General features: G+C 40.1%; 1 protein-coding gene across 1 annotated transcript; it reads right to left on the bottom strand.

Moving 5' to 3' along the window:
- Nucleotides 1-1158: 1158 nt before the first annotated feature.
- On the bottom strand, nt 1159-30865 carry MSLN (mesothelin). Its single transcript, XM_034420695.3, has 14 exons — nt 30844-30865; nt 30407-30528; nt 28426-28486; nt 25526-25569; nt 22784-22974; nt 19502-19592; nt 17323-17434; nt 15516-15709; nt 13297-13443; nt 12438-12568; nt 11905-12038; nt 9650-9744; nt 7247-7421; nt 1159-1314 (listed from the first exon to the last, which is right to left on the bottom strand). Exons 1-14 carry the CDS (start codon nt 30863-30865, stop codon nt 1295-1297), a joined length of 1539 nt encoding a protein of 512 aa, XP_034276586.2. The 3' UTR covers nt 1159-1294.
- Between the last annotated feature and the right edge of the window lie 30083 nt (nt 30866-60948).

Genomic DNA, 60948 nt, shown 5'->3' with positions numbered 1-60948 from the left:
TGTGGAAATAAACGCACTTGGCAGACGGTGTGTAAATCGCTGCCAAATTGGAGATAAGACCTGGGTGTGTGCCAAAGTGTTTCCTTAACCCTCGGCTGGCTGTGTTTGTGTGTGTGTGTGTAGACGGGGACAGATCAGCATGTGCCCTGGGTGGCTGCTCTTCCAGTTTCCAGTATGCATGTGCAGGTGCACATGCACACCTCCGTTTCAGCACTCTGTGCTGAAAAGGTTCATCAAGGTATAAGGTCTCCAGTTGGAGCAGCAGGCTGGACTAGAAAACCTCCAAGGTCCCTGCCACCTATCCCATCCCATCCCATCCCACCCCAGCAAATTCCTGACCCATCTGCAACTGTTTGTTTGTTGAAGGCAGTTGGACTGTTTTCACAACAGCAGCCAATCAAGTTTTTGTGTATTGTTTAGTACTTCTTTCTTTTCCTCCTTGTGAACAGACTTAACAGATTTAAATTGTTTAATCTGATTCTGGCATTCAAGATTCAATCCAACCCCTTTAACTCTATGATCAGCAGCGTATGTAGATCACATGACATCCCTAGTGTATGTTCTTCAAAACAAAGATTGGCTGGAAAAATATTGTGATAGAAAAAAACCAAATTCAGATACTGGAAAAGCAATACCATATATACGAAGGCCTAAATTCATTGTTGCCAAGAAAGTTCAACAATGGAGTGTGTCCTTTCCCTCCATTTCTTTCTTTCCAACTGTCCACACCCTTCTTTGCTTCTTCAGATGCCTGGTAACCCTGGGACAGAGTTCCTCAACCTGTCTGGCTTGGTGGACCAGCTGTGGGGAGAGGGGATGGGTCTGTGCAAACGGCAGACATGCACACTTGTCTGCCACAAGTGGTGGCACTAATGCCCACTGCTTGTACAAATGGAGAGTGTGCGCACTACCTAAAGGCCCATTAGCGGGCCGTGACCCAGGGGTTGGGGACCATGTTTTTATCTCTGTTAAGGGTAATAGTAGCTAAGGGTGTCTCTTTCTTGTTTACCTCTCTACCTGTGTAGATAAATTTTCAATAATAATTTATTGTGTGTAGATGTCTCCATTTTCTCCTCATGAGCGTAACCCTCTAAAACTGCATCTGTGGGTGTGTGCTTCTATTTTGGAGATTAAAAAAGTAGGATCAAACAATTCTTGTATTTCATTCTCAGACACTAGATTTATTCATTTTTATTTGCTGAGCTCTTCATTTGCAGAGATGAACTTGAATAGGTGGTGCCTGGTTGAAACAATAAGCCAAAAGGTCACGTAGCAGAAGGTGCATTTTCAGAGCTCAGTCTTGCTTCTTGGGCCCTTGCAGAAACAAATAAGATCAGAAATAAAAATCCAGTCATTGACAAACACTATATGAATTTTTAGTACAGCTATGAAACTTAGCCTAGAGAAATGGGCTACAGTAGCAATAAAGTGTGGTAAATGGAATTGAAATGCTGTGGCCAAATACCCAGGAGCTAATGGAATGAAGCCTACAAATACCCGGGCATTTTACAGTTGGATAGCATCAAGCATGGACAAGTTAAAATTGGGATTAGTAAAGAATATATCCAAAGAGTGGAAAAGTGCTAAAAATAATTCAAAGCTGTCGATACCTGTGATACCTTGCTGAAATTATTTGCTGGAATGAAATGGACATTGGGACTAAAAAATAAGAAAACTCTTAACTATTGACCATGCATTACATCCTCACAGTGATATTGATAGATTAGACAACTGTGACCCATTGGGTCAATTTTTCAGAGATATTTCCTTACCTAAGCAGAGAAACAGAATGACCACAGGTGGATTACTGTTAATTACTATGGTTTTAAAATTAATAATGAGAAATGAAGCATTGCCACATTTCTGCCACATTATGGCAACTTGACATTGCTCATCGAATGTCTTGGTCCATCAACAAATGTTGAAGAGAGAACGATGCACCTTCTAATTTTTTTAAGATCTTCCTCATTCAAGGCTTCAGTCAAGCTTTTGTATGTTGTTGTTGGAATAGACACACTCGTCTCATTGTTGATTATTTGATACACATAGCAATGCATTGCCATTAGCTTCTTGTTTATTATTAGGAGCTAATGATGCCAGCCTTAATCTCCAAGAGGAAAGAAGGTCCTGAAAGTTGTCTTAGGAGTGATGGGATTCTGAAATCATTTGAAAACCAGCCCCTTATTCTTTCAACCAGGGCCGGATTTAGATGAAAAGAGGCCCTAGGCTATTCCACTTATGAGGCCCTTTCACCTATAGTGAAAGTGTAATTTTAATTTTGCTAACAATTTGAATGTAGGCCCCTCTTGATCTTGAGGCCCTAGGCTGAAGCCTAGTTAGCCTATAGGAAAATCCGGCCCTGTTTTCAACATAATGTGAATCTTGGTTCCCTTTCGGTGTTGCTGACAACTCATTTGGCAATTTGTGCATAAATCTTCTTTCATGTTTAAATGTTGCTCTCTGGTTAGGATCAATGTGAATGGAAGCTTTAGGCATGTCTCAAATTTGTTCTTTTGAAAGTTGAAGGGAAATAATCGAGTATAATAGGAATAGCTGGAAAGGACCAACCCCCTGCTCAGGGAGGAAACCCTATATACCATTTCAGAGAAATGTTTCATTGTCATAGTAGTTTCTCCAATAATTCAACTCTTTCATATCGGATTCCATCATTGTAAAGTATACCTATGGTCAATTCTACACTGTCTTGAGGATCCATGCAGTAGATTGGAATAAATTTGGCTTTCTGTTTGGGAGTTTGGCATTAAATATCCAGTGTAAGGATGAATTTTCCCTTGAATAATCACAGAAGGATTTCACTGTTTCTTGTTGGAAGGAATAACAGAATAACAGAGTTGGAAGGGACCTTTTAGTGTCCAATCCCCTGTTCAATCTGTTCTTACAAACCTCCAGCAATGGAGCCCCCACAATTTCTGGAATAAAGTTGTTCACTGTTAATTGTTCTCACTATCAGGAAAGTTTTCCTTAATTCTAGGTATCTTTTCTCCTTGACTAGTTTCCATCTGTTGCTTCTTTGGTGCTTCTGGTGCTTTGGAAAATAGGTTGAGCCCCTCTTCTTTGTGGCAGCACCTCAAATATAGGAACACTGCTATCCTGTCGCCCCGCTCCTTTTCACGAGATCCTCTTTGTTGCTCTTCTCTGCACTCTTTCCAGAGTCTCAATGTCTTTTTTATATTGTGCTGATCAAAACTGAATGCAGTATTCCAAGTGTAGTCTTACTAAAGCATTATAAAGTGTTACTAATACTTCACGTGACCTCGGTTCTATTCCTGTGTTAATGCAGCCTGTGGTTGTCTTGGTTTTTTTGACTGTTGCTGCACACTGCAAGATTCCTCTCACGGTTACCAGTATTGAGCCACGTTCCACCTATTTTATACATTTTATACATTTGTTTTTCTTGTCTAAATGCAAAACTATATTTTTTCTCACCATTGAACACCCAGTGTTCAAGTCTGTTAAGATTCTTCTGGATCTTGAGCCTACGTTCTGGGGCTATTCCTGCCAGCTTGGTGTCATCTGCAAATTTGATGAGTTCCCCTTCTGTTCTCTCTTATGAACATATTGAAGAGTAGTGACAAAACCTTGGGGTACCTCACTGTTACTTTCTTCCATGTAGATGTAATACTATTAAGGACTACATAATGAGTGTTATTTGTCATCCAGCTATGAATCCATCTGGTGGTGATGCTGTCTATCCCACATTTTTCTAACTTACCAAGTAGTAGGTTGTGGACTACTTTGCCAGATGCTTTACTGAAATCCAAGTATACTATTTCCACAGCATTTTGCTGGTTTATCAGTTAAATCCTTTTTCAAAGAATGAAATGAGATTTGTTTGGCATGATCTGTTTTTAACAAACCCATCTTGGCTTCTGGTTATAACCTGGCTTGCTTCTAGGTGTTGGCAGATCTGTTGCTTAATTTTCCAGGATTTTCCCAGGTATTGATGTCAGGCTGAGTGATCAGTAGTTTCCTGGATTTAGTTCTTCCTTTTTTGAAGATGAAAACCACATCAGCTTTTTCCAGTCTTCTGGTTGGTGTTCCAAGATCTTTGAAAGATATGGTTCAATGTTTCCAAGATCATGACTGCCAACTTCTTCAGAAGTCTGGGATATAAACCACCTGGTCCTTGTGATTTGAACATCTAGAGTGGACAACAGTGGTGGGATTCAAGTAATTTAACAACCGGTTCTCTTCCCTAATGATTTCTTCCAACAACTACTTTGCCAAACTGCTCAGAAAGTTAACAACCGGTTCTCCTGAAATGGTGCGAACTGGCTGAATCCCAGTGCTGGTAGGCAGGTGTTCTCTTACTATTTTCTATTTAAATTTAACTATTTAAATTTATTCCTAGTCTGTCTTTTTCTGGTAGGTTGGGCTATTTTTTCTTTTTGAATGAAAAATGAATTAAGCAGCTCTACTTCCTCCCTGTTCCCCATCGCTTCCTTGCCATCTTCTCCCATTAATGAAAATATTATTTCCTTGACCTTTTTCTTTTTTTTTTACATGTTGAAAGAAATTTTTAAATTATTATTATTTTGACATTTGTTGCCAGACTTAGTTCACTCTGAGCCTTAGCTTCATCTTTGCAAATTCAGACTATATGCTGGTATTCTGCCTTAGCTATGTGTCTCTCTTTCCATTTTTTATACTTATCCTTTGTCTTTCAGTTTATCATAAAGTTCTTTGTGCAAGCTGGTTTCTTTTTGAATTTCTTTTTCAGTAGTATTGTGTTGGCCTGGACTTTTATAATCAAATTTTTCAGCTTCACAAACTTCTTGAGTTGTTTTTCTCCTTAAAATTTTCATCTATGGAATCCTTCCTGAAGTTCTCTCTAAGTTTTGTTGAAATCAGCCCTTTTAAAGTCTAAGACACTGGTTTGATTATGTTTAAATTGCTTGTGTCAATTGAATTCCAACATGACACGGTCATTCTCACCCAAAGTTCCTGCAACTTCAACCCTCTCTATATTTCTTCTCTGTTAGTAAGAATTAAGACTAGAATAGTTGATGCTCTAGTTCCCTGCTCTACCTTTTGGATGACAAAGGTGTCAGCTAAATTGGTCAGGAACCTGTTCAATCTCCCACTTGAAGCAGAGTTTGGGGGGGGGAACTACAAGACCAGCCTGGTTGCACAAAGAGCGCTCTGACAAATTAGGGGGCAAAAAGGTCAAATATAAAAAATGGAAAGAGAGGCACATAACTAAAACAAATAGCCCAAATCTGCAAAGAGGGATTCAGGAAAGCTAAGGTCCAGAATGAGCTAAATTTGCAACTAATGCCAAAAATAACAAAAAGGTGTTTCTTTTAATATGTAAGGCACAAAAAGGAAGTCAAGGAAACAATAGGTCCATTAAGCAGATGGCAAGAAGGTGACTGGCAGCAGAGAGAAAGCAGGAATGCTCAATTCCTTTATGCAAAAGGAAGAAAAAGCCCAACCTATCCACCCTGGACCAGATGGTCTGCATCCCAGGGCTCTGAAGGAGCTGACAGACGTAATCTCGGAGTCAGATTACACTGAGTGTAATCTCAGAGCTCTTGTAACACAGGGGAACTACCAGAGGACTGGAAAAGAGTTGACGTGGTACAAATCTTCAAAAGGGAAATGGATCCAGGAAATTATAGGCCAATCAGCTTGACATCAATACCTGGGAAAATTCTGAAAAAGATAATCAAGCAGAGGATTTGTGAACACCTAGAATGAACAAGGTGATTACTAGAAACCAGCATGGGTTTGTTAAAAACTGATCATGCCAGACAAGCCATATATTCTTTTTTGATAAAGTGAAGAATTTTGATAGACTTGAGCTGTCAACAAGATGCAGTTTGGAAAATTAAGGTTCTGCAGTTAATCTGGAAAAATAAAATGTGTTGGTTCAGAATAGGTGGTACTTGGCTCTACAATAGTAACTGTGAGAGAGATCTAGGTGTCTTAATGGAGCAGTCCCCAACCTTTCCAACTTGGCAGTCCAACCCAGCGTGGTGGTGGCAGGTGCACGCACATGCACATAGCTCCATTTGTGCAAGTGATGCATGCACGAGTCCTCCACTTGCATGGAAGGAGCTTTGCTGTTGGGGACCCCTGTCTTAGTGGACCATCAATTAAGAATGCGCCAGGGTTGTATGGCAGCTGTCAAAAAAATAATAACAATCAAATGTAGTACTGTAGAGCACCAAAGATAAGGGTTTGGAAGCTAAACTGTATGATGAACAGTTGAGGGATCTAGGTATATCTAGCCTATTGAAGAGAAGGATTGGAAGGACATGATAACTGTCTTTCAGTGCTTGAATGGTTGTCAGAGAAGAGGTGAATGTCTTATTCTACAAAGCACCTGAAGGCAGGACAAGAAGTAACGGATGAAAACTTGTTAAAGAGAGAACCAACCTAAAAGGAAGGAGAAATTTTCTGATAGAACAATTAACCAATGGAACAACTTGTCTCCTGGAGTTGTGGGTGCTCGATCACTGGAGATGTTCAAAACTAGGCTGGGCAGCCATTTGACCAGGATGGTAGAACTTCTCCTGCCTTGATCAGGGGGTTGGACTAGAATATTTCTGAGCTCCCTTTCCGCCCTGTGATTTGACGTCCTTTTCCTTCTCCATGCTTATTAAGAATAAAGTTTCAGCCATGCTCGAAGCATCATCTTGATTGGAAAGGGTGTAGGCTGAAACACAATCTCCAGAGTATCAACACATTCTGCTAACAATTCTCCCTGCTGCTGACAGACCTGAGCCTTGATAGAGAAGTCTAGCAGAAAGCTTAGCTGGAGCCCCACATTATTATTTTTAGGAGCAGAAGAGTTTCAGAAAAAGAATCAAATTGAAAGCAGGGGCAGGAGAATGGCTAGGCAGATACGACCTGGAGGAAAACAATTGGCAAAGGGTGGTGCTAATGGGCCCAGAGAAGAAAAGAAGCAACATAAAGCTTAAGTTCCAAGATTCCTGGAAGTAGAATGATTACCCCTAAACTAATATATCCTCCTCAGTTCCACACAGTTTCACTTTTATCTCTCTGTTGTTTCCCTTTCCATCTTCCATGAGCTAGTTAGCACTAACCAGCTATCCTGACCATCTTACCAGAAGGGTAGCATACAAAACCAGAATGAACAACTGCATAAAAATGTGCACCACCCCCTGCCGCCAGAAAGCATTTTCCTTTTGTTCCTCCCTGATATCCAGTATCTTCCTTCTACGTATTAATCTAAAAGTGGAGGCATGTGTGGTCTTACTTGTAAGAATAATAAACCCTTCAGGAAGGCCACCTCGGAGTCCCAGACCAAGGCTGTTCAGATCAGATTGCTTCTGCTTCTGGATCCACTCTCGTACAAGTGGGATATTCTGATTGTCCCTCAGGTCGTTTAGATTTGTGCCCAGCAGGCCTTTCACAATTTCAGGGGTTAATTCCTACAGAATAAATAGAACAAAACCAGTTAGGAGCAATCTTCCCTTTGCTGCTTTCTCAACCCCCAACCCCCACCCACCCCACGCATATAAGACATACACTTGACTTCCTTCAGGGAAGGGGTGAAGTTAACATTGAAGTCACTGCCAGTGAGCAGTAATGCTTCTGCTTTCCCCACAGTTGAAGTCATTGCGTTTCACCACCAAATCCTGAGAGGAGAAGAAATACCCAAATCCCCCAGCCTGCTGAGGGAGAAGAACCAACCAGCAAAGATTCAGCTACAGGCATCCATGCCACTTTCCCAGGTCATCATTTGGCTGCACTTATCTTGGCCTTTTCAGCCAATACCCATAGGCAGACAAGGCAGCACACGTCCCCCACCCATACCCTCAGCCAGAGGTGGGTTTCAGCAGGTTCTGACCAGTTCTGGAGAACCGGTAGTGGAAATTTTGAGTAGTTCGGAAAACCAGCAGTAAAAATTATGACTGCCCCCACCCCATCTATTCTCTGCCTCCCAAATCCCATCTGATCAGGAGGAAATGGGGATTTTGCAGTAACCTTCCCCTGGATTGGGGAGGGAATGAAGATTTTACAGTATCCTTCCTCTGCCATGCCCACCAAGCCACAACCACAGAACCGGTAGTAAAAATTTTTGAAACCCACCACTGCCCTCAGCTTAGAAAAGGAAAAGCAACTGGAGTGTGTGGACTGAGCAGGCAAAGATGAGATGAGATGACCTCTACCTAGAGACCTCTGGGCAAGTGCACATTAAAAGGCAACCAAATAGGCTGATATTCAACTGCTAAGCCACAAGTCAGGGTAAGCAGCCCATCTTGGTCTGTCCCTCGCTGGAGCTCAGCTTGAGAGCACAACTTGAGCAGTTTAAGAGCAAAACTTGGAGTTCTGGCTGGAGCTTGGTAGCAATTATAAAAGGAACATCCACACTGAAGCAGCTCATACTCCCAAAAAATGCAAGATCCTTTAGAGGGGAGCATGGACTGTATGTTACATTATGAACTTTAACAGCTGTTTGGCAGCTGTAAGGACTGAGTCCCCAAGAATTCTGGAGGTGGCTGTGCCCACGTGGAAGGGCTTGGAGGCTGGAATTAGCCCTGCCCAGCCAGGGCAACAGCCTTTTCTTGGGGACCTGTGTGTTACAATAAAGCATTATGTAAAGTTTTCATCTGTGTGTCTACTCATCACAGGATACACATGCTGTCAGTCTCACACTTATCTGGGTTTTATGGGCACACTCCTTGAAGTGAGATTTTTGAAGCATTTCTGCTCAGAGAATAATTTATATTATTACCAAAGTTTTGTGGTTTATTAAAAGTGTCCTTTCTTAACAGAGCCAGATTAGATATCCTCTATTAGAATAGAGGTAAATATCTTAGAATACGGAGTGATGTAGATTCTAGTGTGAACATGGTTAGAGTAGAAGTATCCTATGGCTGAATTTGTGGCAAGCTGACCAAAATTTGCCCTAACTGATGGACTACATTCTTACAATTAGTATGTGATATGTGCAACTAAGGGTGATAGTCTAGTCTATATACTTCATCTTGCTAAAAAGTACTACAACAGTTCATTTAGTAACCATTCAAAGTTACAATAGCACTAAAAAAATTGACTTATGACCATTTTTCACACTTACGACCATTACAGCATTCCCATGGTCACATGATCAAAAGTCAAATGCTTGGCAACTGACTCATATTTATGACAGTTGCAATGTCCCAGGATCATGTGATCAGCTTTGCAACTTGACAAGCAAAGTCAATGGGGAAGCCAGATTCACTTAACAATCATATCACTAATTTAATAACTGTTTCACTTAATTGATTGAGTTAAGTGATTCACTTAACGTTGGCAAGAAATGTAGTAAAATAGAGCAAAATTCACTGAACAAATGTCTCACTTAACAAACATTGATTAGAATATTGACTTGGTTGACTAGAGCTAGCAAGGTGATTTTTTAAACACTAAAAATTTTAAATATTTCAAAATTTAAAACATTTAAAATGGAAGCTTTGAAATCTAAACAAAACTTCAAAGCCTGAGAAATGTGGCATTGACCTGTTCCCCCCATACATTCTTTTAACTTTCATCAGCATTTTCCTCCATCCAAATTGTTTGTCTTCAGGATTCTTGGAGAACCTCCCATAATTACCCTGTCAGAATGGCTGGGGAAAACTGATTTCAGCTACCTTTTACTTTAAAGTCCACTCACCTTTAGAGAGCTGCTTTTCAGGCCCAAAAAAGTTTGAATGTCCATGTTGACATCATTTTTGCTAAGTGCCCTGAGATCTTCACCAGGAGCACCTCCTGCAAGCAAGTAGGAGAATTTAGCTGATATTTTTTACTGGTCGTCTCGAATGAAAGAGCAATGGGAATTTTTTCTTCAAATAGTTTCAACAGGTTTTATTAATAGCTGCACATTTTCTAAATTATTTCAAACCAATACACATGGTGAGCATTGGGGGTTTCACAGCTGTATCTTTACATTTTATGATTAACTACTTAAAGGAGTGTTTCATATGACATAAGTCATGGAAAAACTCTTAAGTAGTGTTAGTCATAAAATGTAAATTTCCAATCCATGTAAAATGATGGTGGTGGGAATAGAGAGATGTCAGCCTCTCTATTTATGTCAAAACCTGTGGTTCCCCCATCCAGGCCCCCATAGCCTCCAGGCACAGCAAGAGGGCAACCACAGCATCACTTGGGTCACCAAGAATGGAAATATAGAGTTGAGTGTCATCAGCATACTGCAAATACCTCAACCCATGGAGACGGATGATCTTGCCCAGCAGTTTCGTATAAGGAGTTGAAAAGGAGTTGAAAAGGAGTAGAGAAAGTATTGAGCCCTGTGGCAACCACAAAATAGCAGCTGAGGGCTAGACTTCTCATTCTCTGTCAATACCAGCCATGGAGATGGAGAAAGGAGCCGAATAAATGCAGAACTGTACCGCCCAGCCCCCCACAGCCAACCCAAAAGAACACCATGGTCCATGGTATTGAAAGCTGCTGAGTGGTCAAGGAGAGAGAGGATGGTTGCAGTACCCTTATGCCGCTCTCGCCAGAGATCAATTAGAATAGAGCTGGAAGGGATCTTGGAGCTCTTCTAGTCCAGCCCCTTGCTCAAGCAGGAGACCCTAGACCATTTCATACAAGTGACTGTGTCCAGTCTCTTCTTAAAAACCTCCAGTGACGAAGCAGCCACAATGAATGAAGGGAAGGTGCTCCACTGGTTAATTGCCCTCACTATTAGGAAGTTTCTTCTTAATTAGTTTCCATCCATTGTTTCTTGTCCTGCCATCTGGTGCTTTGAAAAATAAGTTGACTCCCTCCTCTTTGTGGCAACCTCTCAAGTACTGGAAGACTGCTATCATGTCCTCACTTCTTTTCTCTAGATTAGCCAAACCCAAATCCTGCAGCCGTTCTAATAGTCGTTCGCTATTTCTAAAGTCTCAACATCTTTTTTGTAATGTGTAATCCAAAACTGGATGCAGTATTCCAGGTGTGGCCTTACTAAGGCTTTATGAAGCTGTACTAATACTTCACATGATTTTGATTCTATGCCTCTGTTATTCAACCAAGCACTGTATTAGCTTTTTGGGCTACTGCCACACACTGCTGACTTTCTTAAAAGCATCTGGAAATGTCCCCTCCTCTAGCATCACTGACTGGAACCCCCCCCCCGCTTCAGACAGCGCTGGCTCTTCAGCTTTGAAACGGAGATGAGCACCATCCCCTAGTCGGGAACGACTAGCACATATGTGCGAAGGGAACCTTTACCTTTTTAATATAACATACTCTAGAATATAATACTAGAATTAGTAGAAACTTGTTATTCTATAAATATTTGTTTCCTGTAACAAATACATATATATTATATATTTTGGGATTTGTAATACATACATATATATTGTGCCTTTGTAGTTGTAACACAAATATGCCACATTAGACCCTTATATTTCCTGCAACTAACTTCCTGTAATGAAAATATGCTTTTTATTAGAGTCTGTAAAGTATCTGGAATTTGTCAAAACAGATGTTCTTGCCTTTTGATCAGAGCCCATATCAGTCTTATCTCTTCGCTTCCTGCCCAGCATATATCTTAGATTGGAGATGCTAACACTCACCTTTGATCTGTGTTGACCAAGTGGCCAATTTTGAGAACAAAGCTAATGAAGAGGATCCTTTGTAGGGCAAAGGATCCCGACCCAAATTAAGAGGCCAGAATGGGGGATTTTAACTTACGTTTCTAACTGTATAAAAAGGAGCTACATGTTCTCTGAACTGTAGCTCTTCCCTGCATGTTTTTTGTATGTGTTTGGAACAGCTGACCATTGGTCTTCAACTTTGATCAAGATTAAATGCTGATTCTTATTCAAGCCTCCATTTAAGTTTCATTTTTGGCTCACTGTGGCTTAAACATATTATCAGACCTTACACCTCCCCTCTATCTATGTTTCTGCTTACCCAGAAATGGCCTGATCCGTTTATAATATTCACTGTATTCATAGTGACGATCTGAAAAAGCCCGCTTGGCTTTGGGATACAGATGATCCTTGACGGCTGAAGAGCAATTGGATGGGTCAAGCAGAGTGGCCATCCTGCCAAGAAAAGGCAAGGTAAGAAAAAGGAAGGGATCCAGCTCTCACAATACTTCCTTCTTGCCTCAATTTCACTTCTCCACAAAATTTTCAAAAATAGTGCTTTTAGTAACACCTAAGCGGCTGACCAGAAGAACTAGCTAAAAGGAGCAACATCAGATGTTCAGCTTATTTTTGACTTTCTTTGGGAGAGCTCTTCCTCATCCATGTAGCTCTGACCTCATCAATAAGATATAGCAATATCAATAGCACTTATATATTGCTCCACAGTGCTTTACGGCCAGCTGGGTGACATTGGACTAGTCACTTTTTCTCACCTCACCTCACACCTCACACCCCACCTAATAAAGATGGGATACAAAGAAGATAAATAAATAGATGTTGAAAGAATTCACTCACCCAATGGTCCTTTCAGTTATCATGCTCAGCTGGTCCTCATTCAGGAGACAGATATATGGCCCAAGCACATTCAGAAAATCGCTATCAATTTGCACTCTCGATTCAATGTAACGCTGAATAACTGCAATTCTCTAAAACAAATAATTCCAGAGTCGAAAGCAAGCCACCTGCAATCTTATGTTGCTTTAGCTTTCCCAAATGTATGCCTTCCAAATGTGCTAAAACTGCCACTTCTAGAATTTGGGAATACACTGGAATGTATTCCCAAATACATTCCCAACAGACCTGAAGAGTGGCAAGTTGGCCTCATACATCTGGAAGGATTGGTCTTTTTCAACTGCACAAGTTGAAATAGCAAATGTAAATGTGTGTGTATGCGTGTATGTGCTGAGTTCCAGAGGCATTGGCTAAGAATTCAGGGCATTATAATTCATAGAACTGTAGGTTGGAAGGAATCATAAGGATCTAGATATTCTCCATGCTGATTTAACTGCCTTTGCTGTACTTTGAAGAATATTGGACTAGATGATCCTTGTGATTCCTTCCAACCTTACAGTTCTATGAATTATAATGCCCAGAATTCTTAGCCAATGCCTCTGGAACTCAGCACAATAAAAAAAGACTAGTCCATTGCCTAGAATATTCTAGGACACCTAAAGTAAAATGACAAGAATATAGCACACTCACAAGGAGGTAAACAAGGAGAGAGAAATGGCCAGGAATTTATAATCTGTTTCTCTTTAAAGAAAATGATGGTTGTTTATAAGCGCTAAATTTAGAAGCAAAGAACCCCCCCCCCAGATAGACTGGGTGCATGATAATGTTTATATTAAAAGTCCCATATTATCTTCATAATTACCAGTTCATCACTGGACACAGAATTCAATAAAGCATGAACTGTGCTTGATGAATTGATAGTCCATTGCTTGATGTTCTCTGTATCTATTCGTTTTTCAAGGAGTCCAAGGTTACTGAATACAGCAGGAGGATATCCCTTAGGAAATATCTGTAAGGAGCAAATAACTGTGTAAAAATGCAAGTTAACTTGGTATCACCTCTTTGATACACACATTTATCCAGGAGCTGGTTCTGGTGTGGCCTCATGAAGACGTTTCTGCAGAAGGATTTCTAGTAGTCATCAGTATATTTATGGGATGGGCATAAAATAAGTAAAGTTGGTAACTATGACTGCTCAGTGGAAGCCCTGCTCCTTTTATAATGTGCTGTGACATATATAAAAAGGTTGGAATTTCAATCACATTTGTGACTGCTATTGTCATTTTTCTGACCCACTAAGGACCACAGGTCTCCTGGCAATCATCAGGTGTTGCAAGAATGAAAGGCAGAGCTGGCTCTGAGAGAGAGAGAGAGAGAGAGAGAGAGAGAGAGAGAGAGAGAGAGAGAGAGAGAGAGAGAGAGAGAGAGAGAGAGAGAGAGAGAAGTGTATCACTTCCTCATGAGGCCATCCTTTGATCCAGCTGATCTGGATAATTTTAATTGTTCAGAAGGTGATTGGCCTCCTGCTTCAGAGAGCCTGGAGGATGTGGATTATCTGGACCCTTTTTAGGCAGGATTAAGACCTGGGTGCAGTATGAAGAAGCTTTGATGGCAAGTTAGGGATGGGAGTTGTGTGTTAATCCTAGCTGTCCTTGATCCCTTGCTGACCTTCAATACTATTGATCATGGCAGCTTTCAGAATTAGCTAAGGGAATTGGAAGTAGAGGACACCGTTTTGTAGTGTCTTTGAGACTTGTTCTGATCAGTGATGATGGGAAGGGAGTGGTTGAGTCCTAGGCCCCTGCTTTGTGGGATGCCTCAGGACTCTTCTCCCCCACCCCCACATGTTTTTAATATTTTCATAAAGTCACTGGGGTAAGTCATCTGTCAGTTTGGGGTGAGGTATCATCAATATGCAGATGATACTCAGTTATAGATGTCAGCTGTCCAAGTGAAACTATTGAGATTCTTTTCCAGTGTTTGAAGACTATGAGGGTCTGGATTGGGAAGAACAGATAATGGCTCAACTCAGTGGCCAAGGCTGAGTGGCTATGGATTCTGGGTCCTCCTGATTCAGGAGCTGCAGAGTTTCCATTTTGTTTCTCTATGGGTGAGGTGGCAACTATTCTATTAAGACTTAGTCTGCAATCTAAGGGTTCTCCTGGACTTATAACTCCTGCTTGAAGAGCAGATGGCAGCTGTAGCCAAGGAGGTCTTTTGTACAACTGCACCTTGGGTACCAGTTGCACCCATTCCTGGATGGGGAGGCCTTGCTCACAGTTACTCATGCCTTAGTCACTTCCCAATTGGACTATGTGGGCCATGAAAACTATCTGGAAGCTTCTATTTATTCAAAATTACTTGTTTATTGGTTCGATTTATATGCCGCCCTTCTCCGGAGACTCAGGGCAGCTTACAATGTGTTAAGCAATAGCCGTCATACTTTTGTATATTACCTGCTTAGTAGGGCTTTCGTCCCCCGCTAAGCGGTGTTCTTTTTTATACAAAGTCGGCTTATTGCCCCCACAATTCGGGTCCTCATTTTACTTACCTCGAAAGGATGGAAGGCTGAGTCAACCTTGAGCCTGGTGAGATTTGAACTTGCAGTAATTGCAGGCACCTGGTGCTACTTAACAGCACTTTAGTCTGCTGCGCCACCAAGGCTCTTGTTAAAAACAAGTAATGTTTTTAAAGTAACCTACATGGCATAGGATTACTTACATTGCAGATTACTTGAGGCATGGCCTTCTCCCAAGTACATCTGGCATGCTCCAGTTTCCTTTTTTTAAATGTTGCCATCTTATGGGATCTTTTCTTTAATCATTCAATATATGGCAGGTCCAAACTCTCCTTGTTTTAGGAAAACCTTGGAGACCTGGCTTCATGAGGGGCCACTTAGACCCTTTGGTTGCCATTTTATATTTATATTTTGTATTTATATATGGCTTTTTCTACTTATATAATTTTACCTTTCAGTCACATTGTTTAAGTTGGACAGCTTTTTAAATCTTAACAATAAATAGATGAAAAATAAATAGTTAAGAGTGCTATTTTTTTAAAAAAAATTGACATGTTTATTACCTCATCCAGTTTATCCTTGACGGCTGTCAGCTGTTCATCTGTGAAAGGGTAGTCTGAGAAGGCACTAATATTGTTCACTAGGTTTCCCTTAGTCAAGCACAATTTTAAGTGCGCAGGAGTATAAAGTAGAAGCTCATCAATCAGGTCATCATTTAATATATCTTCTCGGATCATTTTATCCTCTGGACAGTTTTCTAAGAGAAAAATCACAAGTTAACCACAGTTACAGAATTTTCAAGTCTCTCCAGATTGTATAAATAGAAGAAGGAAAACCTACACGTTTTTCTAAATATCTTGGCAAATGTTTCTATTAATCATTTATATTTATTAAGAAAGAATCAGTGGAAAAGAAAATCCAACTTAGAAATCTTCCCAAAAATGGTGTTAAAAAGAGAGAGTGCTAATAGGATGAACTGAGAAGTCCATTCATTTTGAATCTGGAGTAAGGTATGCTTAAAAAATAGGCTGGCAGCCTTATTTAATTTTTGAAAGTTACACCACACACCATTTCTCTCACCCAACATATTGCAATATGCTGTTCTGGATTTCAGATGGCGGGCAGGTGTGTGCAGTCTGTCCATGAAACCATAATCTAGTGTTTAAAGCCGGTGTGTTCAAGTTCTGCCTCAGGCGTGAAAAAACACAGGTGATCTTGGGTCAGTCCCTTTCCCTTAGCTCAACCCACCTCATAGACTTCTTGTGGGAAAAATAGGAGGAGGAAACTGTGCTGGATATGTTTGCCACCTTGAGTTATTTATAAAAATAATAAAGGCGGGATACAATTTAAAAACTTCCTATTTATTTATTTATTTGTTTATTTATTTATTTATTTATTTATTTATTTATTTATTTATTTATTTAATTTAATTTAATTTAATTTAATTTAATTTAATTTAATTTAATTTAATTTAATTTAATTTATATACCGCCCTTCTCCCAGAAGGACTCAGGGCGGTGTACAGCCAGAATAAAACACACAGATATAAAATTTAAAAAACAATTTAAGAAATATTAAATAATTTGGCCCATATCTAATTAAAATAAAACCACCCATTTGGACATTTAAAAATTAAGAGTTAACAATTAAAAATTTAAAAATTAGGCCAGCCCGGCTTGTTGGAATAAAAGCGTCTTGAGGGCCTGGCGGAAGGTGCCTAAGTTTTTACGACCCTGTAACTCCTTAATTTGGGGTAGAGTCTGGGTGACTGGATGGAGCTGAGCATTGACTGGCAGGATACAAAGAAACAAATACTTTTTTTCTTTTAACACCTATAATTCCTTGCATCGGGTGGAGTAGGGGCGACTGAATGGAGCTGAGTGAAAGAAAAAGATGGCTTCCAGGGCTGACACTGAGTGTTTACTGGCTGGATGCCCTTCCTGATGCCTATGTGGAGTTTGCAGCAGATATTTTTCTCTTTGCATGTGGAGAGAGAAATATCTGCCACTACCTAGGATTGAACTCACAGGCTACTAATTGTGAGGTGACAGCTCCAACTGTAGGCCACCACACTATTCAAAACAAACTAATAAATAAAAAGAATTCCTCACAATATGAAAATGAGTGCATTTCAGGAGAATTCACAGGAAAGTTAAAAATGTCAAGATGGTGGCTTGACTGAGAAGCCCCACCCCTCACAGAAAAAGGGGTGTGGCTTCAAGCACACAACCAGGGCCACCATCTTGTTTTTTTATCTCATCTGCCCCTCCCAGATGCAATCTTATATCTGCCTTCTGCAGACAATCTGCTGTTGCTGTATGAGGACCAGTTTTGACACCCTATTAGGGAGCAACTCTACATTTTACATACCGATCTCACGCTTTGTCCTGGAGGATTTAAGGATTTCCCTAATACGGACCAGCTGATTTTGTGGTAGATCAGAATGGAGAATGAAGTTTTGTAACCAAGGCTTTAAAACATTCTGCAGAAAGAAAGAACAACACCAGATGATGGAAAGTGCAAGGTTTGAGAAATCCCATACTAATTATGGTAAACAGAGGCAGGATTTTGCTCCCATTGTCAAGTGCACCTTGGGTGACTTGGAATTGAATTCCTGGAATAAAGGAACAGATGCGTTTTCCATCAGCCGAGGTACCTGCGTTTCAACAACTGGTATTTCTATGTCCTAAATGTCAATTCGCAAAGCATCCCTGGCCTGCTCTCAAATTTCCATAGGCAAGGGGGATGGGAAAATGAACTTCACAGCTGCAGCAAAACAAAGCACATTCCAACTGATAAGCCGAGGTCATCTCCACAGAAACCCACCGTGGTCAGAGGGAGTGACTTCTACAACCCGAAATTGCTTTGTTGGGGAATGTGACTGATGACACATCTTTGGGGGAGGGGGGGGAAACAGGTTCAGAGCCAAGGCGCAAATTAAGTGAAGTCAGAGTTGGCTTCATGTGATCCGTGCTGACATGAAGCTACTAATAAATAACTGGATTTCTTTTGAAGCCTGGCTTGAGGCTGATGATTTGATTAGGGCATCGGGTCGGAATCCTGACACTAAAATAGAGGATTGGCTCAGGGGTGGGTTCTACTTACCTTTACTACTGGTTCGCAATGCACATGCGCAGATCATCCATTAGCATGTCCGGGTGGGCGGAGACTCCCACCGCTTTTACTACCGGTTCTAAAGAACTGGACAGAGCAACCCACCACTGGATAGGTTGCATCAAAATCCAAGGACTTCACAACTTATGGAGCTGAAGATTTTGCTTCACTTAATATAGGATTTCAATTGGATACAAAACAATATGATGCCGAGAACATTTATATTTTTTTCCTTTAGCCCGTGATCTAGAGATTTCTAGCTTAACTTTCTTATCGGATGAAATGTTTTGAAAGTTTATCATTAATGTAAAGATTATTTTTTACTTTGTTATTGTTTTTTATGTTAAAGGCAGCTAGGAGAAATTACAGGTGGGCAAAAAACTTGACATCTTACAGCAATTACTGATGGAAATTTGGAGAAATCTTTCTCAGAATTGGAAGGGAGGTCATCTCGTCCAACCCTTGGCTCAAGCAGGAGATCCTATGCCAAATGACAGAGAGTTCTTTGTGCAAATATGTGGGTTTCTTCTTGTATTTCTTGCTTTTCTTTTTCAATGGAAAAAGAATTGTGCTGGACTGAGCTTTTATAATAATAATTTTCAGAGTTTCCCAAGCTTCTTGAATTGTTTTTCCCTTTAGGATTTTCACTCATGGAATCTTTCCCAAGCTCTCTCTAAGTTTGTTGAAATCTGATCTTTTAAAGGCTAAGACACAAGTTTGATTATGTTTTGTTGCTTGTGTCTGCAGTATATTGAATATGATATGGTCACTCTCCCCCAAAGTTCCTGCAACTTCAACCGCCTCTATCATTTCTTCTCTGTTAGTAAGATTTAGCTATCTTACTAACAGACAGCTGTCCTCCTATTTCCCTCCTCTTCCTTTTGAATAACAAAGTTGTCAGCTAGATTCATCAGGAACTTGTTTGATACTGCACGATGCAGAGTTTGTCTCTCATGATATCAGGGAAATTAAAGTCCCCACTACTATTGTGGTATGTTTTCTACATACATTTGTTTACTAATTAGCAAAAAGTTCATCTATTTCTTCTGCTTTTAATTCTAATTAAATTTTAATTAAATTACATTTTAATGAAATTTTTAATTTTAAATTAAAATTTAAATTAATTAAAATAATTGAATTTTAATTAATTACATTTTAATTCTAATTCTAATTTTAATACTATTAATTATGAAATTGCTGGTTTACCATTTGCCAGCCTGTGACAAAAGACCTTTCCTTGAAGTTGACATTCACAGGTTTCTATTGAAAATGGTGCAATTGGAAATGATTCAGATTCAAAAGATTATCAGATTTGTGGCTCAGTCATGGATACCTGAAACATACTGATTCTACCTCTAAGATCATTTGGGTTTTTTGACTTCCTTTCTCCTTGTGGAAAAGCAATCATTCTTCTGTTGGTTTTTTTCTAACAAACCTGAGGAATACTTTGCAGAATACGGGTATCCGGGATTAGAATCAGTTGACCCAGTTGATCCAGAACAGAAGATGTCCATGTAGAAGGAGGCCTAGGAGAAAAGTGATGTCAACAACCCACTTCTGAATGAAATAGCAAGTTCATTTGGTAGCATTCCCCAAACATATCTAACAAGATTATGAAATGCACCGAGATTGGGCTTGCCAAGGATATTGAACCATATTCTGACTAAGCAGGCTGAATTTGTGTAATACCAAAACAAAAATAGAGAATCAGTTTGGTGTATAGCAGTAGTGAAGTATCAAGCTAGAAACTGGAGGATGGGAGTTCTAGTACTGCCTTGGGCCCAAAGTCAGCTGGGTGACCTTGGACCAGTCACTTTCTCTCGGTCCTAGGTAGGAGGCAATCGAACATAGAATACTCACTGCTGAACTGAATCTTATTAGAGAGGACCCAATGCTAAAGTCTGTCAAAACCCTTCTGAATTTTGAGCCTATCTTTCAAAAGTGTTAGCAATTTCTCCCAACTTGATGTCATCTGCAAATTTGATGAATCTATTTCTATCTCCTCATCTAGATCATTTCTGAAGATGTTGAAGATTACTATGCCCAACAGAGAACCTTGAAGTACCCCCTTCATACTTCCCTCCATGTAGATGTGGCTCCATTAAGGACTAGGGAATGGAGTTGGTCAGCCAATTATGAGTCCATCCAGTGATAGTACACTCTATCCCACAGTTTTCTTTCTTACCTAGAAGTAAGTTGTAGTCTACTTCAGCAGTTATCAACTGGTGGTCCGTGGACTACTGGTGATCCGCGAGGAAATTTTGCTGGTCCACAGAAAAATTATTTGCATCTTTTATATTGCACTAAATCCCTACTTGTCCAGGCAGTCTCCAAGAATCAGACACGATTGAAAGGAAGTTTCTAATTAACTAACTTAAATATATTTTACTTATTTATTTATTAGATTTATATTTCTTCTTTTTTCTTTGAGTTCAATACATAATGATCCCCTTTATTTTGTGCAGATGCAACCACAAGGTTTTTAATCTCACCTGATCAAGGGTGACTGACATTTTCAGGAGAGTTTCTATTTATAGAATATTTCTGTTATAGGGGTTTAAAAGTACTAAGTACTAAGATATGGTAGAAGGATAGTTGTACAGAATATTTATGCAGGATGATTTGATGTTAAATGAAACATTTACTATATTTCAATTACTACAATATGCTGCAGTTTACATTTGAAAATCTGCAATTTCCATCATGTCACAAAAGATGGCAGCATCTTTTCAATCTTAGCTAAGATTTTTAAAAAGGTGTCTCTGTTAGGCCTGGGTGTCCTTGAATAGAAAGCCACAAGGAAATCTTCAATTGGCTTAAAGCCAACTGAAAGTTGAAAAAATGTTGCATGGTAGGACAATGCAAAGTGTACACACAACAAAGCAACAAAGCAACAAGAACAGGTTCACCCAGCCACCTGAGCATCTTTTTAAAAAAATACTAAATAAATGTGATCAGCAGCACCTTGAATTGCACTCGGAAGACAACCGGGAGCCAGTGCAGACCGCGAAGGAGTGGTGTGACATGGGAGTACCGAGGCACCCCCATGACAACCCGCGCGGGCGCATTCTGCACCAGTTGAAGTCTCCGAGTGCTCCTCAAAGGCAGCCCCATGTAAAGTGCATTGCAGTAGTCCAAACGAGAAGTGATGAGGGCACGAACAACTGTGAGTAAGGCGTCTCGGTCCAGAAAGGGGCGCAATTGGCGAACCAGGTGCACCTGGACAAAGGTCCCCCTGGCTACGGCAGTCAAATGATCTTCCAAGCTAAGCCGTGGGTGTAGGAGGACTCCCAAATTATGTACCTTCTCTGAGGGGATCAACACCTGCCCCCCCAGGGATAGCAATGGAACATAGTGGACAAAACAGGGTGCCGGTAACCACAGCCACTCGGGCTTGTTGGAGTTGAGTCTAAGTCTGTTCGTATGGCCTCCAAGCACCGGGACATCACGTCAAGGGCATTGTTGGGGTGATGCGGGGTGGAGATGAAAAGTTGGGTATCATCAGCATATTGATGATACCGCACCCCGAATCCCTGGATGATCTCACCCAGCGGCTTCATGTATATGTTGAACAGGAGAGATGAGAGAACTGACTCCTGTGGCACCCCATAAGGTAGGGGCCTAGGGGTCGACCTCTGCCCCCCTGCCAGCACAAACTGCGTACGACCCGAGAGGTAGGAGGAGGACCACTGAAAAACAGTGCCTCCCACTCCCAACCCCCTTAGCCGTTGCAGTAAGATACCATGGTCGATGGTATCAAAAGCCGCTGAGAGGTCAAGTAAGACCAGGACAGAGGAGTAACCCCTATCCCGGGCACGCCAGAGATCATCCATCAACGCAACCAATTTATTTTATTTATTTATTTTATTCGGCTTATATGCCGCCCTATCTCACAATGGACTCAGGGCGGCTCACAACAATAAAACACAAGCCACAATATAAAATAAAGACCAATGCCGTTTCCGTGCTGTGACCGGGCCTGAAGCCGGACAGCAACGGGTCCAGGTAATCCGCTTCATCCAGGAATTGTGGGAGCTGACGCACCACTGCGCTTTCAACTGCCTTCGCCATAAGACGAAGGTTAGAAACTGGGCGATAGTTCTTAAAGAGAGCCGGATCCAAGGCAGGCTTCTTGAGGAAGGGTCTCACCACCGCCTCCTTCAAGGCAGAGGGGAGGATTCCCTCTCTCAACGAAGCCTTAATTACTGCCTGCCTGGAGCCAGCCTCGTGTAACCTCTTGGGAGGAACCAGGAGGGACACGGGTCCAGCAAACACGTGGTGGTGCTCAATCTACCCACAATCTGATCCACATCATCAGGAGTCACAGGCTCCAACTCATCCCAGATATCATACTCAGGGCAACATCTGGCATTTCCAGGCAGTGCCAAACAAAGACTTGGGCAAAACACTTAAACATTTCCCAAGCAATACTGTGTGTCAGTGTTGTCTTAAAACAGATAGTCTGAGGCCAGGCCACTTAGAGAGAGACAAAAGCCAAGAGGTGAGTAAGAACACCAAAGAAGGAAGGAAATAACTACTGGAGCTTTTGGTGTGCAAATGTATAGCTTTTGTAACTTTGGACCACACTGACAAGGCAACTGTGTAATTTACATTCACATACACACACAAAAAGGAGGCTTAATTCCAAGGCCAGCCAAAAACAGGTAATAAATAATCTCTTTTCAGAAAACTGCCCCAAATGAAAAACTGGTCTTACCCGAATGAAGTATTTCCACCGCTGAAAATTTGTTGAATTGCTTTAGTTTGATCTGGAGTCAAGTGCTGGCACTGACTTAATTGTTTTAGCAATTTTTCACCAGTTACTGCAATAGAATCTCCAGACATCTCACAGACCAAGTGGTTTGAAATTCTGGCCTCTTCTTTGCTGGTCACCAGGCCAGATGTATTCTAATTTTTTTTTTAACCAAAAATTAAGTAGAAAATAAAACATGGACAATAATTAAATAAAGCAATTTCTAATTAATTAATTCAGTTAATTCAATTTCCTATAAGAATAATGTAGGTATTATTTTGAGATGGTGAAAAACAAATTAATTTAATAGTTAATAGATCTGAGCAACTGTTTGAAGTAAGACCAAGTTTTACAGTAATCATAAACACACAACAGTTTAAAAATATTCTTCGATTTCCTGTCTCATCAATTAAATTATTCCTCATTAGTAATAGTTGGCTAATATCAAATAAATTTTAACTGATTATCAGTTAAATTTTGCAGGCTTAGAAATGCACAATCGTGGGTGTAAGCAGGATCAACCAATCTTTTTGAGCCAGTTTCTGGCCTATCTATACTATTGAGAGCATGTGGCAGCCGCTATCATGGAATGGCTGTCATTTTGTGTATGGCCAAATAAAGCACCAGAAAGAAAACATTTGGATTGTTCACTTTTGCTTTTGTTTAGGAGAAGTGGTATCCTTTTAAGCCCCCTGTGCCCCCATACCCATCTCTCTTCAATTTCACAAGTGAGGAATTAGGACACTTAGAATGCCACAGAAATCCCTGGGTTGCCTCTCCTCACTCACAAATAAAACATGCAGGGCTTTCAGAAGAATCTCATATGTAAAATAGATAGTACATGGTGCTATCTATGGTAGTTAGAAGTGCACAGAACCATGGTTCCTCAGAAGATGTAGGAGAAAGAGTGGCAGAACCTGGGGGTGGAATTAAAAGCAAGATCAGCCTGGAATCCCTATGTAGCCATGAGTGGATCCACTCTGTTGACCCTTATCTAACTCCTAACAGATGCTGTTATTTGAGAATAATTTTGGAATGTTGTCAAAAAAAATTGTGTGGAATAGGAACCTAGTAGATAGCTGCTCTGACCATCTTGACTAATCTAGAAAGCTAAGCAGTGTCAGACCCTCAGTAATATTTGGAAGGAAGACTAGTCAGGACAAGGAAACTTAAAAATATCCCAGAAGAAAGCAAATACCATATCATATAATGAAAAACATGGACAAGCCTAATTCTGTTTAATCATAGGGAGGTTTTCCTAATAATAAATTCTCATTATTTAATAACCTTTGAAGTTCATGGAACCCCAAACTGTCTTATTATTCTAGAAATAATGAATAGTGGTGTGGAATCTATTTATAGTGGACTTTGTTTGACATAAGACTCTGCCTGGTTGACTGAGTGACTGAAACGTATCTGAGCCCTGTTATCTGTAAGGAGTTTGAGCTGTTGATCCTGAGGACGTGAACAGAATCTTTGTGACTCTGAGCTCGGCCCACCTATGTTATGGACCTGGTCCAGAATGCAGCACGGTATTCAAAGATTTGCCCGTGTTATATCTCTATTGTGTGAGCTGCACTGTCTCCTAATTTCCTTCCAGGTTCAATTCAAGGCACTGGTTATACCTTTACAGTCCTGAATTCATTGGCATCCTTCAGTCTCAAGAGACTATGGTATCGTGCTCTGGAAAGAGGTCCTAAAACAGCATCTAGAGTGACTAAAAAGGCCAATTCGAGAGTGGCAATCCCTTCCACACTGAGGGCAGATACATTCTGTCCCCTGCCCAGCCCCCAGATTTCGCTGGTTCCGGGACTGACTCTTTGCCTCAGTCTGCTGAACAAGTGTCTCTTCGAATTGGAGAAGGCCAGGCTGCGTCTTTAGCCTCCAAGCTGAACGATTGGAGGTCAAGGTTTCCCAGTTGTTACTGTCCATTCCCAGGGCCCTTAGGTCCTGAATGGGTCCTGGTTATTTGTGGGACGGCTTCTCCCACTTGTTGAATAGATCAGAAAGGGTAGGTGCATTCCACATCCCTTCCCTGAAAACCTGCCAATTAGTGGAATCTTGGAAGTGTGTCTTTTCTGTGGATGCCCCTGCCTTTTACAACACCCTCTGCCCAGCCATTGGGCAGGTCCCCACCCCTCCAGGAGACATCGAGACCTGTCCTAAAGGTGCTTTGCCAAAAGGCAACTGGGCTTTCTTGGGTTTTTTTCCTCGAATATGTTTTGCTTCTCATCCAAGAAGTTTCTTCTGAAGAAGCTTCTTAGATGTGAAGTGAAACGTCTGCAAGGAAAAACAAGGAAGTCCAGCTGGCTTTTGGTAAAGCACCTTTGGGACAACCATGACCTGGATGATGGAGAATCTCCACAGACATCAAGGTCTGCTTTGTACTAAAGGGATGGGATGGGAAAAAGGGAATGAGGATAATGAAGCTTTCTGTGAGGCATCCTAAGGAAAGGATTAAGGGTGATTATTTGTCTGATTGTTTCTCTGTATAGTCACTGGTTTTATTGTTGTTCTGAGCTGTTCAGAGCTGTTTAAGGTGGGTGGCTGTATACATCATTTAAATAAGTAAATAAGCACAGTCAAATACCTCACACTGTTGGGTCCTCTGACTCCAGAGATCAAGAGTCTAGATCCTAAACAGATTCCAGAGGAATATAGATGTCTGTAGGCAATATAAGTACCGTACAGAAATACAATACTTACCAGGGATTTCAGTGCATCACTGGGAGTGAGCATTATTGCACAACCTAAAATATAAGACATGGGTTTGTCTTAAAGAGATTTGAAAAATTATAATAAGGTTGCCTTTCTCTGCAAAGCCAATTAAGTGGAATATTGTTTGCTATACCATTTTTAAAAGAATAATAAAACCTCTTGCTTAAATATGTTCTTCCTGTGTTTTCTGATAACATTGTGTTCACTGGTTTACTTGGAACATACAAAGCATGAATAAAACCTCCCTTTCCTCTAGAGCAGCGGTTCTCAACCTGGGGGTCGCGACCCCTTTGGGGGTCGAACAGCCATTTCACAGGGGTTGCCAAAGCCCTCTCTTGCCCCCCCATGCCTTCACTCACTCACCCTCACTCTCTGCTCTGTTGGATCGCCGGCCGTTCGCTTACCCCGCCCACTCCCAATCTATTGCTGCCTCCTGAGTCCCAGCTGATGGCTAGAGGAAAAAAAACTGTTTAAATTCTTGCCGCGGGGCTTCAAAGGGCCGCCCTATAGCCAGTGGTGGGATTCTGCCGGTTCCGCCCCGCCCCTGGCTCCGCCCCTCCGCACCACTATTTATTGCCAATGAATAGTGGTGGGCGAGGGGTGGGCGAGCCAGCAATTCAACAAACGGTTCAGTATTTTTTTGTAATTTTATTGGCCCGCGGAGCTTCAGCATAGGCTAATTAGCCCTTGATTAGATCGGCTCCCGACTCTCAGCTGATTTGCTCTCAGCTGTTTTGCAAAGGGCTCTGCTGCTTGTTTGCAAAGAGTGCTGGAGCAATTTTTTTTCCCCTAGCTATGCTGAAAAACGAAACTGAAAGTAAAGCAGGCTGTTGGCTTTGCTGTTGCTACAACGTTGGAAAATTAGTCAGGCAGATTTCTTTTCTTTTTCCTCACCATAAAAGGTAGGTGCAAACAATGGGAAATTTAGGGAAAAAGAGGAGAGTTCAAGATTTTAAAAGACAAAAGAAAAAAAGCTCTATTTAACTAGGGAATTGTAATAATTGAGATACTATTAATTGTATATTGTGCTGAAAGCAGAAATGGTTAAGTTGTGGTTTGGAGGAATATATAGGGGAAATTATTTGGTTTATTATTATTGGTAAATATAATTAATTGATTTGTAAAAAATTGGATTGCATGAAAATAATTGGAATATTCATGTTCATATTGATTAATATACAAAAAAGGTAGTTATACAACTAATTGATTTATATTAAAATGTTGAATTTATATTAAACAACTGTAATATTACATAATTAACCAATGTGAGGATGGATATAAAAATAGATGACAATGGGAAGGGGTATAATATAGAATAGAAGGGAAAAATTGAATTTGATTAAGATTAGAGATGAGGATGAAGGGTAATACTGGTTTTTTTACAAAAATAGATGAGGAATAAATATGGCAAAAAGAAAATATAGAAATTGTAAATTTAATTGAAATGACTAAACACTGTTTAAATTTGTGAACCGGCCAAATACTCTGTTCAAAGAAAATACATTGTATGTTTGTATGTGTGTTTCTAATTATTGTTATTTATTCATATTTGTTCTCTTTTATTCTTTAAAGTTTAACAATTCATTCTTTATCTTAATACCTTTACATTTGTTTGGGGTTGGCTTTCTTCCCTTTCATCTTTTTTATTGTACAGCAATCTTTCTCCTCAAACCTACCACCTCTCTCTTTTCTTTCCTTCTTACTTTCTCTTCCTCCCCCTCTTCTTCTCCTCCTACTTCCTCCCTCTCTTACCCTCACTCCTACTCTAATTTCCCTTCTCTTCCTTCATCTCTCTCTATTGCTGTATCCTTTTATGCATATGGACTACTCAGAGGGCTGAAAAAGTTATTTCTGACTGGTCCTCACACTTTTGACCAGTCCTCGAACTTACGGCTGTCCTCACATTTTACGTTTTTGCCCTATCTTTATGTCATCATGGTGAAGAGAAGCAGTTGTGAAATGAGTGACATGGTTGTTAAGAATGCTACAATGGGCATAAACGATGATCAGTCATAAGTGCGAAGACTGGTCAAAAGGACCAGTCAGAAATCACTTTTTTCAGCCCTCTGGGTAGTCCTTTTGTGCACATGGACTTTGACTGGTCCTCGCACTTTTGACCAGATCTCGAATTTACGACTATCCTCACATTTTACGTTTTTTGCCCTATCCTATCACGATGGTGAAAAGAAGCAGTTGTGAAATGAGTGACATGGTTGTTAAGAATGCTGCACAGGCATAAATGTGAGGATGGTCATAAGTGTGAGGACCAGTCAAAAGTGCAAGGACCTGTCAGAAATGACTTTTTTCAGCCCTCTGAGTAGTCCTTATACACATAGCCATGGCCACCGGGCCACAGGACCAGCTAGCCACGCCCACCCAGTCACATGACCTCCAAGCCACACCCACAAAATAAGCCACGCCCACAGAACCAGTAGTAAAAAAAATTTAGAACCCACCCCTGGTTGGGGGTCACCACAACATGAGGAACTGTATTAAAGGGTCGCAGCATTAGGAAGGTTGAGAACCACTGATCTAGAGTATGTTTCCCAAATAGCAAGGATCTCCCTGGGGTGCTGCAGACAAAATCTGGAGAGGTGTGAAGAATCATTTAGCAGTACAGTTTTACAATAAATTCACTTTCCCTAGTTTCATTGCATTTTCATTGTTCATTTGTGTTCGTTTTGTGTTTTTAGGCAAGGTGTTAAAGGGAGGTGTGATGGGGAAAAAGCTAGAAACCCCTGTTTCTAGAATGCATATTCAACATTAGTATGCACATATCTCAGAGGAGAAGATGTTAAATCAGAAAATAGAATCGATTAGAATTTCACAGAACAGCAATGGAAGCATTTAATGATGATTTTATAGCAGTCATGCATAATTATACTCACCAGCCATAAAAAGGCAGCAAAGCATCCTGGGTGATTCTGGCATTATTTCAAACAGATCCTTCTTCGTAGGTAAATATATGCAGAAAAGTAAACAAAGGAATAATTTATCATCAGTAATAATTATCTTTTAATTTCCCTGCTTGGTTTAAATCTGGCAAGATGCTGCTGATGCTCTTTGGAGCAGATTGATCATTAAATTGTGCCTCCTAGAAGTTAGATAAGGGTCATCGAAATTCACGGTGGACTAGACTTAGTAAGTTTGTGGCTACATAGGGATTCTAGACTGATCCCACTTTTGACCTCACCCCAGACTCTGTCATGCCTTCTCCTATAATCAATGAACTTTAGGTCTTCCATACAGACCTGCGTGTTTTGACAATGTCAATGTAGGGAAAATTTAACAAATTAACTATCAGTCTGCCCTGAAGATAGGAGGAGGTCTAAATGACTCATCAGGAAAACATTTTTCTTGGCTTGTGCTTATCTCTTCTTATTCAGATGAATGTTTGACTATGCTTCTGTTTTGTCCCAATTTATCTTTCCATCCATAAACTGAAAAATTAAAAATATTTATTTTGCAGATAAGAAATTTAAAGGTCAAAATGTACAGGTGGACAAATAATCTCAAATGTCAGCGCTTTGGTGCAAATGTTTGGACTCAAATAAAGCTGAAAAAAAAACCCCACTGGAAACTGATAGCAACCGCTGTCCTCTGGAATGAGGTTCCACCCGAGATCTGGATGGCATCCAACCTGCTGGTATTTTGAAGGGACTTGAAGAAGATCTGGCTCTTTGTGGAAGCCTTTGGGTGAGGGTAACTAAAGCCCCTTGGATTGGGTGGGTTTTTTCTTTTTTCATTTCTATCCAGTTCTTGTGACCTTTGCCGTCTTTGATTTGTTATTTACATTTGTTATTGCATTTACTTTATTTATGAGCCATCCAGAGTTCTTAGGAGCCAAGCAACATTCAAATTTAATAAATGTGTATTTCATTTAATTACATCTGTTTTACATGAAACAGCACTTCTACAAATCCATAACTGTAACTACTTCAGTTACTGTGAAAGACCTGACATCCAGGACAAATTTTGAGACATCAAATCACATTCAAGCAATTATCTATTCAAACTTTAGCATCTCTGTCTCTAAACCAGAATATCTCACTCATATCTCCAGTGCCAAATAGAGGAAGTGTGTCACAGATATACTAAAAGACCCTGTATTTATGTGCAACACTGACATTTACCATGATTTGGTTACATAAATTCTAGAAATTAAAAATATGCTGAAGCAGGTTGGTACATTGCTCTTGGTAGGAATTTCTTGCTAGATCATCCAGATTTTGGAAAAGTTTTCTAGCAAGAAGCTACAAATTTTTCAGAACTTTATTTGTTCTGCCCATAATCGAGAGAACCTTTGTTTGATTTACTTCTAGCACCTTGAATAATCTGAGGAACGCAGCCCAGCCCAGCTGTTTAAGGGGAATGGAACTTTGCTACTTTGCCAATTGACTTTGCCAATAAACCTGCATGTACTGTATTTCCTTGTAACTGATGTGGACAATTTTCTGTTCTCCTTTTAGGAATTCTTCTGAAAACTTCAAATTAATATGTACTCATTATTCATAAATAAACAACAGGAAATTAGTTAGAACTGTTGTGCAACTGATAAATTGACCAAAAATAAAATTACAGATAACCACAACTTGCAAAGCAGTAGTTTTAGAAATGTTGTGTGTCGTTTGCTTTTCTTAAAGATATCATGATTCTTATGCAAATCCATCCAAATTTTAATTAATATTAGGAGTGCCTGTTATTTAAACCCTCTAATTCCCAGATTAAAATAAAAACTGAACTAAGAGCTGAGACTTGCTTAGTCCCAAACAATGAAGTCAAAAGTTCTCTCAAGCAAAAGGCACCCCTTCCATTCCCAGAACACCGTGAAAAAAAGCAAAAAACAAATCTTTCAAGCATGGGACATACCTCTGCTGCCTCTTCACACGTTTGGCTGACAGAAATAAAATCTGGGCATTCCGCTTTCACAAATGAAATCAGGATGTGATCTCTGCCTCTAATTTCACTTGAAAAGGCAGCCACGCCCAGTGCTTATGAAATGTCAAACGATTTGACAATTGGACGGGATGTTTTAGACCTGTGTCCTGAGTCACCCTGTACCCCAGGAAACCAAGGGAAAGGCAGAGGAGAGAACAAGTGGCAAAGGCCAGGCTGTGCCTATAGCAAAGTATCTTTAGCTATTGTGATTTGCAAGCTACTGTGGGTTATTTAACAAACTATGATGAAAGCAAAGCTTGTCTTAACACACTATATCAACTCAGCCATAATAAACTTCCTTTAAGGAGTCATCCTGGGGATACAGCTCAGTTTCTCCCAGATGCTTTTTCAGAATAAGGTGATTGTGCCGTGGAGAATATGAGCCACCATGTTCTAAGAAGAGATTTGGGGAGTGTTAAGTTGGAGTCTCTGGACCACTTGCGTGTTAAAGAATGGATCTAGCCCAGTAACTCACAGGACAAGTAAATATGGTTTTCCAAATATCTTTTATTTCATGCCTGGTTTGCCCCCAGGTCTTATGAGGTTAACACTTACTGACCTGACCTCTGGTCTTTCCTATACAGGTACACATCTGGAACTGCTGGACCTCCACATGGTGGAAGCTCTTATACACAGGGGGAGGAACCAGAAGGTAAGGTGTGGTTATGGGGATGATGGGATGTGTGATCAGTTAACCCTTGCAGGGCTCTGGACCTATGATTGTGAGACTGTTAGACATTTACCCTACATTGCGGACTCTGCAAAACTACCAAAAAAAAAAGAGGCTTCATTTCATCATTCTGTCAAGATCGAATCACTTTGCTTCTTTTAAACCATAATGCTTTTCAACTTGCCTGAAAAAGCCCGAGAAACAGCAAAAAAACAGGCATTCGCATGCCACCCAGCTGGTTTTTTTGGTTTTGGTGCTCTGGCGTGCGTGAGGACCAGCTGGCTAGCGTGCATACGCATGCCAGAAACCCAGAGACCAGCTGACTGGCTCACGCATGGGCACCGGCCAGCTGGTCTTCGGGTTTCTGGTGCTCTGGCATGTGCACATGCACGTGTGTTCCGGTCTGGGCACTCAGTGCTGAAAAGGTTTGCCATCAACTGCTATATATTAAATAACAACAGATCAAATGATATAGGATATATATGAAAAGGCTTTCCTTGAAGTCCTAGTGTGATAGAAATATGTGTTATTGTGAAAAAGCTAATTTATAGATCAAAAGCATTAGTGGAGACAGTTCATTTTATGTAGATTGGGATTATCGCCTTGAAAAGTCCAACTGTAAGGAAGGTATCTGCTATAGAAAAACATTAGGAGGTCTGAGGGAAAATGAAATACAATGAAATGTTATACCTTTGGAAGCACACCACAGTCACAAAAAGTGGGTAGGGCTCTGATTGCAGAGTCCCATCCCTCATCTTAACTTTTTGACTCCGCTTCTGCCCCTGTGTGGAATGCAGAAAGTTTGATCTTTAGAACATTCCAAAACTTGCTCGTTCTATGAAAACAAGGCAGGCTTCTAAGGTATTGTTCTGAGATGACATTGATAAAATGGAATCACCCATCCCTGCCTTTTAAATTATGGCATTAATCCACTGTGGTATATGCTGGCATATGTCACACTGTTTGTGACAGAAGTGTTTCTAGCACTCTGAATGACTCAGCAATGGCTCATAAATCACTTTCAGTGTGTTCTTAACAGACTTCCCCAGACTTGAGAAATATATATGTAAGACCTTCCCATGCTTGCACCTGGCAATTGATTTTCTGCCAGGTGTTTCTGGTGTTGTCTTCAGTTCATCCCTGACCCATAGCTAGGATAGTCATGCCTAGCTCTCCAAAGTTAGAGGCATTTTCCCCGGCAACCAACAGTCTGATTGTCAGATCCGTGTATCTGCCATTCTTCGTAGAGGGGGGATTTGGATTTGTCACATTTAGTTCTCTTTCCTATGTATCCTAAGTATCCTATTTCCCGCCTGGTCCTCTTTGTATAAACTTTAACCTGATTTTTAACCATTGCCTGGTGCCAGGAATGCCTGGAGGATTCTCACACCTTGGGAAATGAAAGGGGGAGGGGGGGGAAAAACTGGGGTGGATTGCAAGATGACCCTGAGAAGCTCTTCTTAACTGTTTCTCAGAGAGGCTGGTATGATTCATCTTCACAGTGGCAGATTGGTTGGAATCCACATCAGACAGTGGGGACCCCTCCTAATTTCCTTTATCCTGAACTGCATGCCCTGTGGGACCCCAGCCTGCTTTGCATTTTGACTTGCTTTCATCCCTTTCAATAAAAGGTTCCTTTTGAAATACAACGTTCTCAAGAGTTCGTACTTTCTTGGAAGATGGGGGGGGGGAGAAGCTGGTCCTTACACTGATGCTATGTGAACAATTGACCATATGAAAGTGGGATGAGCCTGGCACCTCTTGCTCACTCCTGGGCTTTCTCCTCTGGTCCTTGGGCACTCCCATTCCACGGACACTGGCAGTTTCCAACTGAACTTTCCTGTTCTAGCCATCACCTCCCCAAGTCCATGGACCCAGCTATTTAGGCAATGTGGATCCAAGTTTTTAGGCCAGAGGTGGATTTCACCAGGTTTTGACCAGTTCTGGAGAACCGGTAGTAGAAATTTTGAGTAGTTCAGAGACCCGGTAGTAAAAATTCTGATTGGTTCTGCCCCCCATCTATTCTCTGCCTCCCAAGTCCCAGCTGATCAGGAGGAAATGGGGATTTTGCAGTATCTTTCCCCTGCCATGCCCACCAAGCCATACTACGCCCACTAGGCCACACCCACAGAACCAGTACTAAAAATGTTGAAACCCACCACTGGTTTAGGCTGCCTAGAATTGTTTGATAATGAGATGGGCAGCATATATATTTAATCCACAAACAAGCCAATGAAACTTTAATGAGCAGATAGTGGGTAAACTAAGCTCTATCCTATTCCTGCAGATTACTGCTGAATTTGTTGTCAAAACAATGGGTTTGGGTTTGGGCAAATGGCAAAGCCTATAGGACTATCAACCTCATCTGCCCATCACAGGAGTGATGGTTTGCTAGCAGGTAGTGAAGACCACCAAGCCAGAAAGTTTATCCAGGGGATTTGCTCAGCATTGCCCTGCTTACCCTAAATTAGGACACAACCACCTGGTATCAAGTCGGAACAGATGATTTTGGAGGAATCAGCTGTGGGGACAGCAAATTTTAGTTAAAGCAATTCTGCTTTAGTTTTCTGTTGGCTGAAATGTGGTGAGAGCTCTTTGCCTGAGCCTTGGTGAAAGACCTCAGTCTGAACAAAAGACACAATTGGAAGGGACCTTGTAGGTCATCTAGTCCAATCACCTGCCGTAGCAGATCCAGGGGTGGGTTCTAAATTTTTTTACTACCGGTTCTGTGGCCGTGGCTTATTTCCTGGGCGTGGCTTAGAGGTCATGTGACTGGGTGGGCGTGGCTAGCTGGTCATGTGACCGGGTGGCCATGGCTATGTGTATAGGGACTACTCAGAGGGCTGAAAAAAGTCATTTCTGACAGGTCCTCGCACTTTTGACTGGTCCTCACACTTATGACCAGCCTCACATTTATGCCTGTGCAGCATTCTTAACAACCATGTCACTCATTTCACAACTGCTTCTCTTCACCATGGTGACAAGATAGGGCAAAAATATAAAATGTGAGGACAGTCGTAAGTTCGAGGACTGGTCAAAAGTGCGAGGACCAGTCAGAAATAACTTTTTCAGCCCTCTGAGTAGTCCATATGCATAAAAGGATACAGCAATAGAGAGGGATGAAGGAAGGGAAGGGAAATTAGAGTAGGAATGAGGGTAAGAGAGGAAGGAAGAGAGGAGGAGAAGGAGAAAGGAAGAGGAAGTAGGGAGGAGAAGAAGAGGGTGAGGAAGAGAAAGTAAGAAGGAAAGAAAAGAGAGAGATGGTAGATTTGAGGAGAAAGATTGCTGTACAATAAAAAAGATGAAAGGGAAGAAAGCCAACCCAAACAAATATAAAGATATTAAGTTAAATAATGAATTGTTAAACTTTAAAGAATAAAAGAGAACAAATATGAATAAATAACAATAATTAGAAACACACATACAAACATACAATGTATTTTCTTTGAACAGAGTATTTGGCCGGTTCACAAATTTAAACAGTGTTTAGTCATTTCAATTAAATTTACAATTTCTATATTTCCTTTTTGCCATATTTATTCCTCATCTATTTTTGTAAAAAACCAATATTACCCTTCATCCTCATCTCTAATCTTAATCAAATTCAATTTTTCCCTTCTATTCTATATTATACCCCTTCCCATTGTCATCTATTTTTATATCCATCCTCACATTGGTTAATTATGTAATATTACAGTTGTTTAATATAAATTCAACATTTTAATATAAATCAATTAGTTATATAACTACCTTTTTTGTATATTAATCAATATGAACATGAATATTCCAATTATTTCCATGCAATCCAATTTCTTACAAATCAATTAATTATATTTACCAATAATAATAAACCAAATAATTTCCCCCATATATTCCTCCAAACCACAACTTAACCATTTCTGCTTTCAACACAATATACAATTAATAGTATCTCAATTATTACAACTCCCTAGTTAAATAGAGCTTTTTTTCTTTTGTGTTTTAAAATCTTGAACTCTCCTCTTTTTCCCTAAATTTCCCATTGTTTGCACATACTTTTTTTGGTGAGGAAAAAGAAAAGAAATCTGCCTGCCTAATTTTCCAATGTTTCAGCAATAGCAAAGCCAACAGCCTGCTTTACTTTCAGTTTTGTTTTTCAGCATAGCTAGGGGAAAAAAATCTCTCAAGCAAGCAGCAGAGCCCTTTGCAAAACAGCTGAGAGCAAATCAGCTGAGAGTCGGGAGCCGATCTAATCAAGGGCTAATTAGCCTATGCTGAAGTTCCGCGGGCCAATAAAATTACAAAAAAAACACCGAACCATTTGTTAAATTGCTGGCTCACCCGCCCCTCGCCCACCACTATTTATTGGCAATAAATAGTGGTGCGGAGGGGCGGGGCAAGCCAGCAATTTAACAAATGGTTCAGCTCCTAGAACCGGCAGAATCCCACCATTGGCTATAGGGCGGCCCTTTGAAGCCCCGCGGCAAGAATTAAAACAGTTTTTTTTCCTCTAGCCATCAGCTGGGACTCAGGAGGCAGCAATAGATTGGGGGTGGGACCAAATAAAAGGTAAGAATAACGAGGGCGGGGTGGGGGGGGAGAACCAGTTCGGTGACATCATATCGTCACCGCTACTGGCTCGGCCGAACCGGACTGAACCGGGAGGAACCCACCACTGAGCAGATCCTATAGCTTCCAGTGATGAAGCTCCCACAACTTCCAAATGTAACTTCTGTTCCATTGGTTGATTGTTCTCACTGTCAGAAAATTTCTCCTTATTTCTAGATTGAATCTCTTCTTGATCAGTTTCCATCCATTATTTCTTGTCTGGCCTTCTGGTGCCTTGGAAAACAACTTGACCCATTCCTCTCTGTGGCAGCCCCTCAAATATTGGAAGACTATAATCATGTCTCCCCTAGTTCTTCTCTTCTCTTCGCTAGACTAGCCATGCCCAGTTCCTGTAATCGTTCTTCATATGTTTTAGTTTCCAGTCCCCTAATCATCGTGGTTGCTCTTCTCTGCACTTTTTTTTAGAGTCTCAACATCTTTTTTATATTTTGGTGACCAAAACTGGATGCATTATTCTAGGTGTGGTCTTACTAAGGCTTTATAGAGTGGTATTAATACCTCACTTGATCTTGATTGTATCCCTCTGTTAATGCAATTTAGGACTGCAGAGAAAAATAAAGTCTTACACTCTGCTCTGGAACAGCTTGCCTTCAGAAGTTATGGGAGCTTCATCACTGGAGGTTTTCAAGATGAAATTGGACTGCCATTTGTCAGAAATGGTATAGGGTCTTCTGTTTGGGCAGGGGTTGGACTAGATGACCTACAATACATACGATACAAACACAAGGTAAATCACTTCAAACTCGATTGCAGAAAATACGACTTCAGCAACAGAGTGGTCAACACCTGGAATGCTCTTCCTGACTCCGCTGTTACAGCCTCAAACCTCACAGCTTCCATCTCAAACTGTCTACCATGGACCTCACCTCATTCCTAAGAGGTCTGTAAAGGGGGCGTGCATAAGCACACCAGCGTGCCTACCGTCCCTGTCTTACTATCCCCATTTATCTGTATTTACTTCCTTTGTTCATGTTTATGTTCATACCTATACTTGTTATCTTGTACATGTTTGACAAACAAATGAAATAAATAAATAAATAAATATAAAAATAAATAAATACAAGGTTGCTTCCAACTCTGTTAATCTGTTTTTGCAGATTCTGGCTATCTACTGATATTCTGCCTTAGTTATGTGTCCTTCTTTCCATTTTTTGTACTTGTCCTTTTTGTCTTTCAATTTGTCAAAGAGATCTTTGTGCAGCCATGCTGGTTTCTTCTTCGATTTCTTGTTTTTCTTTTTCAGTATTATTGTGCTGTGATGGGCTTTTATGATCATATTTTTCAGAGTTTCATAAACTTTGTGAGTTGTTTTCCCCTTAAGGATTTTCATCCAAGGAATCTTCTCCAAGTTCTCTCTGAGTTTGTAAAATCAGCTCTTTTAAAATCTAGGACTGGAGTCATTATTTTCTATTGCTTGTGAAGTAAAGAGAGAGGAAGGTGGGAGAAGGTGGGAGTAAAGAGAGAGGAAGGTGGGAGAGAGGAAGGTGGGAGGGAAGAAGAATGGAGTTATTTTTAGTATGAATCCTTTCATGTGATAATAATAGATGTGCAGTAAATATTTTATTTGCCAAATGATTTAATGTTCTTTAAAATATATATTGATTTTTCTGTAATCCAGTCTAAATTAATCTAATTCTAAAATATGCACTGATTTTTCTTTTTCTTTCAAGTATGCACTGATCTTAAAATATGCACTCATTTAAATATAGAATATGATTTTATTTAAATATACTGCACAGATTATATTAGCACGAGGGATGACTTTTTTGGTAGAACTGCAGCAGCTACTGTGTTTCACCATCAACATTCAGCAGCAAAATGGAAGTTTTTATAGGATTGACTTTTGTGATGTCTTTTTTCTCCCCATTCCCTGTTCTTCCTCTCTTCCTTTATGCTGGTTTTTTTCATTGTAAACCTACAGGCAGGGGCTCTTAAGGCCCTTATAAAGATTACTCAGCATTCATACTTTTATCTATTGAGACAGGTTAAATTGCTGAAATAAATAGCTAAATAAATAGAAAAGGAAGCCTTTGAGAAATGGACCCCAATTTCCACGAGCCAGCAGTGGACGAAAGAAAAAAAGGTGGAGGCATGTGGCTTCCAGCCAGAGAGGCCAGCCCAACAGAAGCTCTTCATTCACTGTTGCCCATTCACTGTATGGCTCAGTGATCTTCCATCCATCAGTGCTTCTCTGAGGGACATGATTGTTTCAAAGGCTTTGCTTCCTTCAATCCTTTATCAACCCAAGGACGTATTACAACATTATTACAAAACACAGAGGAACTAGTACAAACAGACATCTCAGTAGATGTCATTCAGCTTTTTGGTTTCCTTTGTTCTCAATTCCTCTTGGTGCCCACATTTTATTATTTCACTCCTTTAAATAGGGAAGACCACAGATAAACCCAATTTTAATACCATTGTATATCTCCTCTCCAAAGGTGTGCTGCTAAAATTGTAGATGTAAAATTCTGTAGTATGAATTAATATCATTGCACTCAGCTACTGGTGGATTTAATGTATTGGTAGATTTAGTGTATAATTTCACTGTAGCGGTAGTTATTATTTTTAATTTGACTTATATTTCATTATTCTGTGCTAAAAGCAACATTTATTGCATTCCCTCTGCAGCACTAATCTATTTCCTATATTAAAATATTGCCTGTTTTTGTTTAAAACAAAATAGGACCTTCTGGAAGCCTAATATGTGCATTGGTATTAAATTTTTGGTCACTTCCCATCATTATACAACTCACATGATCAAAAATAGACTGCACAAGATGATAACAAAGAAAGATGAAGCTTTTAACTTGTTGCTTCCATCTAGAGATAGTTATTCTGAATTTTGCAGCCCAGTCTGGTAAACCCCAGTAAAAACAGAACTGAATATCATCCATTTATATTCAGCTGTCCTACATATGAAGTCAGCACTCTGGTTCTGTACGCAATATAATCAAATGAATTTCAAACCTATCAGTTGCATTTGAACAGCAGGTGGAATTTGATTGGCTTTAACAGTTCTTCTCGTGTTTAGTGTGTTGTGTAAAACCAGGGCATTTGGTTAGTTTATTGATCGATGTATGTTGTGTACAAAACCAGAAAGTTCAGCGGGTTCTGTAAAAAGCCATTCTATTTTTGTAAATGGTCTTCCTCTTCAACTGAAGATTTGTAAACCAATGATGATTAACTATCTTTTTCCACACCACACATAATAACTACAAAAATGTTGAACTACAATTTGACCAGGTAATTAACTTAGTGGAAAACACAAAAATATTCCAAGGCAGCATAAACCTCTCTCTTTTCTTTGTTGCAGCTGGGTGACAAGAGTGGTTTATGATTTGTCACCAAAGAAGCAGCATCATGGCTTTTAAAAAAACCCAGAGCTTACATACCATTGCCAATCTTTTGCCCTAGGTATAGTATATAGGACATAGTACAAATGAAAGGCTTTTTGCACACAGCGGAGCAAGGAACTTGTTAAGTTGGGCGATTGAGGAGGCAGAAGCAAGGTAGTGACAACTGCTCTTTAATGTATAGTGAGACTTCAGCAAAGGTTACAGGCAAACAGCCCTCCTTATATACCCGGCCAGCTGGAGAGCTGACCAATCACAAGTGACCTATTGTGGTTTAAATCTCCTGCCAAAACTATATACATAACACCCTTCCCCTCCCAGAAGGCACTTAGTTTATACATTTGCATACAAAATTGCGCAGGTGACCAGGGCGTGTCCGGGCCCTAGTTGACCTGCGCAGTTCAGTCTGAGGCGTGGCGTCGAGCCAGTCGGAGGGGCCTTTTGTTTCTCCTGGCTCCGCCAATGGAACTTCCTGGATTTCGTCGGGGGCATTGAACTCCTCGGCTGGGAAGTGGTGTCTCGCTGGGGTGGCGCTGGATCCCAGATTCTGTAGCTAAGTCTTCCGACCTTCTTGGGCTTGAGCTAGCTGTTGTAGGAAAACTTGGGTAGTCAGGGCTTGGTATTTCTGAGTACATTTCTGGCTGTCCAGCCAACCTCTTTCTCAGTTGATCGATATACCTACGCCAGATCCTCCCATCTCCCACGTCTACTGTGTATGATTTTGGGCCCTTGATGTCAGAGATTACCCCGGCCACCCATAGGGGACCCTCTGAGTAGTTTCTTGCGAACACTGGTGTCCCAATCTGAAACCCCCGTAACTTCTGGTCGGCTCCTCTAAACCCGTCCGGGGAGTAGTTGGGGTGTAATCGGTCCAAGGTACACCTGAGCTTCCTACCCTGAGGAAGAAGGAGTTGGGCTGGACTGCGCCCCGTGGCTGTATGAGGGGTGGTGTGTTGAACTGCTAGGAATTTGTCTATTCAGGCTTGCCAGTCTCCCGCATCCAGCCATGCCAGTGCCTCTTTGGCTGTTCTCACAAATCTCTCAGCCAATCCATTACTGGCTGGATGAAACGGAGTCAAGAGTGCGGGCCGGATGCCAAGTACCCCTCAAATTGTGTTGGGGTGAACTGGGGTCCGTTATCCAATATTAGGGCAATCCGTGGGTGGCGAAGAGTTTCCGGAGTGCTTTTATGACTGCTTCAGCAGTCGTGGATTGCATGAGGATGATCTCGAGCCATTTTGAAAAGGCATCGACGATCTCCATAAAGGTTTGGCCGTGAAATGGCCCTGCGAAATCTACGTGTATCCTTGACCAGGGCCCCTGGAGACACTCCCATTCCCTGACTGGTGCTGTGAGGGGATCTGGCCTGGATTCCTGGCAGGGATTACACTTCCCAACCCACTCGATGATGTAGTTATCCGTTTGGGGCCACCATACATAGCTTCTAGCTAGACCCTTCATTTGCACAATTCTGGGGTGCCCTTCATGCAACATCTTTAAAACTTTCTCCCTTAAGCATAAGGGCACAATGACGCGGTCACCCCATAACAAACACCCCCCTTGCATCGACAGTTCATTTTTTTTGGTAAAGAACGCTTTGAATTCCCTGCCCTCAGTCTTTGCTGGCCAACCCCTCATGACCCAACTCATGACAGTTCTCAGCACATGGTCTTTAGTTGAGGCTCTCGCTACTTCCGTTGAAGTGAGAGGCCCCGAGTCCAAAACATCAATAAGGAGAACTGGTGCCTCCAGGGTTGGGTCTTCTAAGAGGTCCGGTAGTGGGCAGCGGCTGAGGGCGTCAGCATACCCCAAACTCAGTCCCGGCCGGTGGACAAGGTGGTAGGAGTAAGCTGCCAGGAAGATGGTCCAACGTGTCATGCATGGAGACAAGGCAGTGGGGGTGGGCTGATCCCTAGCCAGGAGGCCCAGAAGTGGACGATGGTCTGTGACCAATTCGAAATGTCGGCCGAATAGGTATTTGTGAAATTTTCTTACCCCCGACACTGCTGCGAGGGCTTCTCTGTCCAGCTGGCTGTAATTCCGCTCCGTGCTGGACAGGGTTTGAGAGTAGTAGGCGATGGGTGCCTCTAGCCCGTTCGGCAGTCTATGGCTCAAGATGGCTCCCACGCCAAAAGGGGACGCATCGCAAACTAAAACAAGTGGTAGCGTCGCATTATACTGAATCAGGAAACTGTCTGTGGATAAGAGTTTTTTCACTGCGTTGAATGCGGCAGCTTCAGCCTTCCCCCAGACCCAAGGTGCATTTTTGGCCAGTAACTGGTGTAGCGGCTCGGCGACCATGGACTTGTCTCTTAGGAATATGGCGTAAAAGTTGAGGAGACCCAAGAAAGCCTGTAGCTCCGATTTGTTTGTTGGTGTGGGCGTGTTCTAGATGGCTCGTATCTTGCTCTTGGTGGGGTGTATTCCCAATCCGTCCACCTGGTACCCCAAAAATTCCACAGAGGGGACTGCAATCATGCACTTATTCCGTTTTACACGCAGTCCAGCCTCCCTGAATTTGGCCAACACCCGCCTTAGTCTGTCCCCTAGCTGTTTCTCGTCTGTTGCGCTAATGAGTACATCATCAAAGTAGGGCACTACCCCTGACAGTCCTTGTAACAGACGCTCCATGGTACTTTGAAAAAGTCCGGGGGCTATGCTGACTCCGAATTGGAGTCTGGTGCACTTGAATGCACCTCTGTGGGTGACTATAGTCTGTGCTTCCGCAGTAGCGCCATCTACCGGTAGTTTCTGGTACGCCTGCGCAAGATCGAGTTTCGCGAAGATCTTGCCAGGGCCCAGCGAATGGAGCAGATGATGCACAATCGGGACAGGGTATGCACTCTGCTGAAGGGCCTTATTTAAGGTACATTTGTAATCTGCACAGATGCGCACAGACCCATCTGATTTGACCGGGGTCACTATTGGGGTCTCCCATTTAGCGTGATCTACTGGGACTAACACCCCTTGCTTGATTATCTTATCCAATTCCAAGTGTCAGGTGTGCTTCCTTCAAAGTCCAGGAAAGAATAAGCCAAACTCCATTATTTATAGAGTAATGTACTTTTACTAGAAAATGAAGTGAACGCCACCAAGGAAAAGCTGAAACTAAAGTAATAGGCGTGAAAATTGCATATAGAAAGCATCCCCTCCCACTGTCCATCATCAATCACCAATCCAAAGGTCTTCCAGAGGTCAGGTGGAAGCACGCCTGGCATCGTCATCAATCAGGAACGCGATGACGGTTGACCCGATAGCCACTTCGGAGATTAGGTTTCGTTTCTTCAAAAATCCTCCAGCACACTTCCCCCCCATGCTCTTTAATTCTCCCCCTCCTGTTTCTTATGGCAGCCAAAGCAGGAAAGGCGGAGGCTGACACCAAGTCAATTTTGGGTTTGAGCGCAAAAGGCACTCGCCTAGCCTTCAGTCTGATTGGAGGTATGTTGGGGTCTAGGTTAAAGGAAATAGGGGTCCCCACGTACTTGCCCAGCTGGTCGCCAAGTCCTGGAACTCCTGCATGAGGTCATCCTTCAGGGTGGATGCCACTGTGGATGCCGGTGAATCCCATTCCTAGGGCCTTGAACCAGTCCAGCCCTAGGAGGCTCGGTAGTGTCTCGTTGACCACGGTGAGGGGTAGCTCCTTCCGGTACTCGCCATAGGTGACCTGGAACGTGCCGACTCCTGCCACAGGGATGTTGTTCCCCTCCTGCCACAGGGATGTTGTTCCCCTGGTAGTTTCACAGCCAGATTCGTTGGATCTGGAGCCGGCTCTTCTTTTTTTTTTTTTATTGCAAAAGTTTTACAATTACATTTTCACCGCATTTCCCCCCCCATCCCACCCCCCGCTCCCCACCCTAACCCCCCTCAAACCCCCCCTAACCCTCCCCCCTGACTTCCATGAAGTATAATCCCATCAAAGTCCCCTTTTTACAAAACTTGAACCCCTCAAACCCCCTTAGAGAAAAAAAAAAATTTCCCCCCCCCCTCACAGTATTCATACATTTCTATTTTTATATAATACTTTCAATGAAAAGCTATTTGGTATTTCCTAACTTGATATTTGTTCTGCACATAATCTATCCACTTTTTCCATTCCCATTCATAAGTCTCTTGTGGGCGATCTTTTAAAAATGCTGAAATCTTCGCCATCTCCGCAAAACTGGCCATCTTCAAAGTCCATTCTTCAATAGTGGGTAAAGACTCATTTTTCCAATATTTACCTATCAATAATCTCGCTGCTGTGATCATGTACAATATCAACTTAATTTCATCCAGTGTAAAACCCTTTACTATACCCAATAAGAACAATTGTGGGGAAAATGGAATTTTTCTCTTCAAAACATTCTGCATAACCCACCATATTTTAATCCAAAAAGCCTTAACTTTCTTACAATTCCACCAAACATGATAATATGTAGCATCTAAACAATCACATCTCCAACATTTTGGCTGAACATTAGGATACATACAGGATAATTTCTTGGGATCTAAATGCCATCTGTAAAACATCTTATAAAAATTTTCCCTCAAATTCTGCGATTGTGTAAATTTAACATTCTGAACCCATATCTTTTCCCATGTTTCTAACATCACTGGTTCTTCAAAATTTTGTGCCCACTTAATCATACAATCTTTAACCAATTCAGTTTCTGAATCCCTTTCTAACAAAACATTATAAAGCCTTTTAATATGCATTGGACCTTTCTCTTTTATATGTCTGACCAATTCTTCCTCATGCAACATAATACCAGTTTTTTGGTCCTCTTTCCATCTCAATTGTAGTTGATTATATTGTAACCAAGTTAAATTAATTCCTTCATCCAACAGTGTCTGTAATGTCTTCAACTGCCATCTGCCCGCATCTGTAAAAAGAATCTCTTTATATAAAAACCCCCCGAGTGACATTATATTTGTATTCCACATAGTATGACCAAGATCCAGCCATAACGGTATTTTGTAATCCCATTTGAGTCGGTGCTTCTTCCAAACTCTCATCAAAGAGTCTCTAAGTATATGGCTTTTAAATACTTTATCCACTTTGTTATCATAAAATAAATAAGCATGCCATCCAAATTCAAGATCAAAACTTTCTATATTCAATATTCCAGTCTTTTTCCTTCCAAACCAGTCACTTGCTTGAGTCAAAGCTGCTGCTTCATAATATAACTGTAGGTTTGGAAGTTTAAGACCTCCCCTTTCTGGAACATCTTGCATAATTTTCAATTTCACTCTCGGTTTTTTCTCATTCCAGACAAACTTATTCAGTCCTCTTTGCCACTCTTTCAGTTGTTTATCACTTTTAAGCACCGGAATCATTTGAAACAGAAATAGAAATCTTGGCAAAATATTCATCTTTACTGCTGCTATTCTTCCAAGTAAAGAAAGCTGCAGTTTTTTCCATGTCTCCATGTCTTTTTGCACCTCTCGCCACAAAACCTCATAATTATTTTGAATCAGTTTCATATTAGATTCTGCAACCTGAACTCCTAAATATTTAACCTTTGACACAATCTCAAAACCTGCCCTCCTTTCAAGTTCATATTTTCGTTCTTGTGTCATATTTTTGACTATCATCTTAGTTTTTTTCTGGTTCAGTCTGAATCCTGATACTGCACCATAATCTCTTATAATCTCTTTCATCAGGATTATTGATTCCACCGGTTGTGTTAGGGTAACAACCAGATCATCTGCAAATGCCCTTATTCTGTAATCTTCTTGCCTTATCACTATACCTTTCAAGCTAATCGAATCCCTTATTATATTCAACAAGACTTCTAATGTTAAAATAAAAAGCAATGGGGATAACGGACAACCTTGTCTTGTTCCTTTTTCAATTTTGAAATCTGTTGTCAAACTTCCATTAATAATAATCTGTGCCTTTTGCTCTTGATAAATTGCTGAAACCGCCAATATAAATTGATCCCCAAAGTCCATTTTTTTCAAAGTCTTTAATAGAAAATTCCAATCCACTCTATCAAAGGCTTTCTCCGCATCCAAAAAAGCCAGCACTGCAGGGATCTGTTTATTCTTCTCAAGATATTCCAGTAAATCTATCACTTGCCTTACATTGTCCTTCATATATCTACCCTCTATAAATCCCGCTTGATCTTCATGAATCACCTCTTGAATCACTGGCATCAACCTGTTGGCTAATACTTTTGCATAAATTTTGTAGTCATTATTCAGAAGAGATATTGGCCTATAATTTTCCGGTTTTTTAGGACCCGCTTGCTCTTTTGGTATCAAAGAAATATAAGCTGTTTTCCATGATGGGGGTATTTTACCCCCTTGTTGTATATTACAAAATAAGTCTCTAAGTTGTTCCACCATTTCTGCTTGCAAAGTTTTATAATACACTGCAGTCAAACCATCTGTTCCCGGAGCTTTGGCAGTTTTCAGTTGTTTTATTGCTACAATTATCTCCTCAGCTGTTATAGGGTGATTCAGTCTTTCCTTTTGTAAGTTAGTAACTTTTGTAACTCTTTTATTTTCTAGATATTTTTCTATAAGTCCATTCTGTATGTCATCTTTAGCATATAGTTTAGTATAGTAATCTACAAAAACTTCTTTTGATCTGTAGTACTCTTAGCTCCTTTTTTATATTGTTGTGCCGTAGCTCTTTCTTGCAGTTGTTTTTCTTTAAGTTGTTTTGAAACTGCACGAGTTATTCGCTGGTCTTTAGCTTCAGCCATACGCTTTAGGTCCAGTGCCACATCTCATGTAGTCAGAATTGGAGAAGATTCTAACAGGGGCTCATCCAGAAAACCTCCTTCAGCACCCTGCGCTTCCGTTGGATCTAGTTCAATCTGCTTAAGCTGCGCTTCCAATTCTTGCTGGGGTTGCTTCTCCTTCTCACTCTCCTTTATCTCCAGTACAGTAGATGAGCGTGGGGATGGTGACCTCTCTTTAAAAACATTGTAGTAAAAATATTCCGCTTTTTCAACAGTATTCAGTCGGTGTTTTTCCCCCTGGTACTTCAAAATTATACCCGTTGGGGCATCCCACCGAAATGGAATCTGTAATTTGTTTAATTCCTTTACTAGAAAACCAAAATCTTTTCTATCTTTCAGCATCTTTGGCGGTAACTCTTTATAAATTCCAACTTGAGTTCCCTCAACTTGCACAGAGGAAAGAAAAGATTTTTGCAGAATATCATTTCTCATTCTTCTGTCTGTGAAATAAATCACCACGTCTCTTGGTAATTGTCTTTGTCTGGCCACCCACGAGTTCACTCTGTAAATTTTATCTATTTTGCATAAAATCTCATCAGGATCAATTTTTAACAACACAGCCAAGGCATCAGCACAAACCTGTCTCAGATCTTGCCGGTCACTCTCCTTGATACCTCTAATTCTTATAGCAAATTCCATGGACCGGAATTTCATCATCGTGATTTCATCTTCAACTCTCTGCACTTTATTATCCACATCAGAAATTTTAAAATCAGTATCTTTTATTTTAACATTCACTTCTGATTTAAATTCTTCCAATTTAGAGTCCACTTTAATGATAACTTCTGACAGGCCAGAAACTGCATTTGATAATTTATCAGTCACCTTGTCATAATTCTCTTTCACCAAATTTTTCATTTCAGTAATTTCCTGCTTAATTTCCTGTTGGGATTTTTGAAATTTATCATCCAAAGCCTGCGTGATAAATTTTTTTAAACTTTCAAAATCAAACTGCTCTTCAGGCTTATGTGTGGGAGATCCCCCCCCTGCTGCCTTGCTTTCCTGTTTTTTAGAGGCCATTTTACCTCGTGAGTTAGATTTTCTAAAAAAAGAAATCCTTTTTCTTCTTCCAGCACCACAAAGTCCTCTTAGAAAATCCCCCAGTTTTAATCAGGTTAGAAGTAAGTAAATTTAAACTTGTGTGAAGTCAGCTTGTTTTAGAAAGGGATTTTTTTTTTCTCACCCCTCTTCTCCTGTACTCGCAACAAACAGCGCTACAATGTAACTTGTTAGAATAGCTTCAAAGAGTCACTTTCCCTTTCAGCTTGTTAACTTGTTAGCGCTGGAGCGGCGCCATCTTTTCAAGCCACTCCCACTCACTTCAGTTTTTAGTCAGATCAAAAAGTCACAAAGAAAGGGAAATACTTGCAATTCCTTGGTTTCAGGGTTCGGGTTTTTTTTTTTTTCTCCGTTAATTAGTAAGGTTAAATTCAATCGGCTGTGTTTGCTGCTGCCGGCTTGCTCTGCAATAAACAGAGTCGTCCCACGCCGCCCGGAGTCTTTGCAAGTTGAAAGGGAGCCACGCCTGTTTCCTCCCCAGTAGCAAATTCCTGGGGGCTCACAGGGGCTCAACCTGCGCCTTGCCAACTCTCTCCTTCAAATCCTACAGATTCTGGAGTTTTCAAGCCGCTTCTCACGATCGAAGCGGCTCTACAAACGGCGGGGCTGGCGGACCTTAAAAAGGCACCGTCTTCACCGGAGCCAGCAAAACCCGGAAGTCTGGAGCCGGCTCTTCTTGATGTTGGGAAGGGCGGCCTTCAGGGTAGCCCAGGACATGATGGACAGGGACGACCCGGTGTCGATCTCCATCTCGCAGGGTTGTCCTTCAATCTCGACCATTGTGTGGACTTTTTTCTCGATGGTCGCGCTGGCCTGGCCGATCAAAGTGCTGCAGGGAGTAAGTAATCTGTTATGAATTAGGTTTTTTTTTTGTTATGAAGAAGTCACAGGGGGGGGGGATGGGTGGGGAGGGGGGGTTAGGGAGGGGGAGGGAGAGGGGAAAAAAAGGGGGAAAAATTTGTATTTGAAAACTTTTTCAATAAAAAAAAAGTGCTGCAGGTCTCGTGGCTTTGAAATTCGCGCCTTTTCCTCTGGTTGCCATCTTTACTGGTCTACTTGTGCCGCACCGGCTCTGATTGGCTGAAGTTGTCCCAGGGCTTATGGTTGACTGGTAGGCTTGCCCTGCAGACTCTCGCCAAATGTCCCTTCTTCTCGCAACGCCTGCAGATGGCATCCCTGAACCTCTGGTGTGCCCCTCCGCAGCTCGAACAGCTTCCGTGTCGCTCTTTCTGCCCCCGAGTCTGCCTCTCAGTTTGGAAGATGTCCTCCTCCGACTCTTCCTCCCTGCTGGTCTGGGTGGCTTCTCGGTGCACCGACGCCAACCTTGGGGTTTCCTTTGGGTTAGCTGGTCGTTGCAGTGTCTCCGCAGCCTTGGTTGACAACTCGTGTGCCCTGGACTCATCAAGAACGATGGGTAGAATCAGATTCTGTCTTGCGAGCAACCTTCTCTGTAAGCGTATATCTCTCACTCCACAGATTAGTTGCTCTAGGAACGCGTCATCGAGATCCCGGTATTCGCAGTGCCTTATGCAGGGTGGCCATGTACGCGCTGATCGGCTCTCCTTCACACTGTACTCGCTGCCGGAGCTTGTAGTGCTGCACAAACTTCTATAGTACCGGGGCATAGTGTGCCTTGAGCGTGGCTTGTAGCACTTCCCACGAGATGGTCTGGACCGGGGTTGGTTCCGAAAGTGACTCCGCCATGTCAAAGACCTCTGGTCCGCAGTGCCTCAGGAACAGGGCCCTCTTTCAGTTCCCAGGGAGGCCCTGCATGTCGCTGGCTTCCAATGTGCAGCCGAACCGGATCATGTATGACCCCTACTTCTCTCTAGCCAGGTCGAAAGGCTTTGGCGGTACGAATGCAGACATAGTGGCAGTTCTGCTGTGTACGGCTCATCAGCCTGGCCAAATCTGCTGTAGGTAGCTCTTCTTCGGCTTGCTTCTCAGTGCCTCAATCCCACCTTCGTCGCCAATGTTAAATTGGGCGATTGAGGAGGCAGAAGCAAGGTAGTGACAACAGCTCTTTAATGTATAGTGAGACTTCAGCAAAGTTACAGGCAAACAGCCCTCCTTATATACCCAGCCAGCCGGGGAGCTGACCAATCACAAGTGACCTATTGTGGTTTAAATCTCCCGCCAAAACTATATACATAACAGACTTCTTCTTGTTGAGTTAGAAGTAAGAATAATTAGCTCCACATAGACATGCACAAAGAGGCCGGGACAAAATGGATTAGCAAGACAGGTTGCTTCAGTTGTCCTCCCATTCCACTGCAATATTTCTTTAATGTAATCCATTAAAGAAATTAAAGACAAAAATAATGATTAAGTTCTTTCTTCACTTGGAGCTAACTTTGGCACAAACATGGTTTGGCATCCTCTTGTTTTTCCTGATGTTGTCTTCATCTTTTCCACAGTCCATGAGACAGGTTCAAATATCTTCAGGTGTACTTACACTGGAGTGGTCGTTTTGTCCTGATTTTCAGATTATCCAAGGATGGCTTGGACAAAGAATGTAAAATCTGTCATCTTTGTAAAGAACTGCAGTAGTTGGCTAGAAAGATGGGAGAGGGATTGGCCACAGAGACAATCTGTCAGGTCCCATTGATCCCTATCAGGATGCTGCCATTCTGGTGGGGAGGGAGCCTGGGTGCATCCCTTAGTTTATAGCCTTTTTCCTGGTGTCTATGTATCCTATATATAGGATCTTGATCTACCTTCTTGGGAATGTAAATTTATTTATTTATTTATTTATTTGTTTGTTTGTTTGTTTGTTTATTTATTTATTTATTTATTTATTTATTTATTTATTTAATTTACTAGTTGAATACCATGCTCCGCTACGAAACTATGTGATTGGGCTTGATAAATCGACACTTAGAGTTTGAAAATTAATGAGTAGTTATGATTGGCCTCTCTTCTCCCCTTCTCTCCCTCAGGCTAGCCCCACAGAAGCCTTTCCTCTCCTCTCCCTTAGGCTTGCCCCACTAGTCTGCAGTGCCATCTAGAGGTAGAAGACAAGAAAATAAAAAAAAGAGAGAGAAAAGGGCTTTGAATTAACTTTAGCTCTAAGTCTGATCTTGATAATTTGGACTGAGAAGATAAGAAAAGATATGTGCAAGAGAGAAGGACTGGATAGTTACTTTTGTTTTTATATTTTAAACTTTTTATCTTTTTTGCTTATTCCATTATATACTTTTTCTGAACACTTTGAAGTACTTTGGATTTTGTTGTGATGGAGAAGTACTGAATAGTTTTTTTTCCCTGTCTTTGCTTTTTTTTCTTTTTTAGACTGTTCATAAGTCAGTAAAGGGAATAAGGAATGGATATTCCTTTTTCCTTCTTGTTTACTGTTTCTTGCTACTGGATTTGAAAAGAAATGGACGGTTGAGAAGGTGGATTAAGACAAGAAGAGTCTGAAGAAAAGTTTTCTTTTTTTTCTTCTTCGGGATTAAATCTTTGTTTTTATTTTTTCTTTTGGGAATTTTTTTTCTCTTTTGGTGTTTTTTTTCCTTTTTCTCCCTTTTTTCACTGTTGCAATGTTTTTGAGGGGATGATTGAACTCTTGTCCTTTTTTCTGTTTTTTTTCCCTCTTTTCCTCTTTTTGTTCTTTTTATATTTTTCTCTAATCCAACCATCGGGGAGGATTAGATATTTGGATTACAAATAAAACATAAGCGGATTACAAATTTATCTTTGACAACATTGAAATGAAGAAATTTACAGCACATCTACATCCAGCAGCAAGTCCCTCATTGACAAAAACAAAAACTTCTGAGACATTGGAACTAAAAAATCTCATACAGTCTCTTCATGATGATTTGAAAAAAGACTTAAAGGAAATGAAAGAGATGATTGGGAAAAATGAAGAAAGAATCCAAAAAGTAGAGGAAAAAATGGAAAGGACAGAAAAGAGGGTTGAAGAATTAGAAGAAAAGTTGATTTCAGTAGGAAAAACAATAATCTCTTTGGAAATGGACCGTTCTGACTATTATCTAAGATTTCAAAATATAGAGGAGGAAAAAGGAGAAAATTTACTGGAGGTGATTCCTGAGATGCTGGCAAAAGCTATAGAAGAACCAAAGGAGAAGATTTTAAATGAGATTGATGAGGCTTTTAGAGTACATACAAGATATGCAATGAGAAACAAATTACCAAGAGAAGTACACGTAAGATTTACAAAGAAAGCACTAAAATCAGAGATATTACAAATAACAAGAAGTACAGCATTGAAGTACAAAGACAAAGAAATAATAACACTGAGGCAAATACCTAAAAGAGTTAGAGATTTGAGGAGAGAATATCAATTTTTAACAAAATTTTTAATAACAAAAGGAGTGAGTTTTAGATGGTTAATACCAGAAGGCATCTTGGTGACATGGCAAGAACAAAGACATAGATTGGATTCAATTGAAAAAGTGAAGTTATTTTATGAACAATTTTGTGGTCCATTAGAAGATGATTTGGGAGCAACAAGAGGACTTAAACACAAAGAGGAAAAAAAAGGTACAGAAGAAAGCACAAAGGAGCAGGAAGAAAGAGCACTAAGAGAAGATGCAAGATCAAAGGATCCAAAAGAACAAAGAGAGACAAGAGTGATAAAACTTAAAACTAGTAACAAGTAAAGTAAAATATGGAAGAAGAAATAAAAGCAATATCAATAAATGTAAATGAACTGAATTCGGCGACAAAAAGAAACCAAATTTTTAACATATGCTTACAAGAAGTACATATTAGAAAACAAGATACAAAATTATTAGGAGTTGTATTTACCTCATTGATACAACAAGTTGTATTTACTTCATTGATACAAGTAAGAGGGGAGTAGTTTCAGTGGTGGGATTCTGCCGGTTCTAGGGGGTTCGGCCGAACCGTTTGTTAAATTGCTGGCTCGCCCCGCCCCTTGCCCCGCCCCTCCGCACCACTGGGCGAGGGGTGGGTGAGCCAGCAATTTAACAAACAGTTTGGTGTTTTTTTATAATTTTATTTGCCTCACAGCTGCCGCGGGGCTTCAAAGAGCCACCCTACAGCTGATCAGTGTTAAAAGAAAAAGAAATGAGTAGACCGACACCTACAAATATAAATGGGTAGACCCAGTGGTGGGATTCTACTTTGGTAGAACCGGTTGTTAAGTAGTTAAACCAGTGGTTGCCAAAGTGGGCGGTATGCCCCCTGGGGGGCAGTGGGATGCCTTAGGGGGGCGGTAAACGGCAAGGGGAGCGGCAAGAGGGACGCTAGAGGCAAAGGGGGGCAACAGGGGGGCTAAGTGGCAAGGAGGGTGGCCCTCCCTTTGACCTGTGCCTCGCAGCACTTACCTCCTTGCAAGCAAACAGCAAGAAAAAAACAGCCTCTTTCAGTTTCAGCATAGGTTAATTAGCATGATTAGAAGCTCTTGTTTTGCAAGCTCTTTGCTTGCTGCAAAGAGTGTTCGAGCAGATTTTTTTTTTTCCCTAGCTAAAAGGAAAATGAAAGGAAAGTAGGCTCTGCTGCAATGTGACAAAATGAGGCAGGGAGAGAGATTTCTTTTTCTTTTTCTTTCTCCTCACCAAAAAAGGTAGGTGCAAACAATGGGAAATTTAGGGCAGAGAGGAGAGTTCAAGATTTTAAAAGACAAAAGAAAAAAAGCTCTATTTAACTAGGGAATTGTAATAATTGAGATACTATTAATTGTATATTGTGTTGAAAGCAGAAATGGTTAATTTGTGGTTTGGAGGAATATTTGGGGAAATTATTTGGTTTATTATTATTGGTAAATATAATTAATTGATTTGTAAGAAATTGGATTGCATGAAAATAATTGGAATATTCATGTTCATATTGATTAATATACAAAAAAGATAGTTATATAACTAATTGATTTATATTAAAATGTTGAATTTGTATTAAACAACTGTATTACATAATTACCTAATTAACCAATGTGAGGATGGATATAAAAATAGATGACAATGGGAAGAGGTATAATATAGAATAGAAGGGAAAAATTGAATTTGATTAAGATTAGAGATGAGGATGAAGGGTAATATTGGTTTTTTTAAAAAATAGATGAGGAATAAATATGGCAAAAAGGAAATATAGAAATTGTAAATTTAATTGAAATGACTAAACACTGTTTAAATTTGTGAACCAGCCAAATACTCTGTTCAAAGAAAATACATTGTATGTTTGTATGTGTGTTTCTAATTATTGTTATTTATTCATATTTGTTCTCTTTTATTCTTTAAAGTTTAACAATTCATTCTTTATCTTAATATCTTTATATTTGTTTGGGGTTGGCTTTCTTCCCTTTCATCTTTTTTATTGTACAGCAATCTTTCTCCTCAAACCTACCACCCCTCTCTTTTCTTTCCTTCTTACTTTCTCTTCCCCCCCTCTTCTTCTCCTCCCTACTTCCTCTTCCTTTCTCCTTCTCCTCCTCTCTTCCTCCCTCTCTTACCCTCACTCCTACTCTAATTTCCCTTTCTTCATCCCTCTCTATTGCTGTATCCTTTTATGCATATGGACTACTCAGAGGGCTGAAAAAGTTATTTTTGCCTGGTCCTCGCACTTTTGACCAGTCCTCTAACTTACGACTGTCCTAACATTTTATGTTTTTGCCCTATCTTGTCACCATGGTGAAGAGAAGCAGTTGTGAAATGAGTAACACAGTTGTTAAGAATGCTACAATGGGTATAAATGATGACCAGTCATAAGTGCAAAGACCGGTCAAAAGTGCGAGAACCTGTCAGAAACCACTTTTTTCAGCCCTCTGGGTAGTCCTTTTGTCCACATGGACTACTCAGAGGGCTGAAAAAGTTATTTTTGATTGGTCCTCGCACTTTTGACCAGTCCTCGAACTTACGACTGTCCTCACATTTTACGTTTTTGCTCTAGCTTGTCACTATGATGAAGAGAAATAAGTGACACGGTTGTTAAGAATGCCGCAACAGGCATAAATGTGAGGTTGGTCATAAGTGTGACGTCCGGTCAAAAGTACGAGGACCAGTCAGAAATGACTTTTTTCAGCCCTCTGAGTAGTCCCTATGCAGATAGCCACGCCCACCCGGTCACATGACCAGCTAGCCACGTCCACATGGTCACACGATCAGCTAGCCACACCCACCCAGTTTCATGATCACCAAGCCACACCCCCAACTAAGTCACGGCCACAGAACCGGTTGTTAAAAAAATTGAATCCCACCACTGAGTAGTTTTATATGTCAAATAAAAACTAGAGCCTAAATTAATATTTGAGAATGAGGAAGGCAGGATTTTAATGGTGGAAATAAAAATGAATTTTAAACAAATACTATTGATAGCATTATATGCTACAAATGACAAACAAGAAGAATTTTATAAGAAGCTGCACAGGAAAATTATAGAATTGGACTATGAATATATATGTATAATGGATGATTTTAACGCTGTAATGGTTGCGGAGTTGGACTATAAAACAACAAAGACAAATAAGAAACCCAGAAAAACTCTCCCAAAATCTTTTTTCACAATGATTGCAGAATTAAGTATTCAAGATATTTGGAGACAAAGACATTTGAAAGAAAAACATTTATTCAAATAAACATTTGTCGTGGTCGAGGATAGATATGATATGGATTTCAACAGAATTTATAGGTAACATACAAGAAGTAAACATTGAAGCAAATATTTGGGTGGAGCACAATCCAATAACAATAACTTGGAAAGGACAGAAGAAAAAAACAAGATAGACATTGAATCAAGTAATATTAAATGAAAAAGAATTCCAACAGACAATGGAAAAGGAATTAGAGTTTTTCTTCAAAAAAAGGAGGATACATCACTTCAGAATGTATAGGACAAAATGAAAGCATATATTAAGGGCTTGGCAATAACGTATCCGGGAAAGAAATAGAAAAAGAAAAGACAAATACAGAAGAAATTGGAAGAGGAGTATAAGAAACTAGAGGAAGATTTACAAAAGGACACACAAAACAACAAATTTAAGAAACAAATGGAAATGAAAAAACATGAAATAAACTTGAATGAGCAAGATTTTTGGCAAATAAATTAAGAGCATCCAAACAAAGCTTTTTTGAAAAATCGGGAAGATGATTAGTATACAAAATAAAAAAAAGAAAAGAAAAGAAAGTAATAAAATACTTACAAGATGAAAAGGGGAAAATATATTATAGAAGTGAAGAAAAGAAGAGAATAATTCAAAATTATTATGAAAAGCTCTATTATCAAGAGAAGATATCTGAAGAGAAGATAATACAATTTTTAGAAAAATCAGACCTACTTAAAATACCTGAACAATACAAAGGGATGTTAGAAGAGAGAATAACAATGATGGAGCTAACAGAAGCAATTAAAAAACAAAAAAATGGGAAAACACCAGGTCCAGATGGACTACCAGTGAGACATTTCAAGTGGTGTTAAGCAGTGTAATGCTGGAATTATTTAACGAACTTTTATTAAAAACAAAAATGCCAGATTCCTGGATAAAGAAGATTCAGATCTGCAATTTATAAAAAGCTATAGACCGATTTCATTGTTAAATGCAGATTATAAGATTTTCACTTCAATAATGGCAAATAGACTAAGAGACTATTAAATGAATTCATTCATGTGGACCAAAACGGGTTTCTACCTAAAAGGGAAATTAGAGACAATATGAGGATAATTTTGAATACGTTGGAGTATTATGAGACACATCCAGAAAAACAAATGGTGATGATATTTCTAGATGCACAGAAAGCTTTTGATAATGTGAATTGGCAGTTTATGATAAAGCAACTACAGATAATGGACTTTGGGGAGAGATTTATGAATACTATAAAAATTGTATATGATAAACAATCAGCTAATTGTGGATATTCAATTGAGCTTGATAGATGGAAACAGTTATGGGAAGGGAACTATAAACTAACAATGTCCACTGCATATAAAGAGAACCAATATAAAATGTTTTATAGATGGCATAGACTTCCATAAAAATTGGCAAAAATGTTTAAAGACAAATCAGCTAAATGTTGGAAATGCCATCAAATACTAGGATCTTATTATCATATGTGGTGGACATGGCCAGAAGCTAGAGACTATTGGAGCAGAATTAAGACATGGTTAGAAAAAATGATCCAACAACATATTGATTTAAAACCTGAGCTGTTCCTATTGGGTATACTACCAGAGAAAATTAGTAAAGAAAATATTTATTTGATCATACATGTAATAACAGCTGCAAGGATAGTATTTGCGCAAAGATGGAAAGAGAAAATCCCTTTGGAAGGGGAAGTAATTAAAAAAAAATTCTTTGTCTGCAGACGATTTGACTTTGTTGGAAAAAAAGGAAAGTATGATGGAACTCTTATAATAGGACTAATTGGCGCAGGAACAAAAGAAGTTAAATGGCGCAGAAACAAAAGAAGAAAATTGATGTGATTTGTTTGAAATAGAAGTAAGAAAAAGAACTAAATTGATATATGGAGAATTAAATTGTGAACATTGAAACTGAAATGGAATATATGTTACAGACAAGGAAAGGAGCAATGATATACACGCGGCTGGAAAAAAGAAGATAGAAACAATGTGATTAAAAATAAAGCAATGTATAGATAGACAGTAATAATAAAAAGGAGGTTTTTTTTTTTACCAAAGCGCAAAATTTAAGGGAGAACTTTTATAAAATGTTTTATAGATGGCATCTAGATCCAAAAAAGTTATCTCGTATGTATCTGAATGTACAACCAAAATGTTGGAGATGTAATTGTGAGGATGCTACTTATTTTCACATTTGGTGGACATGTAAAAAGGTTAAAGCGTTTTGGATTAAAATCTGGTGGATTTTACAAAATATTCTTAAAAAGAGGTTGAAATTTACACCACAGCTGTTTCTTTTGGGTATAGTTACGGATTGTACAGTTATAGAGACCAAATTGATTTTGAATTTAATAACTGCAGCAAGACTGTTGGTGGCACAATATTGGAAGAAGCAAGATTTACCTACAATCCAAGAGTGGACAATGAAAGTTACAAATCTAGCGGAAATGGCAAAAATCTCGGCGTACCTGAAGGATCATTCAAATGAAAGATATTTAAGAGACTGGAGAAGATGGATAGATTATATTCAAAATAAATATCGGAATAAGAAATTGCAGATAGGTTATGAATGATTATATAGATATTTAGTGTGTCTTTAAGTAATAAAGCTAGGCGGGTAATTAGGGAATTGAAGAAACAAGAGATGTGAAATGTCATAATTGTTTAGATTAGGATTGATTATGATTGTTGAAGTTTATACCCTGTAATTTGTTCTGGGAAGGGGAGGGGGGGAGGGGGGAGGTTGAGGTAGGGAAGGGGGGGGAAATATGTAAACTTTTTGTAAAACTTTTCAATAAAAAAAATAAAAAGGAGGTTTTTATAGATTAATAAAAATGAATATGAATATGAGAAGAATTTGATATAATATGTAAAAAGCTGAAATAAAGAAAAAAATAAGAATATGAGAGGAATAGAACATATTAACAAAAATTTACTAATTTATTTAAGGAAGTGTTTGGAGTAAGAACTAAGCCTCAGTGTTAAATTGTTATAAAGATGATAATGATAATATGTTTGAATAATAACAAGTTATGTATTGATGGATGGTAAAATTAAAAAATGGGTGATTATGCTGCGATAAGCAGCAAACTAAGGTGATTATGCTGGGATAGACAGCAAAACTTAGAGAATTATACTGGGTATAACAGTAAACAGTAAAATATTAAGAAAATTATGCTGGGTTTGACAGCAAAACAAGATGATTATATTGGGAATAACAGTAAAACCTAAGAAGACTATGCTGTGATTAACAGCCAAAAGAGGATGATTAAGAGGAAGATTATATACTGGGATAAACTTTTAGAAATAAAGATGATTATGCTGGAATTGATACTAACAATGAAATGATTATGTTGTGATTAAAAGGATTAAGCTGAGATAAATAGTAAAATGAAGATGATAAATGCTAACAGTTAAAATAGGGCGTAAATATTTTGTTGATTTATGTCTTTAAGATATATCCATCCAAGTTAAAAGGAAAATAAATTGAAATGATATTGAATTAAGGACTTTAAGATTAGTGTAATGGGTTTTAAGAATTTTTTTTTTTAGATAGAATTTAGGGCAATAATGTTAGAGAAAATTAAGTTGTGTTATTTGAAAATCAAGATTTGTGGTGAAATAATAGATGGTAATTGATTTGTGTAATTGATTTTTTCCGGTAATTAGCAGGGATTTGGGAAAAGCTTTTGTTGAAGAATTAGTAATTGTACCTACTTATGACCGGGTCAATGGCTTTTGTTGATTTATGTCTTTAAGATATATCCATCCAAGTTAAAAGGAAAATAAATTGAAATGATATTGAATTAAGGACTTTAAGATTAGTGTAATGGGTTTTAAGAATTTTTTTTTTTAGATAGAATTTAGGGCAATAATGTTAGAGAAAATTAAGTTGTGTTATTTGAAAATCAAGATTTGTGGTGAAATAATAGATGGTAATTGATTTGTGTAATTGATTTTTTCCGGTAATTAGCAGGGATTTGGGAAAAGCTTTTGTTGAAGAATTAGTAATTGTACCTACTTATGACCGGGTCAATGGCTCGTTCTGAAAAGATTTTTGTATGTTTATGTGTTTTAAAAAATAAAAAAAATTGTTCAAAAAAAGCCTCTCCTCTCCTCTCCCTCAGGCTGGCTCCACAGAAGCCTCTCTTATCATAACCCCTTCTCTCTCCCAGTCTTTCTAGCCCCATTCTCTCCAGTTATTTTCAAGTTGGGAGGGAGAGAAGAACATCTAACTAATTAGCATCAGAGCATGTTATAATAATATGGGAAATACTAATGCTCTGATGGTCATTTCGAAAAATCCTTTCTTAGTGAGCATCTAGAAGCCAAGAAGAACATAAGGTGGCAAATTTCAAGTTTGTAGGCTTGTAGGTTCTGGAGATTTCGTGATTAATGCATGAGTGGTTTTCACTTTTATACATATAGATTTATTTTCGTCAAGCATGTATTAGATAACAGATATAAGTATAAACATGATTATGAATACATGAAATGGATACGAATAAAGGGGAACATTAGGACAGGGACAGTAGGCACGCTGGTGCACTTATGCACGCCCCTTTAGGAATGGGGTGAGGTCGACAATAGACAGTCTAAGGTTAAAGTTTTGGGGGTTTGGGGAAGAAACCGCAGAGTCAGGTAGTGCATTCCAGGCATTGACAACTCTGTTACTGAAGTCGTATTTTCTGCAATCAAGTTTGGAGCGGTTTACCATAGGTTTGTTATCTATTGTGTGCTCTTGTATTGTTTTGGTTGAAGCTGAAGTATTCATTGACATGTAGGACATTGTAGCAGATAATTTTATGTACTACGCTTAAATTGGACTGAAGACAGTGAAGTTCTAAGTGTCTAAGCCCAAAATTTCAAGCTTGGTGGCATAAGGTATTCTCTTGCGAGCAGAGGAGTGGAGGACTCCTCTCGTGAAATAGAGATAGGACTCATTCAATTGTATTAATGTCTGATATGCAGTGCCGGTTCCAAACAGATGAGCTGTATTCAAGAATTGGTCTAGCAAAAGTTTTGTATGCCTTAGTTTGCAGTTCAATATTACCGGAGAAGAAGCTACACAAGATTAGGTTAACAACTCTTAATGCTTTTTTGGCAATGCTGTTACAGTGAGCTCTGGCACTTAGATCATTTGAAATGAGTATTCCAAGGTCCTTGACAGAGTGAGGGTCGTCTACTAGGTCGTATCCGCCCAGATTGTATTTTGTGTTCTGATTTTTTTTGCCAATGTGTAAGACAGAGCATTTGTTGGTTGAGATTTGGAGTGTGGGTCCTAAAACACTACCTTGGGGGACACCGCTGTTAACAGGTGCAAGGTTTGATAGGGTGTTCCCTATTTTGACTACTTGTTGCCTATTTGATAGGAACACAGCTATCCACTTATGCAGGGATCTAGAAATGGCATAAGATTTTAGTTTTAGAAGTAGTTTGTGTACCACTCAATCAAAGGCTTTACAAAAGTCTATATAAATTGCGTCTATTGCTTTACCCTAGTTGTGTTTTGAAGTCCATATGTTTTTGCAGTGTAAGAGTTGCAGATTGCAGGACAATTTTTTTTCTGAAGCCAAGCTGCTTGTTAAGAGAGTAGGTTGTTTGTCTCTAAGTAGAGCAGTGGTTCTCAACCTTCCTTTAATACAGTTCCTCATGTTGTGGTGACCCCCAACCATAAAGTTATTCCTAAAACCATTGAAAAGATGTGCTTTCCAATGGTCTTAGGCCAGGGATCCCCAACCTTTTGGACCTCAGGGACAACCAAATTCATAATTTTAAATTTCGCGGATCACTAATACGAATCCAGTGCGCCGCTTGCTGAAGCACCTGGACTTCCAGTGACGGGATGGGGTCCTTCAGGCACTCTCCCTCCTCTCTCTCTCTTTCTCTCTCCCCCCACTCTTTCTCTCTCATTCTCTCTTTCTCTCTCATTTTCTCTTTCTCTCTCTCCCACTCTTTCTCATTCTCTCTTTCTCTCTCCCCTCTTTCTCTTTCTCTCCCCCACTCTCTCTCTCATTCTCTTTCTCTCTCCCCCTCTTTCTCATTCTTTCTCTCTCCCCCTCTTTCTCTCTCTCCCACTCTCTCTCATTCTCTTTCTCTCTCCCCCTCTCTTTCTCATTCTCTTTCTCTCTCTCCCCCACTCTCTCTCATTCTCTTTCTCTCTCTCCCCCTTTCTCTCTCTCCCCCATTCTTTCTCTCATTCTTTCTCTCTCTCCCTCTTTCTCTCTCTCTCCCCCACTCTCTCTCATTCTGATTCTCTCATTCTGATTCTCTTTCATTTTGTCTCTCTCTCATTCTCTCTCTGATTCTCTGATTCTCTTTCTTTCATTCTCTGTCTCTTTCTCTTTCTCTGTCTCTCATTCTCTCTCTGATTCTCTCTGTCTCTTTCTCAGTCTCTCTCTTTCATTCTGTCTTTCTCTTTCATTCTTTGTCTCTTTCTCTGTCTCATTCTGATTCTCTCTCTTTCTCTCTCTTTCTCTCTTTCTCTCTCTC

This window comes from Pantherophis guttatus, chromosome 14, assembly GCF_059756535.1.
Source record: "Pantherophis guttatus breed Tessera chromosome 14, ASM5975653v1, whole genome shotgun sequence".
Classification (NCBI taxonomy): Eukaryota; Metazoa; Chordata; class Lepidosauria; order Squamata; family Colubridae; genus Pantherophis; species Pantherophis guttatus.
The sequence above is the reverse complement of the archived record's forward strand: the minus strand, read 5'-3'. Positions and strand labels throughout refer to the sequence as shown.

What these genes read in the sequence shown, in the direction of transcription:
- MSLN (XM_034420695.3), bottom strand. Translation starts at nt 30,865, where the DNA reads ATGGTGGCTCATATTCTCCACG. An exon ending in GGTGGAAATACTTCATTCGG is followed by an intron (nt 19,593 to 22,783) that starts GTAAGACCAGTT and finishes CTTTTCTCCTAG; the next exon opens with GCCTCCTTCTACATGGACAT. An exon ending in CTGTGTCCAGTGATGAACTG is followed by an intron (nt 12,569 to 13,296) that starts GTAATTATGAAG and finishes TATTTGTTTTAG; the next exon opens with AGAATTGCAGTTATTCAGCG.